This window comes from Coffea arabica, chromosome 8c, assembly GCF_036785885.1.
Source record: "Coffea arabica cultivar ET-39 chromosome 8c, Coffea Arabica ET-39 HiFi, whole genome shotgun sequence".
Taxonomy (NCBI): Eukaryota; Viridiplantae; Streptophyta; class Magnoliopsida; order Gentianales; family Rubiaceae; genus Coffea; species Coffea arabica.
Window position 1 is genome coordinate 20,344,897 of NC_092325.1, and position 72,089 is coordinate 20,416,985.

Genomic DNA, 72,089 nt, shown 5'->3' on the forward strand with positions numbered 1-72,089 from the left:
ACGATAGCTATTTAAGTAAGTTTGATGATTATGGTGGATTTGTGAATTAGGGTTTTGAATTGGTTAGTTGTATTTCTTATTGTTTAGATAGAATATGATGTGAATAAGCTTAGATAGGGAGTGGTAGTAGTGGTTTTATACATGAATAAGAAGATTATCACTTGAATGCATTAATTCCAGCTTTAAGTTTTTGTACTACCCTGTTCTGACTAGTTTCATTCGGCCATGATGGAGGCTGAATTGTGTGACGACCCCACTTCTCCCAAGGGCGAACCCAAGGGTATCGGCGGGCCGCCTGCCTAACTCGCGCCAGGACTCGAAACTTAAAACAGTAAAAGCCAGAAAATCCAAAAGAGTACTATTTACAATCCCAAAAGAGTTATAATTACATTCTCCAAAAATACCTGCTCTTACTATTACATCCGTATAGTTACAACCAAAATCAAAATGTAGACCCTAAGAAGGATCCTAATACAAACCACCAGAAATAAAACAAACATCCTAATGGTTCAACTATTACAAGCCAATCTACTATACTAGTGTGTGTGCCCAAACGTACCCGCGTCGGCCCCTGCTAAGGAAAACAAAAGGAATGGGGTAAGCTAAAAGCTTAGTAAGTAAACAGGGGCAAAAGCGTAAATTTCATGTAGCATCAATTACACAGTAAGAGTAAAGCAAAAGCAGAAAAGTAACATCACATAATAAGGATACGGGTGGCTCCAAAGCCAAGTCATTTGCCATGCGTGATCTCCTGTCGACCCTCCGTCGACCATAAATAAGGTCCGTAGAACTTCACTTGTACACCCACCGACACCTTATCACCCTCACTGGCCAGTCACCTCACAAACTTGCCCAGGCGAACGAAATCACAAACTTGAGCTTGAGTCGCAAGCTCGGGTCACAAACTTGGTGACCTCAATCCAGGTTGGACTGACTTCGACCAAGCCCTAACCGGCTCGAATAGTCCATCTAGGTATTGAGTTCAACCTCAAACTCACAAAATTCACAAAATTATTCAAAAGTCACCCCGAGCCACAAGTTCAAGGGTTTTAGTTCCAAAATTTCTCATATACATATGTCATGTACAAATAAGCGCGCAAATTAGGGTTTAGGTCGAGCGCGATAAAGTACACTCTCGCCTAGATACCCTTTTTACGCATAACGAAACACATAAACAACTAACACATAAGAGCGGCCTGAATACTTACTCAAAATACCAAAAGTAGTATATAGGCGGAATTCACTTTGTGTGTTGGCTAGTAGTGGGCCCCACCGGCACCGCCTAGCTCACCACTGTCTGAAATCGAAGATTATGTCACAATATATCATAAACGGCAACTAACGTACTTAAAACAAGCAAAACGGCAAAATTGGCAAGCGCAAGTGCGGGAACGGCAAAACGGCCGCACACGTCCGCGCGGAACGGCAAACGGAAATGGCCAAATCGGCCATCTCAAACCGTTTTGGTCAAAAATTAGGCTAAGAGTGTCGGATCAAAGTGGGTGAGACACCGTTTCGAAGCTAAGAGAAAGGGCTACAATTTTCGTGAAGACATTTCAACCCAGATCTCACTAGGTATAGGTCAAAAATGCACGAAATAGTGCCAGCTGTTTCATTGCGAGTTACCAAACAGGCCCTGTTTGCAAGGCCGTAACTCACGGCTCAGAAATCAAAATTAAGAAATTCCAAAGGCATTACAAAGCTGAGACATAAGGCTAAAACTTTCATGTTTTGGTCAAGACCTGAATCTATTCAGAACAAAACAAAATTCGAGTGCCAAAGTACCCGTCAGAACTGTCCAAATACAAGGCAGTTCTGATGAGCGATATTGTTTTGATCATAACCGGAGCTACGGAACTCGGTTTTCGACGTACTTTATACCGTTTCGAAGCTGAGATCAAGATATAAACTTCTTATGAAGGATTGGGCACCCAGATAGAACTCTATAAAAATCGAAAAGTCATGGGCAGAAACAAAATCAGAAAACGCGCAGAACCAGAGGGTCAAAATAGGCTTGAGCATTTTGTCGATAACTCAGGTTACGCTAATCCAATTGACCTAAACTTTTGCAGGCATACTCAAGACTCAAGGGGCTACGACTTTCATGTTTTGAGAAATTCCTAAATCCGTACATAGCATTAAGAAAAATGAAGCCGAAGTTCAGTCGTTAAACTGTCCTGTTTTCCCAGTTTTGCCGTTATCGCACGCCGAAGTCGCACGGTCCGTTCCTACGATTTTTATACCAGATTTCCATCCATTTTGATACCAAATAACTTTATGTAACTTAGTTCTTAATTGGTCCGAAATTCCCTTCCCAAAACAGTCCAAATTTAACAATCATCAACCACAATCCCTAACCAAATTTCATTTGCACCAATGAACTTAATCCAACCTCTCACTAACCAAACTCTATCTCACTAATCATAAGCTAAGCTAAATTAGTCTAATAGAGTCTAGGGTTTCTTAACCCAAATCAGATTTTTTTACAAGTAACCAACCAATCACATGAGGCAATTCATCAAACACCACCACTACAAGTCCACTTCTCAACTAAAACAAGTAAGGAAAGCATTACAATAAAAAGCCCTAATTCTCTTTCTCTTGACCGAAATTTCCAGCAGCATAAATCACCAAAAATTAACCAAAGTACTCCATAAAAACAAGTGATAGGCATAAGAGGTACCACAATCAAGCACAACTAAGGTCCTATGCCAAAATAACCACTAGTTCATCAAACAATAATCAACTTAAGTCTTCAAATAGACTTTCTTACCTTTGATTCAAGCTTTGTAGATGATCACCCACAACAATCAAGTGCTCAAGTTGTTTCTCCAAGATCCAAACTCAAGATTGAAGAGCAAAAATGATGCACCAAAGCAAGCTTTCCTTTTCTTTTTTTCTTTCTCTTCTCACGGCTCTCACTCTCTCTTATTCTCTTAGTTTTTGTTTTGTTTTATTTCTCTTGTCTCTCTTATAGTTGTAAGACAACATATTAGTCAAAGCTTTGGAAGATATTTCTTATGGCTAGCCAATCACATAAATGCTTTATTTGTTGTTTTCACCCTTGCACTTCAACTTTCTCTTTCATATACATTTTCCCTCAAACATTTGATAACCTTTCAATTTACTCCATAAGTCATAACTTAATCTAATCTAAAACATATAATCACGCTTAATTATTTCACTAATCACTTTCTCATCTTAATCACTTACACTTAAGCATACTTTATCCCACATAAAAGTAATTAAACAATAACCTTTTTGTCAAGGGCAAAATTAGGTTTAAACCCACTTAAAACTTCTAATAAATCATAACATTAGGGATTTTGCTCACTTAGGGTTTCTAACCTTCTTAAACTTAATTAATCTATACAAAATGGATTAAACCTATTCTTACCCACACTAAGACACACATTAACCTTACTAACTTTAATCACCACTCGAACTTGTAACCAATACATAACTAGGGTTTAAATCTTAAATCCCTACTTAGGGTTTTCAAAATACTCCCGAAACCAAACGTTACCGCCCAACTAATGAATATATTAACATAGAACGGACTGGGGCCTCACAAATTGAGCTTAGATTAAAACATAAAAGTTGTAGGAAATAATGTTTTGTAGCTTACTGTAAAAGTTCAACTCAATCCAAGTAGTGTAGCATGTGAAATGACAAAAATACCCTTGACTGCCATAGGTAGAGTTGTGTGGACAGTTTTGACATTTCATCATTCTGGCCTCATTTTTCACTTTGGTTCGTATCAAATTAGCATTTGGCCAAAACACGAAAGTTGTAGTCCTATATTTTAGGCTTCCAACGCATCCAAAAACACCTCAATCGGACTTTTGTAGCTTGAGTTATTGTCATTTGAACCCAGTGCTGTTAACCTACCTGACACTGAAATTCTTGTTCGGTAATATGTAAATTCGACCTGGATAAACTATGAATCGGACTGAGTTGTCTTCATGAAAGTTGTAGCTCTTTGTCTTAGTTTTGAAATAGTATAACATGTACCCCAATCCGATAAGCATAGCTTTGGTGGTGACCGATGCGTTCAGAGACGTCAAATCTGTTATTTTGTTCTTTGCCTTAAACATTATTTCCGGTCATTTTGCTAGCATTGTTTTGTGTGAATGACATTGAGCCTCTTGAATGGTTATTGTGATGAGATTATTTTTTTGTGCTTTTGGGGCTGAATTGAGAAAAATAATGAAGCCGTAAGTGGCTGGAAAATAGGTAAATACAAAGGGCGTGCTGCCTAAATTTGCACTCGAGAGCTAGGTAGATGTACTTGCGACTCGAGTAAGGGTTTGAGAATGAAACTAACTTGAATCATCTAAGGTATTCAAGTCTTCTTTAATAGAGGCTTATAAGTTGGAATTCGGCCGAAACTTGTACCCTTGGAAAAAATGGTATTTCAAAGTATAATTGCTACAAAGTTTCACAGTTTGAATAGCGAGCAAGTTTTTTAAGAATATTCTCCAAAAGAATTTCAATTACTTGATTTTTGTTAAACGAAACGTTTAAGTTTCGAACCTTAGTCAATTTTCAAAATTCTTAAACAATGTTTTGTCGCAGATTTGGACTCCAAACCAGGAGTACTACCTGGACGTGATCACTAAAATACTACGTTTTTAGTGAGTGCTTCCAAATACCTGATTGCACTTGACACTTGTGTTTAATATTCATCTCAGACTGTATCTTTTGATGATGACAAAACAAATGGATAACACTAATATTCCCAAAATAAATATTTTCAGATTTGGAGCAAAACTGGCTAACAAATGTTGAAGCATGCACAAAAAGTCTGCATCGGCTGTCCGACAACCTTCGAGCAACTACGGACGTATAAGGAACTCACTCTCGGACGTCCGAAGAAAATGAACCTAGCTCTCTCAACTCACTGACTTCGTTCGGATGAACAATACCTGAGTACCGGACGTCCGACAAATGGTGCGACACTTCGGACGCAAAGTATTGCAGCACCGGACGTCCTAAGCACTTCAAGAAAAACTTCTTGAACTCACTACCTGCGATCGGAAGCAGAAAACCTGCCTACCGGACGTCCGACACCACCAACGGCCAGTTGATTCTTCAGTTGCCTTCTATCCGTTGACAGCATTTATTGGAGTATTTTTTGGTCTTTTATAAATAGAAAAAGTCAACCACTTCAGAATCACTTTTGTACATTGAGACTACATCAGATCTTGAGTGATTCAAGTGTGAGAATACTTCAAAAAGAAGATTTGTAATCTTAGTTGTGTAATTTTTAATAAGCTTTTCAAGTGTGTTTCAATTCCTTCAATAGTGTAGCTTTGTGAGGGTTATCCGAATGATTATAAAACTTCCTTGCTTGATCAAGTGAGACTTGAAATAAGGAAGAAGTGATCATTCCTTTGTACACAAGAGATTGGTTGTAAGTTGATCAACTTGAAGAAGCTTGCTATATAAAGTGATATTCAAACTCAAGTCGAGTTTGAAACTTGGTTTGCTATTCCATCTCTTTACTTACTGTATTGCAATATAAATTGCTTATTTTTTCTACTCACAATCACCTCTGCTTTATCATAAATTGTTCCCTTATGAGATCCTTTAGAAAAAGAGGGCAAGTTCGAGAAAAAGTGACTCACATCTTGGCTAGTTTTTTAAACCACCTAATTCACCCCCCTCTTAGGTTGTCTTCAATCCTTACAATTCGTATCAGAGCTTGGTCTCCTAGAGATTAAGCTCAATCGGCTTCGGAGTAAAAATGACAAATAACAATGCTATGTTCTTTGAGGGACAATCAGTCACTAGACCTCCAATGTTCAATGAATCAAATTATGTGAGTTGGAAGGAAAGGATGATTATATTTCTACAGTTTATTGATATTGAGTTGTGGTTTATTGTTAATGAAGGTCCATATGATACTTCAATTACTGATGAAGATACAAACAGGCCGAGACCAAAAACAAGAAGTGAGCTGACTGCTGAAGATAGAACTCATCTCACTCTAAATGCCAAGGCGATGAATGTTCTTTATAGTACTTTAGATTTAAATGAATCTATTAGAGTCAAGGGCTGCAAATCTGCAAAAGAGATTTGGGATAAACTTAGAAAAATCCATGAAAGATGTGAGAATGTGAGAAAACAAAAGAAGTCCATTCTGGTCACTAAATATGAATCTTTTAAGATAGAATATCATGAAAACATTGACAAGATGTATTGCAGATTAAATGACCTTATTAAGGATTTAGAAGTGCTTGATAAGAATTACTCTCTAGGTGAAAAAAACAGAAAAATTCTGAATGCCTTATCAAAGGGTTGGGAGAGTAAAGTGACTGCCATTGAGGAAGCCAAAGATCTAAATACATTATCTATCGAATCTCTTATTAATTCACTGACTTCTTATGAGCTAAAACTCAAGTCCAAGGTACAAGAAGAAGAAGACACAAAGATGAGGAAGAGTATTGCTCTGAAGGCCTCACAAGATAAAGATGATGCAGCCTCCCTGGATGGAGATGACATGGAAGGTGATGACAGTGATATTGCACTCATCACACGAGGGTTCAAAAGAATACTCAACAAGAGAAGATTCAGAAAAGGTGGACCTAGTAATTCCTTTCCAAATCAGTTCAACAACTTAAGAAACAAAGGAAAGTCAGAGCTCAACAAAAAGCAAACTGATAAGTGCTTTGAATGCGGCCAATCTGGACACTATGCAAATGAGTGTCCAATGAAGAAAAAGAAGGAGAGTAAGATTGAATGAAAATCAAAGTTCAACAATTTTCAGATTACCTGGAATGAATGCAATTCAGAAGCTGAAGTCGAAGAAGAAGAGGAATTTGCCCAAGTAGCTTTCATGGCCATTGGTGATGAAGAGGTAGCCACATGTAACTCTCAAACTGATAGTGATAGTGATCCGATGATGATGTTAATTCATTTTTTGAAAAAATGCACAACAGTTTGAAAGAATCCTATGTTGGGAACAAGGAACTAAAACAGAAAATTAACTTTCTGATACAAGACAATGCAAGTCTTTTTCGACAAAACAAATGTCTGAGAAATGAAAATGAGAGCCTGAAAAAGATTGAAAATGATTTGCATGCTGAACTTGATAGAAAAACAAACTTCTGTAACATGCTCAGAAATAAACAAAGCAGCTTGAAAAGAAGAATGGATGATCTTAGTCATATGCTTCAACATAAGAAACAAAACTGGTTTCAAAGAAATAACGCAAAACTTCATTTTGGCACTCATCAGATAAGACTGAATCAAAATGCAAATGAGTTTACTATTCATAGGAAAAGGCAAATCAGATTTATTAAACCCGTTCATGTGAATAACTCTTTAACTAAATGTAGCTTCTGTTGTCAATTTGGCCATATAAAGAGCAATTGTTATGTAAGGAAAAATATGAGAAATGGCATGAGATGCATGTGGATGGTCAGACATAATGCTAACTCTCAAGAACCCAAAAAGTAAAGGGTACCAAAAATTGTCTTGTGGATCTCTGCGTAGGTGAACTTGGTGAACACTATTGAGAAATCAAAGTGGTTCATAGATAGTGGATGCTCAAGACATATGACTGGTGATACATCACAGTTCATCAAGCTCAAGCCAAAAGCAAGTGGAAAAGTGACTTTTGGAGATGACAACAAAGCCAAAACTGTTGGTATTAGTGATGTTGGTAAGAATGGTCAAACCTTTGTTCATAATGTTCTTTTAGTTGAAAATTTGAGCTACAACTTGCTAAGTGTTAGTCAATTATGTGATAGGAATCTGTTTGTGTTATTTAAAAGCATGAATGCCTTATTCTTGACTCAAAGTTCAACACTGTTTTCAAAGGAAAAAGAGTAAATGACATCTATATAGTTATCCTTGAAAAAGTTGATTCCTCTAGCCTTAGTTGTCTCAAAGCAGCAAATGAGGACCCCTGACTGTGGCATAGAAGGCTCTGTCATTTCAATATGGATTTGTTAAAAGAAATTTCCAAAAAAGAACTTGTTAGAGGGGTTCAAAAAATCAAAATCGAAAAAGACCGAATCTATGATGCTTGCCAATTTGGAAAACAAGTCAATGTATCTTTTAAACCCAAGAAATGTGTTTCTATTTCAAAGCCTCTAGAACTTTTACATCTTGATCTATTTGGTCCTACTCAAACCACAAGCCTAGGTGGCAAAAGATTTTGTCTTGTTATGGTTGATGATTATTCTAGATACACTTGGGTGATGTTCCTTGCACACAAAGATGATGCTTTCAAAAACTTTATTTCACTATTTGTAAAAGTTCAGAATCTGATTGGTTTGAAAATAATCAAAATAAGGAGTGACAATGGCTCAGAATTTCGTTTCTGTGATTTTTCAGAATTTTGTGATAACAATGGTATTACACATGAATTTTCTATTGCAAGAGTCCCCCAACAAAATGGGGTTGTTGAAAGAAAAAATAGAACTCTCCAAGAGGTTGCTAGAACCATGCTTAGTGAATGTAATTTACCAAAGTATTTTTGGGTTGAAGCTGTAACCACAGTCTGCTATACCATGAATAGAGTTCTTTTAAGACCAATTCTGAACAAAACTTCCTATGAGCTGATGTTTGATAAAAAGTCTGTTGTTGGATATTTTAAAGTCTTTGGTTGTAGATGTTTCATTCTAAATATCAAGGAACTGATAAAAAATCTGATGAGGGAATCTTTTTGGGATATTGTGAGAATAAGAGAGGTTTTAGAGTCTATAATCGTAGGACTTTGGTTGTAGAGGAAGTTATACACATCACTTTTGATGAATCTAATGGTGACATCTCCATGAGGTGTGGTGAAAATAATGATGTAGGTGTTCAAGAAGAACTAAAGAGGCTAACAATCAGTGATCAAGACACTACTTCACCAGAAAATGATTCAAAGGAAGATGAAACTCAAGACAGTCCAACTAGAGAAAACAACGACAGAGACTCTACCACCCCTGATGATCTTCCAAGAGCCTAGAAATTTGTCCAAAACCATCTTAAGAAACTCATCATTGGTGATCCATCCGAAAAGGTCAGAACACATTCCTCCTCCAGACAACTAATAGATAATTTTGCATTGGTCTCACATTTTGAGCCCAAAAATATTGTTGATGCATTAAAAGATGAGAACTGGAACTATGGAAGAGGAGTTAAATCAATTTGAAAGAAACAAGGTTTGGACATTAGTTGTTAGACCACAAGATCATCCCATCATTGGCACCAAGTGGGTTTTTTGAAATAAAATGAATGACAAAGGTAAGGTAGTAAGAAATAAGATCAGACTGGTAGTTAAGGGATACACTGTTGGAATGTATGCCCTAAAATAATGTATTTGTTTTTATTTTATACATTCCTAAATTATATGTTTTGTATTTTAATAATTTCTTATTTATCTGTTAAATATTAGATATAACTGATAAAATCCTTAGAATGTTTACTAATGTGATGGTAGTCACAAGAGTTGATGACTATGAGATATCAATCGCATTTATAGTAATATTCTTAAAATTCCCTAGTTATAGTACTAATGAAATAGGACATCTTTAGTACGGTAAAACTAGTACACAGTTAGCCTCTAATTAATGTAATTAGTGGTTGTTTTCATCAACTATGGTATGATGATACCTAGGCTAATGTGAGATGATTTGGAAAGTACAAATGCATTGGAATGATCCATTTAGAGATCCCGTTAGGGTATCTATCTAGTGCCAATGGTGTATCTCTAGTGAAAAATTGTGTAAGTGATCCTACGACTTGAGATCACCATAGTATCTTGAGTGTGAATCGCTACATTTTGACTCTAATTACTTGTTACTCTTCGTGAGTGCCTTAAAGTATAGAAGTTGGATGTAGTGTGAAGCATGTAAAGAGAATAGGTGATTGAGATAGGATTTACCACTCTGATAGAAGGAGTTGATATCCGGATGGCCACTAGTGGGAAATTGGCCCTAAAGTCGACTATTAAGTAAATTGAAGAATGTCTTCAATTTAACCTAATTCAGGGTAAATTTCGGGAACTAGAAAACTTAATTAGTCATCAGGGAATTGGCACTTATTCCTTATTCCTGACTAATTGGATATCTTTGGTGAAAGGATAATAATTACATGGTAATTTTTCACGGAAAGGTTAGGTCAAATTCCCTTGACTAATTCCGAGTAATTGGGCAGTTGCGATGTGTTGCTATACACCGCTCGTGATCTATAATTATGGATTAATTATTTATTATAAGTTATGATAAAATAAAGTCGTTTATTTATCTAATTATTAAGCCATAATTATTACCAATTTATTCGGGACCTATTGGGTCACACGCAATAGAGATTAATCCTGGATTAAAACTATGTAAATTATCGGGGTTTAATTTTAAAAGAAAATAAATCCCAGGCCTATTTGAGTAAATAAGAATGAACGATTATCTCTTATCTGTCAGATAACTGATAGATAGAGTCTTGTGTGATGAGAAGTCTTATCGTTTGATTTTGAATCAAACAGAAAGTCTCATCATTCTATCTTTTTATCTCTCTTTCTCCTTTTAACTCCAAAAAAGGGGAGATAGAGGAGGGAGTTGAGAGGGTGAAGGTAACAAAAAAAGGCAAAAGGAAGAATCTATGAGCGTCACATATTTTCGAATAAGAGTAAGAAGGGCTAGCAACTTTTTCTTGCTCTTCAATACATAGTTCATGAGACGACCCAGGGTTGCTCTAGCGTGGATATCAGTAGAGGCAGGACGACTGGACTGCTCAAGGGCTGACCATCCTCAAACAATGCTGCAGGGAGACGCCGCTTGGATTAAGGTAATCCTAAAACTCTACTTTTAGTACATCATACGTAAAATCTAGGGTGATTCGTGGATGGTTTTAGGGAAAAATTTTATTTTTCCGCTGCGTAGTGTCCCTAAAACCCAACATACACTGAAGAAGAAAGAATAGATTTTGATGAATCATTTGCATCCGTAGCTAGGCTAGAATCAATTAGAATGTTTTTGGCCTTCGCATGCTTCAAGAACTTTAAATTATTTCAAATGGATGTTAAAAGTGTTTTCTTAAATGGATGTTAAAAGTGTTGTTTTAAATGGATTTATTGATCAAGAAGTTTATATTGATCAACTTCCTGGTTTTGAAAATGAATTTTATCTAAATCATGTTTTTAAACTTTCAAAAGCCTTGTATGGATTGAAATAAGCTCCAAGAGCATGGTATGAATGTTTGAGTGATTTCTTGATTGAAAATGATTTTAAAAGAGGCATTGTGGATACTACTCTTTTCACTAAACAAAATTCACAAGATCTTTTAATTGTGCAAATATATGTGGACAGTATCATATTTGGTGCTACTAATGAGAGGTTGTGCAAGGATTTTTCCAATATCATGCAAAAAGAGTTTGAAATGAGCATGATGGGAGAATTAAATTTCTTCCTTGGACTCCAAGTGGTTCAAAACCCGAGATGAAACATTCATCAATCAAACCAAATACACCAAGGAGCTACTGAAAAGATTTGGAATGGAGGATTCAAAGTAAGTTGGTACACCTATGTGCATATCTACCAAGCTTGACAAGGATGAAGAAGGTACAAAAGTTGATGAAAAGAAATATAGAGGTATGATTGGTAGTTTGCTTTACTTAACTGCTAGTAGACCTAATATTATGTTTGCTGTGTGCCTATGTGCTCGCTTTCAATTTTGTCCAAAGGAATCACATTTGAATGCGGTAAAAAGGATTCTTAGATATCTTAAAGGAACCTTGAATTTTGGCCTTTGGTATCCTAAGTGTTATGAACTTCCTCTATGTGGATTCTCTGATGTTGACTTTGGTGGCTGTAGGGTAGATAGAAAAAGTACAACAGGTATATATAACTTTCTTGGAAATTGCTTAGTGTCTTGGTTTAGCAAAAAACAGAATGCTATTTCACTGTCTATAACTGAGGCTAAATATGTAATATGTTGCTGCTGGTGCTTGTTGCGCTCAACTATTGTGGATGAAAAACACATTGAATGATTTTGGTTTGGTGTATGATTGTGTGCCTATGTACTGTGATAACACTAGTGCCATCAATTTAACAAAAAATTCCATTTAGCATTCTAGAACTAAGCATATAGACATAAAGCATCATTTCATTTGCGATCTTGTCCACAAGGGTACAATTTGTGTTCAATATGTTCGTTCTGAAGATCAAATTGCTGATATCCTCACAAAAGCCCTCCCACTGGATCAATTTGTGTATCTGAGAACAAAACTGGGCGTTTCAAAAAAAAGTTTCTAAGTTTTTTTTTCTGGTCTTTCTCTATCGGACGTCCAATGAGTTAGAACGGATGTCCGATAGTGTTCTTCACTCCTTTTCCAGAAAAATTTTGGTTCGGACGACTGTGTCGGACGCTTCATTTCGTTCGGCCACCCGACACTCAAAAATTGAGTCATATAAAGTAATTTTCAGCGTCATTTAGTTCATTCTTACCATTTATCTCGGACGCAACTCTTCACATTCTCTCTCAGTTCAAAATTCAAATTCGTCTCTCTTTGGAACAAGTTCCGACAAATTACTCTGACAGACACCTTCTTACACCTATTGTGTGTTTATTGCACTTCATATCTTCCCCCAACTGCCAACTACACTATAAATCCCAATTTCTACCCAAAACCCTAAATCACTAAAACTCACTCTCTGTGGACAATTGGTGCATCCATTGTAGTTCATTTGGAACTCTTTCACCGTTTGATACTCATCTGCATTACATCACACAACACAAACACCACTGCATTTCAATCATGGTGAGGATCAGAAGGGGATCCGTGAGTGCCGGATGCTCTTTCAAACTGCGTGATGAAGAGGATGAAGATGTTCAAGTTATTGAACCCTCCATCAAATTACCCAAGAAGAAAACTGGAAATCATGGTGGAAAAACGAAACAGTCTGCAAGAAAAAAATAGAATGTGCAGACCAGAGAGCCATCTGCTGAACCATCTATTGAGCGGATGGAGGAACAGCAATCTGAAGAGCATCCTGTGAGTGACAACGAAGAGGAACCAGCACAGCCTGCCAATACAGATGTAACTGTCACCAAATCACCTAGGAAGGGTAAAAGGATTGCAAAAAGGAAGAACATTGCTCAGCCCAAGGAAAAGCAAACTGTTGATCCTTCTGGGGATCAGCAGAATACAAAAAAAATTGCTGAAGATCAGCAAAATGAGAAACCATCTATCAAGAAATCACCAAGGACAAGGCCTGGTGTCCAAAGTGTTGCACAATCTACTCAGCGCAGTGGAAAAAGAAAGTGTCCTGAGTAGCCTGAGACTCAAACTGCTACTGAACCCACTCCTCTACCCAAGTTCATCAACGATGAAACCAGAGACAGGTTCGAATGGATTTCGCAGAAGGGTTTCATCACCCAGAGGACCATTATCCCCTACGAATTTCGTAAGCTTGATTTTGAACCCGTTCTCAACCTGTTTGAATTCCAAAAATGGACCCATTTGTTAACCATTCCAAACACATACTATCCTGACATGCTCCATCAATTTTTTGCTAATCTTAGGAAAGGCAGATCATATACTGATCTCATTTCTCATGTCAACTCTGTTAACATTGAACTGAATCCTGACATTGTTAACTCTGTTTTGGAAATCAAAATTGAAAGTGGCTTTAAAGGCAAAATTGTAAACTTCTTTTCATACGAGGAATTTCCCTCTGCATATCATCACTTTCATGTTGCAAAATTAATGACCTACTTTCAATCTCATTTTAATACTCCTGCTGAGGCTAGATTGGAGGATCTGAGCCCTTAGAATCTGATTATTTTCACCATAATTTCAAACTTGTTGGTGCCCACTGATGGCCACCGAACTGATGCAAATAAAATGGAACTTTACTTGTTCTACTGTTTTCTGGAAAAAATCCGAATTGATTTGGCTTTGTCATGTGTAAGTTTCTGCTTATGATAAGTTCTGACAGCCGTAGGAAACTGTCCTATGAAAAATTTCTGACTCCTATTTTCAATCATTTTGAAATTCTTTTTTCTGGCAAATCCCCAAAAGAGAGTGCATCAACTGTGTTTTCAAAGGCTTACTTTGAGAGGAAAAATTTGAAATTTTTTGAGGGTCACTGGTGCTACAAAGATACTGTCTCTGAGTCTAAGAGAAACAATCTTCATGAAACCCCTGTCACCCCTAGGACTCCTCGTGACCAGTCAATGTATGTGACACCCTTCACCATTTATCCCAGAAAATCAGCCTCTAAATTTCCTTCATCCAACCCTGAGGTCATCACTCTGTTTGAGAACCTCAAACAACATATCTTTCTTCTTGAAAATGGTTTGATGATGACCATGACTTCTGATCAACAAGCTACCTTTGTTGCCAAAAGGAATCTGCTTGTACCTCTCATTCCTCCTGAAAATGAAAATGCACTCCGAAAGGAGCCTAGAACTGAGCCAACCACTGAGGCCACCCCAGAGTACTGTACCTCCAATTCTCAACCACAAAACAAGGGAAAAACTCTGGTAATTGAAGAAGAAACTGAAGAGGAGGATGACGATGATAAGGATGAGGACAGTGAGGAAAAAGATCCTGCTCAGTTTCGTCTGGCTAGAAGAAGGCCTGGATCCTCCAAAATCACATTTTAGGCACCCCTAGGCACATGCACCTCATGGTAGTTCATGCTTAGTTCTTGGCATCCTTTACGTTTCAAATTTTATGTGTTTTGTATTAAGACTTCTACTTTCTCTTTCACTGCTGGTCTGTAAGAATATTTGGATATTTTTGTGTGCTTTGAATTTGTTACTTGTTATTCCTATGTTTTTTTATGATTGTCTGACACTGTTTGTTAGACAATATTCTAGATTTGCATTTGTTGGAAAACATTCTGGATGAATGTCTGTTGGTCAGTAATGAATTTGGTACTTCTATGATTTGTTGACTCATGATTTGTTGCATGAATGCTAAGCATGGTTGATTTAATATGGCCATGGTTGATTTAATGATGACAAAAAGGGGGAGAAATGAGCTATACTTAAAATTTCTTTTGCTCCATCCATTATTTTGTGATCATCAAAAAGGGGAAGATTGTTCATCTCAGACTGTATCTTTTGATGATGACAAAATAAATGGATAACACTAATATTCCCAAAATAGATATTTTCAGATTTGGAGCAAAACTGGTTAACAAATGTTGAAGCATGCACAAAAAGTCTGCATCGGCCGTCCGACAACCTTCGAGTAACTTCAAACGCATAAGGAAGTCACTCTCGGACGTCCGAAGAAAATGAACCTAGCTCTCTAAACTCACTGATTTCGTTCGAACGAACAATACTTGAGTACCGGACATCCGACAAACAGTGCGACACTTCGGGTGCAAAGTATTGAAGCACCGGACGTCCTAAGCACTTCAAGAAAAACTTCTTGAACTCACTACCTGCGATCGGACACAGAAAACCTGCCTACCGGACGTCCGACACCACCAACGGCTAGTTGATTCTTCAGTTGCGTTCTATCCGTTGACAGCATTTATTGGAGTATTTTTTGGTCTTTTATCAATAGAAAAAGTCATCCACTTCAGAATCACTTTTGCACATTGAGACTACATCAGATCTTGAGTGATTCAAGTGTGAGAATACTCCAAAAAGAAGATTTGTAATCTTAGTTGTGTAATTTTTAATAAGCTTTTCAAGTGTGTTTCAATTCCTTCAATAGTGTAGCTTTGTGAGGGTTATCCGAGTGATTATAAAACTTCCTTGCTTGATCAAGTGAGACTTGAAACAAGGAGGAAGTGATCATTCCTTTGTACACAAGAGATTGGTTGTAAGTTGATCAACTTGAAGAAGCTTGCTATATAAAGTGATATTCAAACTCAAGTCGAGTTTGAAACTTGGTTTGCTATTCCATCTCTTTACTTACTGTATTACAATATAAACTGCTTATTTTTTCTACTCACAATCACCTCTGCTTTATCATAAATTGTTCCCTTGTGAGGTCCTTTAGAAAAAGATGGCAAGTTAGAGAAAAAGTGACTCATATCTTGGCTAGTTTTTTAAACCACCTAATTCACCCCCCTCTTAGGTTGTCTTCGATCTTTACATTTAATACTTGAACAATGTGATTATATGATGTATGAGTGCATTGATAGGGCAAGCGTGTACTTTATGGCATTTGCCCTAATTTGATTTGTTTTTGATCATTGATTTCAGTTGAATTGATATACATGCATATGAATTATATCTTGTTTGGAATTCCAAAACCTTAAGACTAGTTAGTTGAGTCGAGCCGGCAAGGGTTTTGGTTGATTAAATAACGAAACCTGGGTAGTTAGAGATATCGAGTGGAGTGTTATCTTCTCGACTAATCTTTATACTAGAGTATTACCACCAGTGTTTATCTTGGAGTTCGAGCCCGGTAAGGGGTTTGGTTGGTGGACGGAGATTGGAGTTAAGTGGTGTTCTACTAGATTAGTTACTTTACGTGAAAGTTGACGGAGTGTCAACTACTATATGATCAAGCTATGGTGGAACTGTATCCTTTTACGTGAAATACTGAATATGAGATGTTGGTTCATTGCTTCCTATTGCACTTTTATGTTATATTCACTGTTCATTAATGGTTAATTTATTATTTGAAACATCATTGAGCTTTAGCTCACTCTATTAGTTTTGTTTTCCTTATAGGGGTACGAGTAAGGCGTGAGACTTGTAAAAACTAGCGTAGTCTAGTAGTTTTTGAATTTTGTAACTGTACTCACGCTAGCACCTGACTAGGATTTTTTGTACTTGAATTGTAACCATTTTAAAGTATTTTGGTGTATAGAAGCTTTGTATCTGGGTTGTACATCAATGTACTTAATAAGTTTGAATTGTTGTGTTATTTATTTTTTATAGATGTAAGTTAATTTCTCGAGATACAAGTGAGTGAGTCCTAACGAGAGCTGAGCAGGCGACTCACTAAATCCTAGGATACGCCCTAGGGGGATGTGGGGTCGTCACAGGTGGTATCAGAGCCTAAGTTTGAATTGATCTGGGTAGATTGAGTGATTTATACCTGCTATTCCTTGGTTATAGCTTGGTTACGACATAGGTTAGGGTTTAACACTCGAGAATAGGCTTGTAGCCTCGATATATATGTCTAACTTGTTTATTCTTGCTATGTTACTTGTAATGTAGGCTATGGAGGGGAAAGATGCTGCTGGGGGTGCCGAACCATCTCAACCCTTATTTACCGACCAGGTGCACCTTGAGGGGCCTGTATGTCGTGTACTTACCTACCAGGAGAGTCCCAGTGGGTCCGTGTGTCGGTGGTCTCCGGCGCGTAAGATTCGGCGCTGCGACTGCTGGAAGACTTACTCCTACCCCGATAGGGTAGTACTTGCAGTGGACGATGAAAGGAGACAGTTGGGTAGTACCAATTGAAGGTGCCAGACGGAGATAAAGCGTTTCCAGGCAGCCCTCCGAGTACATAGTGCCAGGATCAGACTTGACGAGCAGGATCGGACTAATGCCTTCAGGGAGCAGGCTCAGGCGACTACTGGTCGCCTTGTTCGGGTAGTTGGAGATGTGAGAGACCGGACTGACCGTATTCTGATCGAGTGTGGGGCTCTAGTAGATGATGTGGTTCAGAACTTGGCCGAGAAGGGTCAAGGGCCTGCGGTCCCTAGTGATCCTGAGGAGGAATCGGAGGAGGACCCCAAGGAGGATCCTGAAGAGGATCCGGAGAAGGATCCGGTTGCACCTATGGAGTCGGTTGGGTCGGCATCCACCTAGATTTCTAGTTTAGGGTTAGAGTGATTTTGTGAGGTAGAGGGACATAGTGGGATGACACGTTCCCTTTTGTTTTTGAATTTGACGTGTTAAGGTGGATGTAAATAGGATTTGTTTTGTTCTATGTCCCTTGGCTGGTATAAGCCTTTGACTTGACTAGGTTGACATGTAGAGTACTTCTAATTTGTTATGTGACTTATTTTGTTATGTATGTAAAGGAAATGTTTATTTTTGAATGTGTTTTATTGCCTCTGTTTTATGATTTGGAAACGTTTTATTTGAGCCATACCGTATTTTGTTTATATTTATATAGTTGGTTAGTCAAGAATCATAGAAGGTAGAAGAAGTCAAGATCAGGGAGCTACTTGAGGGCGTGGCTCTAATCGTGGGCGTGGGGATAGACAGGCACGCGAATCGGTGCAAGAATAGAGAAGGGAAAGAGGTGAAACAGCTGAGTCGCAACTTGGACCCCGAGTGGAAGGGGGGATTAGGTAACGACGGCAATTCAACAAATGACTAATATCCTTACCCGTTTGGTAGAGCAACAGGGTCAAGCCCCTGTGAACCAATCTAGGGATCTTGATATGGGGCAAGATAAGGCCCTAGAGAGATTCTAAAAGTTCTCTCCTCCTAAGTTTTTGGGAGGATCGGACCCTGAGGTTGTAGAGAGGTGGTTAGAAACAATAATCAATATCTTCGCTACTTTAAACTATGCGGATGAGAGACAGGTACAGTTTGCTACCTTCCAGTTTGAAGGACCAGTCAGGGCCTGGAACGTAGTTCGAGCTAAGTGGGAGAGAGAGGGAACCGCATGGACTTGGTTAACTTTGTGAGAGAATTTAACGAGAAATATCTCCCACCTATCGTCCCGGAGAAGAGAGAGGACGATTTTATTAAGTTTCGACAGGGCACCGTAAGTGTAGCCGAGTATGAGACTCAGTTCATGAAACTATCCAAATTTGCTCCTGAGTTGATAGCTACGGAGCAAAGGAGGATAAAGAGGTTTGTGCAGGGCCTTAATGTAGAATTATAGGAGGTTTTGGCGGCCGCCCAAATCAACACTTTTACGGAAGTCTTGGAAAAGGCTCAAAGAATAGAAATTGCTAGGGCACAAGTAAGGAATTTTCATGCCAAATGGAGAGGTGCGCCTGATGGAAGTCAAGGGCCGGCACAGAGTGATCGAAACATGCCCCCCCTAAAATGGGTCGTGGAGCTGGAGGTGGAAGGTTTACGGGTATATCCAGGGAAGGTATCTCGAGAGGAGTCCAAAGTGGAAGGGGACCCCAAAGTGGTAGGGGAAAGGGAGAGGCGTCCCACAGGGAGGCCAGACATCCGCCCCCTGAGTATCATGTGGGTATTGTGGGAAGTCGAACTATACCGAGGACAATTGCTAGAGAAAAGCTCGAAAATGTTTAAGGTGTGAAAGTACGGAGTATCAGATTGCTAACTACCTACTAATCAATAATGCACAGTCGGCTGGCCAAGTGAACCCTAAACCAGCCAATGTAGGAGGGACCAGGTCAAAGGTGCCAGCCAGAGTGTACTCTTTGGACCAGCAATCGGTACCTGAGCTGACGGAGGTAGTGGAAGGTACGATTCCTGTTTTCCATCGTTTAGCCAAAATTTTGATAGACTCTGGTGCCACCCATTATTTTGTTAGCTCCACCTTTATGCTTGAAATTGATATGAAAGTTGAAAGATTACCATATGACCTAGAAGTAAAGACACCTACGGGTAACCAAACTTTACTTGCGAATGAGGTGTATAGAAATCGCGATATTTAGGTTGGTAAGCGAAAATTAGTAGTTGACCTCATAAGTCTAACCATTCAGGGGTACGATGTTATTCTAGGCATGGATTGGTTAGTTCATTATCATGCTCGGGTAGATTGTAGAATGCAGGTGGTCGAGTTTTGCATACCGGGTGAGGCAACTCTAAAGCTAGATATGCGGGGTATGTTAGTCTCGTCTGCACTCATTTCGGGAATAAGGGCTAGGAAATTGCTTAGTCATGGGGCATGGGAGTACCTAGCTTTTCTGGTTAACACCCCAGGAGAAAAGATTAATCTAGAAGATATGCCGGTGATCAATGAGTATCCCGATGTGTTCCCGGAGGAGTTGGCGTTATTGCTACCTGAAAGAGAGATTGAATTTAAGGTTGACTTAGCACCTAGAACTACACCCATTTCAAAAACCCCTTATCGAATGGCACCCGCTGAACTTAAGGAGTTAAAATTTCAGTTGCAAGACTTGCTAGAACGGGGATTTATACACGAGAGCGAGTCACCATGGAGCGCTCCAGTGTTATTTGTCAAAAAGAAGGACGGGAGTTTAAGATTATGCATTAATTATCGAGGATTGAATGCAGTAACCATTAAGAATAAATATCCTTTGCCCCACATCGATGAGCTGTTTGATCAATTACAAGGGGCTGTGGTGCTCTCTAAGTTGGGTCTTCAACAAGGGTATTATCAATTGAGAATTAGAAAGGAGGATGTGCTAAAAACAGCCTTTAACACTCGATATGGGCATTTCGAGTTTGCGGTAATACCTTTTGGCTTAACCAATGCCCCAACGGCATTCATGGATCTAATGCATCGAGTGTTTAAACCCTATCTGGATAAGTTTGTGGTGGTGTTTATTGATGATATCCTAGTGTATTCGAAGACAAGGGAGGATCATGGACAATACTTGAGAATAGTATTGCAAACCCTAAGAGAGCACCAGTTGTTTGCTAAATTTAGCAAGTGTGAATTTTGGTTAGAGAGAGTGGCATTCCTAGGCCATATAATTTCAAAGGAGGAACTTACTATAGACCCGGCTAAAGTGGAAGTTGTAGCTAAATGGAAACGGCCGGAGAATCCTACTGAAGTGCAAAGTTTTTGGGTCTAGCAAGGTACTACCGCCCGATTTATAAAGAATTTCTCAAGAATTGCGGGACCCCTAACTAACTTGACAAAGAAACAAGGAAAATATACTTGGGATGTTAAGTGTGAAAATAGTTTTCAAGAGCTTAAGAAGCAATTGACCATGGCTCTAGTGTTAGTTTTGCCAAATGGAAAGAATAGCTATATGGTTTATACCGATGCATCGATAGAAGGATTATGGTGTGTTTTGATGCAAAATAGGAATGTGATTGCCTACGCATCTCGTAAGTTAAAGTCTCATGAGCAAAACTATCCAACCCACGACCTAGAACTTGCGGCAGTTGTTTTTGCTTTGAAGAAATGATGGCATTATTTGTACGGGGTGACATTTGAGGTATATACCGATCATAAGAGTCTTAAGAACTTATTCTCTCAGAAAGAGCTCAATCTAAGACAACATTGGTGGGTGGAGTTCTTAGAGGACTATGATTGTACCATTAATTACTATCCTGGAAAGGCCAATGTTGTAGCAGATGCCTTAAGTCGAAAGGCTCAACTAGCAAGTCTAATGGTGGGAGAGTGGAGCTTGTTGGAGGATATATGTGAATGAAACTCTCGTCTGGAGCCACGGAAAGTTATTTTTGAAAATATTGAGGTGAAGTCGACACTGTTGAATCGGATTAAAGAGGGCCAAATGAAAGAACCAACGGTACAGAAGTGGATGGAAAGAGTGAAGAAGGGAGAATTGCCTGATTTTAACCTAGGTCCTAATAGGATTTTAAGGTTTCGAAATCGCGTTGTTGTACCTAAGGATGAAGAACTGGAGAAGGAGATTTTGGAGGAATCTCACCGTTCTAGGTATACTGTGACGACCCCACCTCCCCCTAAGGCGTACCAGAGGGTTCGGCGGACCGCCTGCCCAGCTCTCGCCAGGACTCATTCACTCGTATCACGTGCAGACATCCATAGACCATAAATAACATCACAATTCAAGCTTATAATTTACATTGATAGAAATCGAGGTACAAAGCCTCAATATACTCAAACTGGTTCAGGGCGTATACAATCCAAATACAAAACATTCTATTCGAGTAACAGCGCGAGTACAAGTCAAAAGTCAAAACAACTAGTCTATGCTAGACTTTACATATCTCACACCTCGCTCGTACCCCTGAAAGGAAAACAAATGGAGTGGAATGAGCTAAAAGCCCAGTGAGGTTCCAAATAGCAAATTGACCATTATTTATAAGTACAAGTTTTCGATATAGCAAAGTAACGAGCATGAAGAGTTCATAAATGTGAGCAATAACACGTCAAGTAGCAATCTCAAAATGAGCGAGTGTAGAAGTTTTTCAAAAGAAACAATAATCCAATAAACAATAATCACTCCAAAGTATATACCGATTAGTCGAGGAGATATCACTCCACTCGACAATACAAGAGACCCAGGGTTCATTACCCAATCGACCAAGCCCCTTGCCGGCTCGACTAGAGTAACTCGCCACAGGGTTTCTGGAATTCCAGGAAGTGCGCGCATCATAAACAAGTATGTCAAGTCAATTGCAACAATAAACAAGTATATCACGTAAGGGCAAGTGCGATAAAGTACACTCTTGCCCTAACAATTCACGTATATAACATGTAATCATATTGGTCACGTATCAAGTTCAGGTATCAAGTTCAATTCGGTATTTGAAAACACTCACCAAAAGATATAGTGCCTTTACTGGTCACTTTCAGGTTATACTCCGGGTTCGGAGTCCAAATCTGCGATAAAACTCAGTTTGAGAACTTTGAAACATGACTAAGATTCGAAACTTAGACGTTTTGTTCAATAAGAATCAATAAATAGAAATTCACTTGGAGAGTACTCGTGAAATACTTGCTCACTTTTTCAATGATAAAACTTTGTAATATTTATACTTGAAATTGTCATGCGAGTCGAAAGTACAAGGAAAACGTACTTCGAGCAATCATTATTTCATTTCTCAAGGGTACAAGTTCGGCCAAGTCCTAACGTATAACACTCAAGAAACATAGTGGCCAAGGTTCTCGCTAGTTCAAGTAATAAGTACTTAACCTTCACTCAAGTCGCTAATATAGTTTTCTAGTCCTCGAGCGTAAATTTGGGCAGCATGCCCTTTGTGTTTACCTAATTTTCCAGCCTTTTAGGCTTCATTATTTTTCTCAAACACAACCCAACATTATATAAATCAGCAATTCATGTCAAGAGCCGTTCCATAGGCTCACAATATCATAATAACAAGAATCATATTAAGTACAGGTGCAGAAATTCAATTTAGTTCAAAACAGATTTGACGTACAAATGCGGAAATAACATATCCGAGGCTACGCTTATCGGTTTAAAACGAAACCTATGCCGTTTCGAAGCTAAGACACAGAGCTACAACATTCATGAAGGTCACTTAGTCCAGTTCCTAATGTAACTCAGTCAAATTCTCGAATTACTAAACCAGAAACCAATTCGTCGGCTGTTTAACCGCAGAACACTGTAATGGTCATAACTCAGTGTAAAAAAGTCCAATTCAGGTGTTCTTTGAGGCATTTTAAAGCTACTTCAGAACACCACAACTTTCATGTTTTGGCTCAGAGCTAAATCAGTACGGATCCTAGTCAAAAAACGTGATAAACTGGACTTAACTGATGAAACGGACTGCTGGGAAATATTTAAAACAGTAAGGGTATTTTGGACTTTTCACATCCTACGTTGCTCCGATTGAGCTGAAATTTTGTAGGAACCTATAAAATGTCATTATCTACAACTTTTCTTCTTTGACCTAAGGCCAATTCGGCCTCTAACACACAGATAAAAATTCGGACAGAATGTAAGCAAGAATTTCCAGAAATCTGAAATCTTTAGTTTTTAGTGGAACTTTCCTTAATTTCTTGGTCTAATCACTCCCACAACACCTTATGAAACCTCAATTGCAACATATAAGCATCTTACAACAATTTGGGCAGAATTTCCATAAGCCCTAGTTCATCAAATAAATTGGGGAAAAACCTCTAAAACATGCTAATCATCCATGATTCCACCACTATAATCAAACTACTAAACTTAATTTAACAAAATTGAAAGCAACACTTAGAGAGATAAGCTCTCTTACCTTGAATAGAGGTTACAAAGAGCAGCCCAAGCCTTCTCTTTCCAAACTTTCACCACCAAACACTAACTAACCACTCAAGGACAAGATTAATCGGTTTAGTTCTTTGGATTTCTCACTTTGTAGCTTGAATCAAGAAGAAATGAAGAAGTTTTTCTCTTGGTCTTTCCCTCTCTCTCTTATTTCGGTTATGGAGCAGAAAAATGAAGGAAATGGAGCTTAACTTGTCTTATAAGGAAGTAAGAAGATTAAGGCTAATTGTGTCCACAATTTTTGGCCAACACTTGGACTAATCTTGTCCACAAATTTTTCTCTTTCTTCCCTTACATTTCTAGCCTTATAATTTCGGTCAAACCAGCTGCAAATTAGGAAGATATTTTGTGCAAAAGTCAATAAGCTTGTTTGGTAAGAAAAATGGTGGTCAAACGGTGCGTTCAATCGGTAGTGCGCGGGACCCGCCGGTTCGCGCCGTTTTTCTTAAAAACACCCGTACTAGGGTTTTTACTTCCCATTCACTAACCTTATATAATTGCTCCTATTCACATATTATTTCTCACTTAAAGGTCACTTTTAATCATCAAATTGATCCTTGGCCAGTACCGAAAATTCATCCGGCGGAAAAATCGCTAAAACCCTAATTTGCTCAAATCTTGAAAACAAAGAGTAAAACCCTACTTTCTAGATTCATTTGCACTTATTATGGAATAATTAGATAGTAGAGCTTTAATAAATAATAATTTCCAAATAAAAGAGCATTTTTAAGAAACCGTGAGGGTTTTACAATTTCAGAAATTAAAATTAGGGTTTCTATTAAAATGTGAGACATTTAATAAAACCGGTTAGTCGCAAGTAAACTAGGGTTTTTGACTAAAATTTTAGGGTTTCTAGTCTTTTAAAACAAAATAAGGTTTTAAATCAAACCCCAAAGAAATACACTTTAATATTTTCTTCACAAACAACCTCCTAATATTCGGGATCTTACAATCTCCCCTCCTTAAAAGAATTTCGTCCTCGAAATTCATTCATGCACTTCGAATAACGTAGGGTATTTTCCTTATATATTCGTTTCCGGCTCTCAGGTCGCACTATAGCCAAAACTTAGTTAAACAACAGAAATTACGAATCGTACCTTCTACTATCTCTGTTGGTTCAGGTACTGCCTGTTGGTTCAAGGCATACGCTCTAGCCGGCACTCTTGGCTTAGTTCCTCCTACACTTGCTTGTTCAGGGTTTAGGCGTGATCTACGGGGACAGGTTGCAAGCCGGTGCTCGGTGCTACCACACCATAAACATTTTCCCGCTTTTCGCCAACAATCACTCTCCACATGATTGGCCTTCCCACAGTACCCACAAGATACTTGAGGGGCTGAGGTCTGACCTCCTTGTGAGGTACCTCTTGCTTGGCCCCAGCCACGCGAAGCTCCTCTTGGAGTACTTTCCTTAACCGTCCTTGAAATTTTCTCACTACCATCTTCTCGACCTAACTTAGAAGGTGGCATATCTAAATCACTTTGTCCTTGCCTTTGACTTCCACCAGGCGCACCTCTCCTTTTTGCATGGAAAGCTCTCACTTGTGCCCTAGCAGTCTCTATCCTCAAGGCTTTCTCCAGAACCTCTGTGAATGTATTAATTTGGACCGCCGCTAAGGCTTCTTGTAACTCCACGTTCAGTCCTTGTATGAACCTCCGTACTTTTCTTTGTTCCGTAGCTATCAGTTCGGGAGCAAATCTGGACAACTTTGTAAACTGAGTCTCATACTCAGTTACACTCAACATCCCCTGACGGAGTTTAATGAATTCGTCCTCTCTCTTCTCCTGGACGATGGGTGGAAGGTATTTTTCGTTGAAGTCCCGTACAAAGTTTAGCCAAGTCCATGCAGTTCCTTCTCTCTCCCACTTGGCCCTCACTACATTCCACCAGGCCCTAGCTGGCCCCTCGAACTGAAATACAACGAATTGGACTTGTCTCTCCTCCGTATAGTTTAGGGCAGCAAAAATATTTATCATGGCCTCCAGCCATTTCTCAGCCTCATACGGGTCTGGCCCTCCTAAAAACTTGGGTGGGGAGAACTTTTGGAATCTCTCCAAAGCTCTATCCTGCCCCATATCGGGGTCCCGAGGTTGGTTTACAGGGGCTTGACCCTGTTGTTCCACTAAACGGGCCAGAATATTAGTCATTTGCTGGATGGCAGTTGCCACTTGATCTCCCCCTGTAGCTTGGGGTTCAGGTTGTGGCTCAACCGTTGCCTCTCTTTCCTCTCTTGATTCTCGTACCGGTTCCTGGGCTTGTCTACCCCCACGGCTACGACTAGGACCGCGTCCTCGATTAGTTCCCCTAGCTTGACTTCTTCTACCCTCCATGGTTCGTAGCGAATCAACTATAACAATATAACCAACTAATCAATAATAGAATATAGCCACTAAGTAACTATATAAATATCAACAGCACAAAACAGAATAATGCAAATCATAAACCCCTCTAAATCATAAAACAAGGCAATACAACACATTCGATCAAAACAAGTCACATAGCTTATAGAGCATTAACCCTAGGTATCGCTCAGGCACTACACTTAATCAAGGCTCGAAACACGTGAATAAGAAGGATCCCAAATCCCATGAATATTTTCAATATTTTTCAAGTCCAGACTACTCGCATTCCCTGTGCCTTTGTTTTCACCATCCAAACTTATCCGAATATTACACGAGATCTCAACTGATCGTAAAGATGTCACTCTTTGGTATTCGGGGACAAGAATCCGAAAATATGATAATTCACCACTCAAGCTGGCCAGGCTCAAGAGCAAATCACCCGTATTAGAGATTCCTACCCAACATACATATCTAAGGTTCCCAACAATGGACAATTGTTCCATACTTAACAAGTCAATCCCCACAGTCCGAGAACCTTCTCCCGGCACGAGCTCAATAGGAGCTCTGATACCATCTGTGACGACCCCACCTCCCCCTAAGGCGTACCAGAGGGTTCGGCGGACCGCCTGCCCAGCTCTCGCCAGGACTCATTCACTCGTATCACGTGCAGACATCCATAGACCATAAATAACATCGCAATTCAAGCTTATAATTTACATTGATAGAAATCGAGGTACAAAGCCTCAATATACTCAAACTGGTTCAGGGCGTATACAATCCAAATACAAAACATTCTATTCGAGTAACAGCGCGAGTACAAGTCAAAAGTCAAAACAACTAGTCTATGCTAGACTTTACATATCTCACACCTCGCTCGTACCCCTGAAAGGAAAACAAATGGAGTGGAATGAGCTAAAAGCCCAGTGAGGTTCCAAATAGCAAATTGACCATTATTTATAAGTACAAGTTTTCGATATAGCAAAGTAACGAGCATGAAGAGTTCATAAATGTGAGCAATAACACGTCAAGTAGCAATCTCAAAATGAGCGAGTGTAGAAGTTTTTCAAAAGAAACAATAATCCAATAAACAATAATCACTCCAAAGTATAAGGATACGGATGGCTCTCAGGAGCCAAATTCCCATTGCATTACCAGAAGCTTGATCACGTAGTAGCTGACACTCCGTCAACTTTCAAGTAAGTAACCAATCCAGTAGAACACCACTTACACGACTCTCCGTCCACCGTTCAAACCCCCAACTGGGCCCAAAATCCTCAAGAAACACGGGTGGTAATACTCGAGTATACCGATTAGTCGAGGAGATATCACTCCACTCGACAATACAAGAGACCCAGGGTTCGTTACCCAATCGACCAAGCCCCTTGCCGGCTCGACTAGAGTAACTCGCCACAGGGTTTCTGGAATTCCAGGAAGTGCGCGCATCATAAACAAGTATGTCAAGTCAATTGCAACAATAAACAAGTATATCACGTAAGGGCAAGTGCGATAAAGTACACTCTTGCCCTAACAATTCACGTATATAACATGTAATCATATTGGTCACGTATCAAGTTCAGGTATCAAGTTCAATTCGGTATTTGAAAACACTCACCAAAAGATATAGTGCCTTTACTGGTCACTTTCAGGTTATACTCCGGGTTCGGAGTCCAAATCTGCGATAAAACTCAGTTTGAGAACTTTGAAACATGACTAAGATTCGAAACTTAGACGTTTTGTTCAATAAGAATCAATAAATAGAAATTCACTTGGAGAGTACTCGTGAAATACTTGCTCACTTTTTCAATGATAAAACTTTGTAATATTTATACTTGAAATTGTCATGCGAGTCGAAAGTACAAGGAAAACGTACTTCGAGCAATCATTATTTCATTTCTCAAGGGTACAAGTTCGGCCAAGTCCTAACGTATAACACTCAAGAAACATAGTGGCCAAGGTTCTCGCTAGTTCAAGTAATAAGTACTTAACCTTCACTCAAGTCGCTAATATAGTTTTCTAGTCCTCGAGCGTAAATTTGGGCAGCATGCCCTTTGTGTTTACCTAATTTTCCAGCCTTTTAGGCTTCATTATTTTTCTCAAACACAACCCAACATTATATAAATCAGCAATTCATGTCAAGAGCCGTTCCATAGGCTCACAATATCATAATAACAAGAATCATATTAAGTACAGGTGCAGAAATTCAATTTAGTTCAAAACAGATTTGACGTACAAATGCGGAAATAACATATCCGAGGCTACGCTTATCGGTTTAAAACGAAACCTATGCCGTTTCGAAGCTAAGACACAGAGCTACAACATTCATGAAGGTCACTTAGTCCAGTTCCTAATGTAACTCAGTCAAATTCTCGAATTACTAAACCAGAAACCAATTCGTCGGCTGTTTAACCGCAGAACACTGTAATGGTCATAACTCAGTGTAAAAAAGTCCAATTCAGGTGTTCTTTGAGGCATTTTAAAGCTACTTCAGAACACCACAACTTTCATGTTTTGGCTCAGAGCTAAATCAGTACGGATCCTAGTCAAAAAACGTGATAAACTGGACTTAACTGATGAAACGGACTGCTGGGAAATATTTAAAACAGTAAGGGTATTTTGGACTTTTCACATCCTACGTTGCTCCGATTGAGCTGAAATTTTGTAGGAACCTATAAAATGTCATTATCTACAACTTTTCTTCTTTGACCTAAGGCCAATTCGGCCTCTAACACACAGATAAAAATTCGGACAGAATGTAAGCAAGAATTTCCAGAAATCTGAAATCTTTAGTTTTTAGTGGAACTTTCCTTAATTTCTTGGTCTAATCACTCCCACAACACCTTATGAAACCTCAATTGCAACATATAAGCATCTTACAACAATTTGGGCAGAATTTCCATAAGCCCTAGTTCATCAAATAAATTGGGGAAAAACCTCTAAAACATGCTAATCATCCATGATTCCACCACTATAATCAAACTACTAAACTTAATTTAACAAAATTGAAAGCAACACTTAGAGAGATAAGCTCTCTTACCTTGAATAGAGGTTACAAAGAGCAGCCCAAGCCTTCTCTTTCCAAACTTTCACCACCAAACACTAACTAACCACTCAAGGACAAGATTAATCGGTTTAGTTCTTTGGATTTCTCACTTTGTAGCTTGAATCAAGAAGAAATGAAGAAGTTTTTCTCTTGGTCTTTCCCTCTCTCTCTTATTTCGGTTATGGAGCAGAAAAATGAAGGAAATGGAGCTTAACTTGTCTTATAAGGAAGTAAGAAGATTAAGGCTAATTGTGTCCACAATTTTTGGCCAACACTTGGACTAATCTTGTCCACAAATTTTTCTCTTTCTTCCCTTACATTTCTAGCCTTATAATTTCGGTCAAACCAGCTGCAAATTAGGAAGATATTTTGTGCAAAAGTCAATAAGCTTGTTTGGTAAGAAAAATGGTGGTCAAACGGTGCGTTCAATCGGTAGTGCGCGGGACCCGCCGGTTCGCGCCGTTTTTCTTAAAAACACCCGTACTAGGGTTTTTACTTCCCATTCACTAACCTTATATAATTGCTCCTATTCACATATTATTTCTCACTTAAAGGTCACTTTTAATCATCAAATTGATCCTTGGCCAGTACCGAAAATTCATCCGGCGGAAAAATCGCTAAAACCCTAATTTGCTCAAATCTTGAAAACAAAGAGTAAAACCCTACTTTCTAGATTCATTTGCACTTATTATGGAATAATTAGATAGTAGAGCTTTAATAAATAATAATTTCCAAATAAAAGAGCATTTTTAAGAAACCGTGAGGGTTTTACAATTTCAGAAATTAAAATTAGGGTTTCTATTAAAATGTGAGACATTTAATAAAACCGGTTAGTCGCAAGTAAACTAGGGTTTTTGACTAAAATTTTAGGGTTTCTAGTCTTTTAAAACAAAATAAGGTTTTAAATCAAACCCCAAAGAAATACACTTTAATATTTTCTTCACAAACAACCTCCTAATATTCGGGATCTTACAATCTCCCCTCCTTAAAAGAATTTCGTCCTCGAAATTCATTCATGCACTTCGAATAACGTAGGGTATTTTCCTTATATATTCGTTTCCGGCTCTCAGGTCGCACTATAGCCAAAACTTAGTTAAACAACAGAAATTACGAATCGTACCTTCTACTATCTCTGTTGGTTCAGGTACTGCCTGTTGGTTCAAGGCATACGCTCTAGCCGGCACTCTTGGCTTAGTTCCTCCTACACTTGCTTGTTCAGGGTTTAGGCGTGATCTACGGGGACAGGTTGCAAGCCGGTGCTCGGTGCTACCACACCATAAACATTTTCCCGCTTTTCGCCAACAATCACTCTCCACATGATTGGCCTTCCCACAGTACCCACAAGATACTTGAGGGGCTGAGGTCTGACCTCCTTGTGAGGTACCTCTTGCTTGGCCCCAGCCACGCGAAGCTCCTCTTGGAGTACTTTCCTTAACCGTCCTTGAAATTTTCTCACTACCATCTTCTCGACCTAACTTAGAAGGTGGCATATCTAAATCACTTTGTCCTTGCCTTTGACTTCCACCAGGCGCACCTCTCCTTTTTGCATGGAAAGCTCTCACTTGTGCCCTAGCAGTCTCTATCCTCAAGGCTTTCTCCAGAACCTCTGTGAATGTATTAATTTGGACCGCCGCTAAGGCTTCTTGTAACTCCACGTTCAGTCCTTGTATGAACCTCCGTACTTTTCTTTGTTCCGTAGCTATCAGTTCGGGAGCAAATCTGGACAACTTTGTAAACTGAGTCTCATACTCAGTTACACTCAACATCCCCTGACGGAGTTTAATGAATTCGTCCTCTCTCTTCTCCTGGACGATGGGTGGAAGGTATTTTTCGTTGAAGTCCCGTACAAAGTTTAGCCAAGTCCATGCAGTTCCTTCTCTCTCCCACTTGGCCCTCACTACATTCCACCAGGCCCTAGCTGGCCCCTCGAACTGAAATACAACGAATTGGACTTGTCTCTCCTCCGTATAGTTTAGGGCAGCAAAAATATTTATCATGGCCTCCAGCCATTTCTCAGCCTCATACGGGTCTGGCCCTCCTAAAAACTTGGGTGGGGAGAACTTTTGGAATCTCTCCAAAGCTCTATCCTGCCCCATATCGGGGTCCCGAGGTTGGTTTACAGGGGCTTGACCCTGTTGTTCCACTAAACGGGCCAGAATATTAGTCATTTGCTGGATGGCAGTTGCCACTTGATCTCCCCCTGTAGCTTGGGGTTCAGGTTGTGGCTCAACCGTTGCCTCTCTTTCCTCTCTTGATTCTCGTACCGGTTCCTGGGCTTGTCTACCCCCACGGCTACGACTAGGACCGCGTCCTCGATTAGTTCCCCTAGCTTGACTTCTTCTACCCTCCATGGTTCGTAGCGAATCAACTATAACAATATAACCAACTAATCAATAATAGAATATAGCCACTAAGTAACTATATAAATATCAACAGCACAAAACAGAATAATGCAAATCATAAACCCCTCTAAATCATAAAACAAGGCAATACAACACATTCGATCAAAACAAGTCACATAGCTTATAGAGCATTAACCCTAGGTATCGCTCAGGCACTACACTTAATCAAGGCTCGAAACACGTGAATAAGAAGGATCCCAAATCCCATGAATATTTTCAATATTTTTCAAGTCCAGACTACTCGCATTCCCTGTGCCTTTGTTTTCACCATCCAAACTTATCCGAATATTACACGAGATCTCAACTGATCGTAAAGATGTCACTCTTTGGTATTCGGGGACAAGAATCCGAAAATATGATAATTCACCACTCAAGCTGGCCAGGCTCAAGAGCAAATCACCCGTATTAGAGATTCCTACCCAACATACATATCTAAGGTTCCCAACAATGGACAATTGTTCCATACTTAACAAGTCAATCCCCACAGTCCGAGAACCTTCTCCCGGCACGAGCTCAATAGGAGCTCTGATACCATCTGTGACGACCCCACCTCCCCCTAAGGCGTACCAGAGGGTTCGGCGGACCGCCTGCCCAGCTCTCGCCAGGACTCATTCACTCGTATCACGTGCAGACATCCATAGACCATAAATAACATCGCAATTCAAGCTTATAATTTACATTGATAGAAATCGAGGTACAAAGCCTCAATATACTCAAACTGGTTCAGGGCGTATACAATCCAAATACAAAACATTCTATTCGAGTAACAGCGCGAGTACAAGTCAAAAGTCAAAACAACTAGTCTATGCTAGACTTTACATATCTCACACCTCGCTCGTACCCCTGAAAGGAAAACAAATGGAGTGGAATGAGCTAAAAGCCCAGTGAGGTTCCAAATAGCAAATTGACCATTATTTATAAGTACAAGTTTTCGATATAGCAAAGTAACGAGCATGAAGAGTTCATAAATGTGAGCAATAACACGTCAAGTAGCAATCTCAAAATGAGCGAGTGTAGAAGTTTTTCAAAAGAAACAATAATCCAATAAACAATAATCACTCCAAAGTATAAGGATACGGATGGCTCTCAGGAGCCAAATTCCCATTGCATTACCAGAAGCTTGATCACGTAGTAGCTGACACTCCGTCAACTTTCAAGTAAGTAACCAATCCAGTAGAACACCACTTACACGACTCTCCGTCCACCGTTCAAACCCCCAACTGGGCCCAAAATCCTCAAGAAACACGGGTGGTAATACTCGAGTATACCGATTAGTCGAGGAGATATCACTCCACTCGACAATACAAGAGACCCAGGGTTCGTTACCCAATCGACCAAGCCCCTTGCCGGCTCGACTAGAGTAACTCGCCACAGGGTTTCTGGAATTCCAGGAAGTGCGCGCATCATAAACAAGTATGTCAAGTCAATTGCAACAATAAACAAGTATATCACGTAAGGGCAAGTGCGATAAAGTACACTCTTGCCCTAACAATTCACGTATATAACATGTAATCATATTGGTCACGTATCAAGTTCAGGTATCAAGTTCAATTCGGTATTTGAAAACACTCACCAAAAGATATAGTGCCTTTACTGGTCACTTTCAGGTTATACTCCGGGTTCGGAGTCCAAATCTGCGATAAAACTCAGTTTGAGAACTTTGAAACATGACTAAGATTCGAAACTTAGACGTTTTGTTCAATAAGAATCAATAAATAGAAATTCACTTGGAGAGTACTCGTGAAATACTTGCTCACTTTTTCAATGATAAAACTTTGTAATATTTATACTTGAAATTGTCATGCGAGTCGAAAGTACAAGGAAAACGTACTTCGAGCAATCATTATTTCATTTCTCAAGGGTACAAGTTCGGCCAAGTCCTAACGTATAACACTCAAGAAACATAGTGGCCAAGGTTCTCGCTAGTTCAAGTAATAAGTACTTAACCTTCACTCAAGTCGCTAATATAGTTTTCTAGTCCTCGAGCGTAAATTTGGGCAGCATGCCCTTTGTGTTTACCTAATTTTCCAGCCTTTTAGGCTTCATTATTTTTCTCAAACACAACCCAACATTATATAAATCAGCAATTCATGTCAAGAGCCGTTCCATAGGCTCACAATATCATAATAACAAGAATCATATTAAGTACAGGTGCAGAAATTCAATTTAGTTCAAAACAGATTTGACGTACAAATGCGGAAATAACATATCCGAGGCTACGCTTATCGGTTTAAAACGAAACCTATGCCGTTTCGAAGCTAAGACACAGAGCTACAACATTCATGAAGGTCACTTAGTCCAGTTCCTAATGTAACTCAGTCAAATTCTCGAATTACTAAACCAGAAACCAATTCGTCGGCTGTTTAACCGCAGAACACTGTAATGGTCATAACTCAGTGTAAAAAAGTCCAATTCAGGTGTTCTTTGAGGCATTTTAAAGCTACTTCAGAACACCACAACTTTCATGTTTTGGCTCAGAGCTAAATCAGTACGGATCCTAGTCAAAAAACGTGATAAACTGGACTTAACTGATGAAACGGACTGCTGGGAAATATTTAAAACAGTAAGGGTATTTTGGACTTTTCACATCCTACGTTGCTCCGATTGAGCTGAAATTTTGTAGGAACCTATAAAATGTCATTATCTACAACTTTTCTTCTTTGACCTAAGGCCAATTCGGCCTCTAACACACAGATAAAAATTCGGACAGAATGTAAGCAAGAATTTCCAGAAATCTGAAATCTTTAGTTTTTAGTGGAACTTTCCTTAATTTCTTGGTCTAATCACTCCCACAACACCTTATGAAACCTCAATTGCAACATATAAGCATCTTACAACAATTTGGGCAGAATTTCCATAAGCCCTAGTTCATCAAATAAATTGGGGAAAAACCTCTAAAACATGCTAATCATCCATGATTCCACCACTATAATCAAACTACTAAACTTAATTTAACAAAATTGAAAGCAACACTTAGAGAGATAAGCTCTCTTACCTTGAATAGAGGTTACAAAGAGCAGCCCAAGCCTTCTCTTTCCAAACTTTCACCACCAAACACTAACTAACCACTCAAGGACAAGATTAATCGGTTTAGTTCTTTGGATTTCTCACTTTGTAGCTTGAATCAAGAAGAAATGAAGAAGTTTTTCTCTTGGTCTTTCCCTCTCTCTCTTATTTCGGTTATGGAGCAGAAAAATGAAGGAAATGGAGCTTAACTTGTCTTATAAGGAAGTAAGAAGATTAAGGCTAATTGTGTCCACAATTTTTGGCCAACACTTGGACTAATCTTGTCCACAAATTTTTCTCTTTCTTCCCTTACATTTCTAGCCTTATAATTTCGGTCAAACCAGCTGCAAATTAGGAAGATATTTTGTGCAAAAGTCAATAAGCTTGTTTGGTAAGAAAAATGGTGGTCAAACGGTGCGTTCAATCGGTAGTGCGCGGGACCCGCCGGTTCGCGCCGTTTTTCTTAAAAACACCCGTACTAGGGTTTTTACTTCCCATTCACTAACCTTATATAATTGCTCCTATTCACATATTATTTCTCACTTAAAGGTCACTTTTAATCATCAAATTGATCCTTGGCCAGTACCGAAAATTCATCCGGCGGAAAAATCGCTAAAACCCTAATTTGCTCAAATCTTGAAAACAAAGAGTAAAACCCTACTTTCTAGATTCATTTGCACTTATTATGGAATAATTAGATAGTAGAGCTTTAATAAATAATAATTTCCAAATAAAAGAGCATTTTTAAGAAACCGTGAGGGTTTTACAATTTCAGAAATTAAAATTAGGGTTTCTATTAAAATGTGAGACATTTAATAAAACCGGTTAGTCGCAAGTAAACTAGGGTTTTTGACTAAAATTTTAGGGTTTCTAGTCTTTTAAAACAAAATAAGGTTTTAAATCAAACCCCAAAGAAATACACTTTAATATTTTCTTCACAAACAACCTCCTAATATTCGGGATCTTACAATCTCCCCTCCTTAAAAGAATTTCGTCCTCGAAATTCATTCATGCACTTCGAATAACGTAGGGTATTTTCCTTATATATTCGTTTCCGGCTCTCAGGTCGCACTATAGCCAAAACTTAGTTAAACAACAGAAATTACGAATCGTACCTTCTACTATCTCTGTTGGTTCAGGTACTGCCTGTTGGTTCAAGGCATACGCTCTAGCCGGCACTCTTGGCTTAGTTCCTCCTACACTTGCTTGTTCAGGGTTTAGGCGTGATCTACGGGGACAGGTTGCAAGCCGGTGCTCGGTGCTACCACACCATAAACATTTTCCCGCTTTTCGCCAACAATCACTCTCCACATGATTGGCCTTCCCACAGTACCCACAAGATACTTGAGGGGCTGAGGTCTGACCTCCTTGTGAGGTACCTCTTGCTTGGCCCCAGCCACGCGAAGCTCCTCTTGGAGTACTTTCCTTAACCGTCCTTGAAATTTTCTCACTACCATCTTCTCGACCTAACTTAGAAGGTGGCATATCTAAATCACTTTGTCCTTGCCTTTGACTTCCACCAGGCGCACCTCTCCTTTTTGCATGGAAAGCTCTCACTTGTGCCCTAGCAGTCTCTATCCTCAAGGCTTTCTCCAGAACCTCTGTGAATGTATTAATTTGGACCGCCGCTAAGGCTTCTTGTAACTCCACGTTCAGTCCTTGTATGAACCTCCGTACTTTTCTTTGTTCCGTAGCTATCAGTTCGGGAGCAAATCTGGACAACTTTGTAAACTGAGTCTCATACTCAGTTACACTCAACATCCCCTGACGGAGTTTAATGAATTCGTCCTCTCTCTTCTCCTGGACGATGGGTGGAAGGTATTTTTCGTTGAAGTCCCGTACAAAGTTTAGCCAAGTCCATGCAGTTCCTTCTCTCTCCCACTTGGCCCTCACTACATTCCACCAGGCCCTAGCTGGCCCCTCGAACTGAAATACAACGAATTGGACTTGTCTCTCCTCCGTATAGTTTAGGGCAGCAAAAATATTTATCATGGCCTCCAGCCATTTCTCAGCCTCATACGGGTCTGGCCCTCCTAAAAACTTGGGTGGGGAGAACTTTTGGAATCTCTCCAAAGCTCTATCCTGCCCCATATCGGGGTCCCGAGGTTGGTTTACAGGGGCTTGACCCTGTTGTTCCACTAAACGGGCCAGAATATTAGTCATTTGCTGGATGGCAGTTGCCACTTGATCTCCCCCTGTAGCTTGGGGTTCAGGTTGTGGCTCAACCGTTGCCTCTCTTTCCTCTCTTGATTCTCGTACCGGTTCCTGGGCTTGTCTACCCCCACGGCTACGACTAGGACCGCGTCCTCGATTAGTTCCCCTAGCTTGACTTCTTCTACCCTCCATGGTTCGTAGCGAATCAACTATAACAATATAACCAACTAATCAATAATAGAATATAGCCACTAAGTAACTATATAAATATCAACAGCACAAAACAGAATAATGCAAATCATAAACCCCTCTAAATCATAAAACAAGGCAATACAACACATTCGATCAAAACAAGTCACATAGCTTATAGAGCATTAACCCTAGGTATCGCTCAGGCACTACACTTAATCAAGGCTCGAAACACGTGAATAAGAAGGATCCCAAATCCCATGAATATTTTCAATATTTTTCAAGTCCAGACTACTCGCATTCCCTGTGCCTTTGTTTTCACCATCCAAACTTATCCGAATATTACACGAGATCTCAACTGATCGTAAAGATGTCACTCTTTGGTATTCGGGGACAAGAATCCGAAAATATGATAATTCACCACTCAAGCTGGCCAGGCTCAAGAGCAAATCACCCGTATTAGAGATTCCTACCCAACATACATATCTAAGGTTCCCAACAATGGACAATTGTTCCATACTTAACAAGTCAATCCCCACAGTCCGAGAACCTTCTCCCGGCACGAGCTCAATAGGAGCTCTGATACCATCTGTGACGACCCCACCTCCCCCTAAGGCGTACCAGAGGGTTCGGCGGACCGCCTGCCCAGCTCTCGCCAGGACTCATTCACTCGTATCACGTGCAGACATCCATAGACCATAAATAACATCGCAATTCAAGCTTATAATTTACATTGATAGAAATCGAGGTACAAAGCCTCAATATACTCAAACTGGTTCAGGGCGTATACAATCCAAATACAAAACATTCTATTCGAGTAACAGCGCGAGTACAAGTCAAAAGTCAAAACAACTAGTCTATGCTAGACTTTACATATCTCACACCTCGCTCGTACCCCTGAAAGGAAAACAAATGGAGTGGAATGAGCTAAAAGCCCAGTGAGGTTCCAAATAGCAAATTGACCATTATTTATAAGTACAAGTTTTCGATATAGCAAAGTAACGAGCATGAAGAGTTCATAAATGTGAGCAATAACACGTCAAGTAGCAATCTCAAAATGAGCGAGTGTAGAAGTTTTTCAAAAGAAACAATAATCCAATAAACAATAATCACTCCAAAGTATAAGGATACGGATGGCTCTCAGGAGCCAAATTCCCATTGCATTACCAGAAGCTTGATCACGTAGTAGCTGACACTCCGTCAACTTTCAAGTAAGTAACCAATCCAGTAGAACACCACTTACACGACTCTCCGTCCACCGTTCAAACCCCCAACTGGGCCCAAAATCCTCAAGAAACACGGGTGGTAATACTCGAGTATACCGATTAGTCGAGGAGATATCACTCCACTCGACAATACAAGAGACCCAGGGTTCGTTACCCAATCGACCAAGCCCCTTGCCGGCTCGACTAGAGTAACTCGCCACAGGGTTTCTGGAATTCCAGGAAGTGCGCGCATCATAAACAAGTATGTCAAGTCAATTGCAACAATAAACAAGTATATCACGTAAGGGCAAGTGCGATAAAGTACACTCTTGCCCTAACAATTCACGTATATAACATGTAATCATATTGGTCACGTATCAAGTTCAGGTATCAAGTTCAATTCGGTATTTGAAAACACTCACCAAAAGATATAGTGCCTTTACTGGTCACTTTCAGGTTATACTCCGGGTTCGGAGTCCAAATCTGCGATAAAACTCAGTTTGAGAACTTTGAAACATGACTAAGATTCGAAACTTAGACGTTTTGTTCAATAAGAATCAATAAATAGAAATTCACTTGGAGAGTACTCGTGAAATACTTGCTCACTTTTTCAATGATAAAACTTTGTAATATTTATACTTGAAATTGTCATGCGAGTCGAAAGTACAAGGAAAACGTACTTCGAGCAATCATTATTTCATTTCTCAAGGGTACAAGTTCGGCCAAGTCCTAACGTATAACACTCAAGAAACATAGTGGCCAAGGTTCTCGCTAGTTCAAGTAATAAGTACTTAACCTTCACTCAAGTCGCTAATATAGTTTTCTAGTCCTCGAGCGTAAATTTGGGCAGCATGCCCTTTGTGTTTACCTAATTTTCCAGCCTTTTAGGCTTCATTATTTTTCTCAAACACAACCCAACATTATATAAATCAGCAATTCATGTCAAGAGCCGTTCCATAGGCTCACAATATCATAATAACAAGAATCATATTAAGTACAGGTGCAGAAATTCAATTTAGTTCAAAACAGATTTGACGTACAAATGCGGAAATAACATATCCGAGGCTACGCTTATCGGTTTAAAACGAAACCTATGCCGTTTCGAAGCTAAGACACAGAGCTACAACATTCATGAAGGTCACTTAGTCCAGTTCCTAATGTAACTCAGTCAAATTCTCGAATTACTAAACCAGAAACCAATTCGTCGGCTGTTTAACCGCAGAACACTGTAATGGTCATAACTCAGTGTAAAAAAGTCCAATTCAGGTGTTCTTTGAGGCATTTTAAAGCTACTTCAGAACACCACAACTTTCATGTTTTGGCTCAGAGCTAAATCAGTACGGATCCTAGTCAAAAAACGTGATAAACTGGACTTAACTGATGAAACGGACTGCTGGGAAATATTTAAAACAGTAAGGGTATTTTGGACTTTTCACATCCTACGTTGCTCCGATTGAGCTGAAATTTTGTAGGAACCTATAAAATGTCATTATCTACAACTTTTCTTCTTTGACCTAAGGCCAATTCGGCCTCTAACACACAGATAAAAATTCGGACAGAATGTAAGCAAGAATTTCCAGAAATCTGAAATCTTTAGTTTTTAGTGGAACTTTCCTTAATTTCTTGGTCTAATCACTCCCACAACACCTTATGAAACCTCAATTGCAACATATAAGCATCTTACAACAATTTGGGCAGAATTTCCATAAGCCCTAGTTCATCAAATAAATTGGGGAAAAACCTCTAAAACATGCTAATCATCCATGATTCCACCACTATAATCAAACTACTAAACTTAATTTAACAAAATTGAAAGCAACACTTAGAGAGATAAGCTCTCTTACCTTGAATAGAGGTTACAAAGAGCAGCCCAAGCCTTCTCTTTCCAAACTTTCACCACCAAACACTAACTAACCACTCAAGGACAAGATTAATCGGTTTAGTTCTTTGGATTTCTCACTTTGTAGCTTGAATCAAGAAGAAATGAAGAAGTTTTTCTCTTGGTCTTTCCCTCTCTCTCTTATTTCGGTTATGGAGCAGAAAAATGAAGGAAATGGAGCTTAACTTGTCTTATAAGGAAGTAAGAAGATTAAGGCTAATTGTGTCCACAATTTTTGGCCAACACTTGGACTAATCTTGTCCACAAATTTTTCTCTTTCTTCCCTTACATTTCTAGCCTTATAATTTCGGTCAAACCAGCTGCAAATTAGGAAGATATTTTGTGCAAAAGTCAATAAGCTTGTTTGGTAAGAAAAATGGTGGTCAAACGGTGCGTTCAATCGGTAGTGCGCGGGACCCGCCGGTTCGCGCCGTTTTTCTTAAAAACACCCGTACTAGGGTTTTTACTTCCCATTCACTAACCTTATATAATTGCTCCTATTCACATATTATTTCTCACTTAAAGGTCACTTTTAATCATCAAATTGATCCTTGGCCAGTACCGAAAATTCATCCGGCGGAAAAATCGCTAAAACCCTAATTTGCTCAAATCTTGAAAACAAAGAGTAAAACCCTACTTTCTAGATTCATTTGCACTTATTATGGAATAATTAGATAGTAGAGCTTTAATAAATAATAATTTCCAAATAAAAGAGCATTTTTAAGAAACCGTGAGGGTTTTACAATTTCAGAAATTAAAATTAGGGTTTCTATTAAAATGTGAGACATTTAATAAAACCGGTTAGTCGCAAGTAAACTAGGGTTTTTGACTAAAATTTTAGGGTTTCTAGTCTTTTAAAACAAAATAAGGTTTTAAATCAAACCCCAAAGAAATACACTTTAATATTTTCTTCACAAACAACCTCCTAATATTCGGGATGTTACATATACGGTGCATCCAGGTAGTGGTAAAATATACCAGGATCTCAAAAGTCTGCATTGGTGGGATAATTTAAAAGCGAAGATTGCCCAATTTGTACAAAAGTGTCTTACGTGCCAACAAGTGAAAGTTGAGCATAAAAAACCGTCGGGTCTGTTACAGTCTTTAGAGATCCCTAAATGGAAGTGGGAGCATATAACGATGGATTTCGTATCAGGGTTACCACGAACTCAAAAAAGTCATGATGCGATCGGAGTGATAGTAGACCAATTAACTAAGACCACATATTTCCTGCCAGTTAATATGAAATACACTTTGGAGAAACTTGCCAAACTCTATATGGATGAAGTTGTGTGAATACATGGGGTACTAGTAAGTATCGTATTCGACAGAGACCCTAAGTTTGTATCCCGATTCTGGCAGAAGCTGCAAAAGACTCTAGGAACTAAATTGAACTATAGTACAACGTATCATCCACAAATCGATGGACAATCTGAGAGAACCATTCAAACTCTTGAGGATATACTGAGAGCCTGTATTGTAGATTTTGGAGAGAGTTGGAGCCAATATCTAACCCTGGTTGAATTCGCGTATAACAATAGTTACCACTCTTCTATTCAAATGGCCCCATATGAAGCCTTGTATGGACGAAGGTGTCAATCACCAATCCATTGGGATGAAGTAGGAGAGAGGAAGATTATAGATCCGGCCACAATACCATGGGTTGAGGAAACCTACGAAAAGGTAAAGGTGATTTGTCAGAGGCTTCAAATAACCCAAAGTCGACAAAAGAGCTATGTCGATCATCGGAGAAAGGATTTGGAGTTTGAGATAGGAGATAAAGTGTTTCTTAGGGTTACTCCATTGAAAGGAAAAATTAAAGTAGGAAAAGGGAAAAAGTTGCAACCGAGATACATAGGACCCTTTAATATACTCCAGCGAATAGGAAAGGTGGCTTATCGATTTGAGTTACCCGCTAGTTTGTCTTGGATTCATGATGCATTTCATGTTTCTCTGCTTAAGAAATATCATCTGGATCTGACTCACATTTTGCCACCAGAAGATATTGAACTGGACGAGTCTTTAACCTATGAAGAGCGACCCATTCGAGTACTGGATAGGAAGGTGAAAGACTTGCGAAACAAGTAGATTCCACTAGTGAAGGTCCTATGGAAACATCATGAGATGGAGGAAGCAACCTGGGAGTTGGAGAAAGACATGCAAAAGAAGTATCCCGAGTTGTTTACGATTAAAGGTATGAATTTCGAGATCGAAATTCTCTTAAAGGGGAGAGAGTGTGAGGACTTGTAAAATCCCTTATATTTTCTTTAAAATTCTCTTTTATTTGGAATTTATTACTTTAGAATAACCTTACTACTCATTTACCCCACAATAAGTGCAAATAAACATAGAATCAAGGGTTTTTCCTTTCGTTTTCAACTTATCGTAAATTAGGGTTTTTACGTTTTTTCGTAGTGTGATTATTCGGTACGGAGTATGTATTAAATTTAGTGATTAAGAGTGAGGTTTAAATGATATTAAGTGTTTGATTGGAAGTGATAATAATAAATTAGTGAATCATAAGTTAAAACCCTAGTATACGCGATTTAAGGAAAATCGGCTTGAACCGACAAGTATCGTTCATTACCGATTGAACCCACCAATGAACCACCATTTTATTAACCTAATAAATCATTGTTATTAGAACCAAAATATCAGCCCTTAATCAACATATGATGGCCGACAATTTTGACTAGAAAAACCAAGGAAAAGAAAAAATTTTGAGAAAAGATCATGGAGTGACACTTGGAGACAATCTAACCACCTTTGACCAAATGCAAGTCTTAGCTTCTTATCTTTTTTGGACTTCATTTTTTCTTCATTTTACTTCCACGGTGGCCAAACCTTGAGGGAGAAAAACAAGAGAAGAAAACTTCATTCCATCTTTAGGGTTTAGCTCATTTGAGTGAAAAATCAAGAATCTAAATTGATTAATCCTTTCTTTGAGCACTTGGGAAGCTTGGGGTGCTAAAAGTTTTACAAGGAGAGGTGGTGGATTTCTCTCGCAAGCATCTTAGTGAGGTATCATGGCTGTCCATCTTATTCCTTCCCCTTAATCTTGCTTAAGTTTATGTAGCAACTTGTATTCTTGGCTTATGATAGCTATTTAAGTAAGTTTGATGATTATGGTGGATTTGTGAGTTAGGGTTTTGAATTGGTTAGTTGTATTTCTTATTGTTTAGATAGAATATGATGTGAATAAGCTTAGATAGGGAGTGGTAGCAGTGGTTTTATACATGAATAAGAAGATTACCACTTGAATGCATTAATTCCAGTTTTAAGTTTTTGTACTACCCTGTTCTGACCAATTTCATTCGGCCATGATGGAGGCTGAATTAGACTTAGGTTAAAACATGAAAGTTGTAGGAAATAATATTTTGTAGCTTCCTGTAAAAGTTTATCACAATTCGAGCACTGTAGAATGTGAAATGACAAAAATACACTTGATCTCATTTTTCACTTTGGTCCATATCAAATTAGCATTTGGCCAAAACACAAACATTGTAGTCCTATGTTTTAGCTTTCCAATGCATCCAATAACACCTCAATCAGATTTTTGTAGCCTGAGTTATTGTCATTTGAACCCAGTGCTGTTAACCAGCCTGACAGTGAAATTCTGGTTCTGTAATCTGTAAATTCGACCTGGATAAACTATGAACCGGGCTGAGTTGTTTTTATGAATGTTGTAGTCCTTTGTTTTAGCTTCAAAATAGTATAATGTATACCCCAATCTGATAAGCGTAGCTTCGGTTGTGACCGATACGCTAAGAGACGTCAAACCTATTATTTTGTTCTTTGCCTTAAACATTATTTCCTGTCATTTTGCTAGCATTGTTTTGTGAGTGAATGACATTGAGCCTCTTCAACGGTTATTGTGATGAGATTATTTGTGTGTGATTTTGGAGCTGAATTGAGGAAAATAATGAAGCCATAAGTGGCTAGAAAATAGGTAAATACAAAGGGCGTGCTGCCCAAATTTGCACTCGAGAGCTAGGTAGATGTACTCGCGACTCGAGTAAGGGTTTAAGGATGAAACTAACTTGAATCATCTAAGGTATTCAAGTCTTCTTTAATAGAGGTTTATAAGTTGGAATTCAGCCGAAACTTATACTCTTGGAAAAAATGGTATTTCAAAGTATAATTGCTACAAAGTTTCACAGTTTGAATAGTGAGCAAGATTTTTACGAATATTCTCCAAATGAATTTCAATTATTTGATTCTTGTTAAACGAAACGTTTAAGTTTCAAACCTTAGTCGATTTTCGAAGTTCTTAAACAATATTTTGTCGCAAATTTGGACTCCAAACCAAGAGTACTACCTGGACGTGATCACTAAAAGCACTACGTTTTTAGTGAGTGCTTCCAAATACTTGATTGCACTTGACACTTGTGTTTAATACTTGAACAATGTGATTACATGATATATGAGTGGATTGATAGGGCAAGCGTGTACTTTATCACACTTGCCCTAATGTGATTTGTTCTTGGTCATTGATTTAAGTTGAATTGATATACATGCATATGAATTATATCTTGTTTGGAATTTCAAAAACCCTGAGGCTGGTGACTCGAGTTGAGCCGGCAAGGACCTGGTCGATTAGATAACGAACCCTGAGTAGTTAGTGATGTCGAGTGGAGTGTTATCTCCTCGACTAATCGGTATACTCGAGTATTACCGCCAGTGTTTATCTTGGAGTTCGGGCCCGGTAAGGGGTTTGGTTGGTGGACGGAGATTGGAGTTAAGTGGTGTACTACTGGACTAGTTACTTTACGTGAAAGTTGACGGAGTGTCAACTACTATATGATCAAGCTATGGTGGAACTGTATCCTTTTACGCGAAATACTGAATATGAGATGTTGGTTCATTGCTTGCTATTGCACTTTTATGTTATATTCACTGTTCATTACTGGTCAATTTGTTATTTGGAACATCACTGAGCTTTAGCTCACTCTATTAGTTTTGTTTTCCTTACAGGGGTACGAGCGAGACGTGAGACTTGTAAAGACTAACGTAGTCTAGTAGTTTTTTAATTTTGTAACTATACTTATGCTAGCACCCGACTAGGGTTGATTGTACTTGAATTGTAACCATTTTAAAGTATTTTGGTGTATAGGAGCTTTGTATCTGGGTTGTGTATCAATGTACTTAATAAGTTTGAATTGTTGTGTTATTTATTTTCTATGGATGTAAGTTAATTTCCCGAGATACGAGTGAGTGAGTCCTGGTGAGAGTTAGGCAGGCAACTCGCTAAACCCTAGGGTACGCCCTAGGGGGAGGTGGGGTCGTCACACAACGAACCAAACATCAACTATAGTAATGATATACATTCCTGGCATTGAACCAAACAAATGTATTGTAATGATTGATTCCATTCCAAATCCAGGATGAATGATTTTGAATGTGAATCTGATTCCAACATGCGAACTAAATGCCACCTTAGTACATTAAATCTAGTTTCCAATGGTATAAAGTTTCCAATTTTTGGACTTATAGAACTCGAGATATGATTTTTCCAAGTGGTGTCGCACAAAACTGGAATTTTGTAGTTTCAAACAAAATGCTCTTTTAAGAACTCTCAACTTTCCTTTGAGATTGTTAGTTCATTTTAAGTTCGATTTCATGGATGGATACAAGGTCTCTTTGAACATTAGACCTTCATTCTGAATCTTGGTTCCCAAAGGATTAAACCTCTCTTGATGCGTTTTTTTGGTTGCCTAACTTTCTTGGTTAATTGCACCTCAATTCATACTTGAGAAATGGATTTCAACCCCTAGTCTTATGCCCTTGATTTCCATGACGTTGAACTCTACAAATGGATCGTTTTAGCTAGAGTAATTCTTGCAGAATTTCACTAGTTTATACTCAAAATTTGGAACCTTTAGCTTTAAAATTTACTACGGAAATGAGTGGAGTTTTGATAAATTCTGACTCCATTAGTTTAGAAAATGTGAACGCTCCTTATATTCTAAAACTTGGGCGTAGGACTAGAAGTTTTGAGAGATGAAAATCATCTTCCCTTTTCTCGATTTTCGTGCCGAAAGTAAATATGGTACTTTCTTTTAGAACTGAGGGTTCTTGCCAAGACTTGACTCGAAAATGACTTTTGAGTTCCTTTGAGTATTATTTCAATGATTTAGCGAGAAAAGCTCTTTTAATTTGACTCGAACTTGTGACCTTGAGAATGGGTAGCAAGAAGATGTTTTCCTTATTAGCCTTGGTCGAGTACCTAGGTAATCGTGATTGTACATGTCTCAGGTGGTCACGTGGACGCTGAGGAGCTTGTCTGACCTCTCGCATTTGCTCTTGTTTTGCCTTTGACTTTTGGTGATTATCAAGTGCATGTTCAATGTTACTATGATTGAAATGATATTTGTACAAGTGCTATATGATACGTGAACTTGCCGAGGCGAGAGTGTACTTTACCGCTCTCATTCTCTCTCTCTCTTGATTAAATGATACTTGTTACATGAATGTTTGTGATTTATACTTGTACTCGAATATGTTTTAACTCATGAGAATTGAGCGGCAGCATGTACCACACCCTATTTGGGTGGGAGGTGCCTCTCATACCGATTCAGTGCTATGATCGATTCTCTGAGCGGCAGCATGTACCACACCCTAATCGGGTGGGAGGTGCCTCTCATATCAACTCAGAGCCATGAACAATTCTAAGTCGATTGGAGCATTGTCTCATCGACCAATTATACTTGTGGATACGCCCCAACCTATTGGCTAACCTCGTAACTCGAGACGACAAGGGTTTGGTTGAGAAACTTGGTGAACCTTGGGAAATGATATAGCTTGATCTTTTGAGATCTCACTTGGCATACTTGAATAGTATCGCCACTACATGAATGTTTAGTTCCGGATCTGAGTGGGTGTTATGTTGGATGGAGGAAGTAAGTGGAGCGCTACGGTCATGTTACTACTTGAGTTGATGGAGAGTCAACCATAGATGGCTTCAATCGGTCGAGACGTGGAAATAGCTCCGGAGAGCTCCTGTATCCGTTCATGTGTGTTTAATTCCTACTTGTGCACTCAAATGAAATTTCATTTGAATGTTGCTTTCAAGTATATTATTTGATTGTTGCTGCTACTTGCTTGACTTTCTTGGCCTCACTGAGCGTTAGTTCATCCCTTTAAGTTTGTTTTCCTTAACAGGACTTGGAGATGGAAGTTGGTGACTCTAGACTAGCGACTTTTGGTTGAATCTAGTATACTTTTGTATGTTATTGAAGACTATTAAAGTGTAAATTTTGTTATACTTGAGTATTTTGGATTGTAATTGTAAATGGTATACTTGGAAGTTTTGGGACTTGTATATTCGAAGTATTTTTAAATTAAGTCGATAGTTGACTTGTGGTTCTTTATTAAACTTTAATGAGTGCGTGAGTCCTGACGAGAGTTAGGCAGGCGTCCCGCTGATACCTTAGGGTTTGCCCTAGGGAGAGGTGGGGGCGTCACATTCAACCAAATCCAAATTTCAAAATCGCCATACCCATACTATCCAATTCTCAGACCTGTTTATCACACTATCGTCCTCCAATCCAATTACACAATTATACTCGTACCATCTTTTTAGAGTTCTCAACCAAACTTGCAAATTCGACCCAGATCCCCTTATAATCCAAGACCCGTTTTACCAAATAACCAAACCTACAACCATATTCTAACCAGTGAAACTTAAAATCAAAACTAATATTGAACTTTCACTAATTTGGGCTGATCTCTCAACCAATTATATGAGCAACTTCAGGCTGCTGGTAAGATTGGCGTTGTGCCCCTTAAAACCTACCATAGGGATGTTCTTGTTGGTTATGATTCTCAAGTCATTTGCGCCTATCATTCTAGGAGCTCCGATCACTCTCTTGCCAATTATTGGTCATTAAAACATAAGATTCAAGACATGATTGATGCCAGAGATATAGTTTTGAAAAGAAGAGGTGAACCAGGACTGAATGTCAGTAAGAACCCTCTTCCCGAGTACAAGAATACTGTGGAGGCTATTACTACTGATAAGGAGTTTGAAAAGTCTATCCAATACATTGTGGATGAAACTGAAGTAATTGGTATAATTGAAAAACAATTTATACTGGAAGAAGGACTCTGTGAAACTAGTGGGAATCCTTTCATCTTAGACTTAACGAAACCTGTAGTGCTTGAATTTTTCGAACAATCACCTGTTCATAGCCTACAAGAAGTACCATGGGATTATAGTGACCTGCTCTATTGATCGAGGACATAGAGATGCTGAAGGAGGAAGTGGCTACCATGACCAGATCTAGAAAGGTCATGGGCGATTCTGAAATTCTTACCCAACCAAAGGTGAAGGAAAACATTCTGTCTTTGAAACTGTCTGTAACTAAAAAGGAGGCACCGAATTTTCTCAGGTTATTGAAGAGGAGCGAGTACAAGGTCATAGAACAGTTGGACAAAATGCCTACTCATGTCTCTATTCTGGATTTGCTTTTAACCTCTAAGTTACATAGGGAGGCACTGCTTAGGGTTTTAAGCGAGGATCGAATACCAAAAAATATTTCAATTGACAAGATCGCCCACATCATGGAGAATGTTTTGGCTTCATATCACATAATCTTTTTGGATGAGGATTTGACTTCTGAAGGGATTGAGTATAATAAGGCATTGTATATCTCAATGCGGTACAATGGAAAGCTATTGTCCAAAGTCTTGATAGATAATGGATCTGCTTTGAACTTCTGCCCATGGAATACTCTCATAAAGTTTGGACTTCTTGATGCTAGATTACGGCCATCTGCAATGGTAATAAGAGGATTTGACGGTGCAAGAAGGGAATCAATGGATGAAGTTGATTTGATGCTGGAGATAGGACCTACCCAATTTCAAGTGGTTTGCCAGGTTATGGATTTTTCAAGTGTTTACAATGTTCTGCTTGGTCACCCTTAGATCCACACTTCCAGTGCTGTCCCATCTTTTCTCCATCAAAAGGTGAAATTCGTTATAAATGATCAACTGATCATCGTGTTCGCTGAAGATGACTACACCATGATCATCAATTTTGCGGTAAAAGAGGAGACTAGTAGAAAAACTTTAGTTTCCTGTACTAACGGTGTGATACCCCAAATTTTAGGATACTATTTTTGTTTAATCTCAAAGAAAGGATTCGGTTTCTTTATTGTATTTTTGTCTTAAAACATTGTTTTATTTTAAAAAGACTAGAAACCTTACTTGTACTTTAAAACCCTAGTTTACTTGTGACTAGCAGTATATGTTTAAATCCCTCATATTTGAATCAAAACCCTAATTATAATCACTGAAATTGTAAAATCCCTTGTATTTTCTTAAAATTCCTTTTTATTTGGCATTTATTCCCTTATAATAGCTATACTACTCATTTACATCTCCAATGTTTAGAATAAAGAATAAAATTAAGAGTTTTCCCTTTTGCATTCATCGTTAGGGTAAACTAAGATTTTTACGCCTATCCGTAGTGTGATTATCCGGTACGGAGAGTGGATCAAATTTGGTGATTAAGAGTGAGTTTTAGATGATATTAAGTGTGTGATTAGAAGTGATAATAATAAGTTAGTGAATTATAAGTGAAAACCCTAGTACGCGCGAAATAAGGAAAAATGGGTTGAACCGACGGTTACCGTTTGTTACCGAATGAGTGCACCACTTGAACACTACTTTATTACCTTAATCTTCTCACTTTTATTTCAGCAAAATTGGCCCTAAATATCTTCTTCAAAGGGCCGAAATTCTTGACCAGAAAATCAAGGAAAGGAACAAAAAATTGACTTGCAATCACAAGGTGACACTTGTCCAATTTTGACCCAAATGAATTCCTATCATCTTAACCTTCTTCAAGCTTCATTTCAGCCACCATTTCTGAACATTACAGCCGTGAGAGTGAGAGAGAAAAGAGGGAAGAAACCATTCAATTTCCATCTTGATTTTTAGCTTAATTTGAGTGAAAATCCAAAAAACAAAACCGATTAAACTCTTCCTTTAGTGCCTAAGAGGCTTTGTGTGGTGACACTTTGGAGGGAAAGGTTGTGGTTCTCTCTTGCTAGCAGCTTTGGTGAGTTATTATGGTGTCCTATCATTTTCTTACATTTAATCTTGTTAAAGTTTAGTTAGAAGCTCTTAATCTTGCTTTATGACGGTAAATTTGTTAGCTTGGAATGATATGTTGGAATATGGAGCTAGGGTTTTGATTTAGTTGCTTATAATTCTTGTGGGTTAGGTGTTATATGATATATATATATGGTATATGATCTTGTAAAGGTGATAGTAGTGGTAGATTCAAGATAAAAATGTGAAGTTTGGCTTGAAATACCAAAAATTCCAGATTTCTGGAAAATTTTTGCCCTGTTCTGTCCGGTTCCATTTCGTGTGGTTAGAGGCCGAATTAGGCTTGGAATAAAACATGAAAGTTGTAGAGAATAGTAATTTATAGGTGCTTCCAAAATTTCAGCTCAATCGAAGCAACGTAGCCTGTGAAAAGACCAAAATACCCTTGCTGCCCTAGGTTAAATTCCAGTGTTCCGCGTAGACACTTCAGTCTATTTAGCTGTGTTTATTCAATATGCTCCGTGAGGATTTAGCCTTTTACCAAAACATGAAAGTTTCATTACTCTGTCTTATATTTTTAACGCCACCAAGAACACTCCAAACGGATCTATGTAGCCTGAGTTATGGCCAAAATAGTCGCATCTATTCTAAACTCCGAATTCTGCCGCGTTTCTGGATTTAGCTTCTGCCCCTGTTTTGTCCGTTTTGATAACGCACGAACTGGGTGTTGACCCCTTCATAAGAAATGCAGATCTTGGTTTTAGCTTCGAAACAGTATAAAGTACATCAAAATCCGAGTTCTGTAGCTTCCGTTATGATCAAAACAAGATTGATCATCAGAATTGCCTTTGAATCTGGACAGTTCTGACGGGTACTTTGGCACTCAATATTCGTTCTGTTCTGAGTGGATTCAGGTCTTGACCAAAACATCAAAGTTTTAGCCTTATGTCTCAGCTTTCTAATGCCTTTGGAATTTCCTGATTTGGATTTGTGAGCTGGGATTTATGGTCCAGCAAACATACCCTGTTCGTTACTCTAGAGTGCAAATTCCTGGAACGGTTTTCTGAACTTTCAACCTATTTCCGTTTAGATCAGGATTGAGGTGTCTTCATGAAAACTGTAACCCTTCCTCTTAGCTTCGCAACGGTACTTCATGTACCTTGATCTGACACTCGTAGCTTCGATTGTATTCAAAACAGTTTTGACGGCAAAGCGATTAGGTTACCATGTCCGATTCCGTATGCCGTTTCCGCACTCGTATGTGCCGATTTTGCCGTTTTGCTTGTTTTAGACATATTAGTAGCCGTTTATGATGTTATGTGACGTAATCCTCTATTTCAGACGGTGGTGAGCTAGGTGGAGCCGGTGGGGCCTACTAGCTCCTCCTCGCGGCACAAATTTCGAACTTTTGTTCTTTTGTTCGTTGAGTAAGTATTCAGGCCATTCTTATGCGTTCGTTGCTTATGTGTTTTGATATGTATGAAAAGAGTACGATAGGCGAGGGTGTGACGACCCCACCTCCCCCTAAGGCGTACCAAAGGGTTCGGCAGACCGCCTGCCCAGCTCTCGCCAGGACTCACTCCCTATCTCAAACGAGTCATGTACACACATCCATGAACCATAAATAACATTCCCAATTCAAGCTTATAATTTACATTGATAGAAATCGAGGTACAAAGTCTCAATACACCAAACTAGTTCAAAACGTATACAATCCAAGTACAACATGTTCCATCCGAGGAATAGCGCGGGTACAAGTCAAAAATCAAACAACTAGTCTATGCTAGACTTTACATAACTCACACCTCGCTCGTACCCCTGAAAGGAAAACAAATGGAGTGGAATGAGCTAAAAGCCCAGTGAGGTTCCAAATAGCAAATTGACCATTATTTATAAGTACAAGTTTTTGATATAGCAAAGTAACGAGCATGAAGAGTTCATAAATGTGAGCAATAACACGTCAAGTAACAATCTTAAAATGAGCGAGTGTAGAAGTTTTTCAAAAGAAACAATAATCCAATAAACAATAATCATTCCAAAGCATAAGGATACGGATGGCTCTCAGGAGCCAACTTCCATTCATCATCAGGGCTTGATCACATAGTAGTTGACACTCCGTCAACTTTCAAGTAAGTAACCAATCCAGTAGAACACCACTTAAACGACTCTCCGTCCACCGTTCAACCCCCAGCTGGGCCCAAAATCCTCAAGAACACGGGTGGTAATACTCGAGTATACCGATTAGTCGAGGAGATATCACTCCACTCGACAATACAAGAGACCCAGGGTTCGTTACCCAATCGACCAAGCCCTTGCCGGCTCGACTAGAGTAACTCGCCACAGGGTTTCTGGAATTCCAGGAAGTGCGCGCATCATAATCAAGTATATCAAGTCAATTGCAACAATAAACAAGTATATCACGTAAGGGCAAGTGCGATAAAGTACACTCTTGCCCTTACAATTCACGTATATAACATGTAATCAGATTGGTCACGTATCAAGTTCAATTTGGTATTTGAAAGCACTCACCCAAAAGATATAGTGCTACTGGTCACTTTCAGGTTATACTCCGAGTTCGGAGTCCAAATCTGCGATAAAACTCAATTTGAGAACTTTGAAACATGATTAGAGTTCGAAACTTAGACGTTTCGTTCAATAAGAATCAAGAAATGAAAATTCACTTGGAGAATACTCATGAAATACTCGCTCACTTTTTAAATGATAAAACTTTGTAACATTTATACTTGAAATGGTCATGCGAGTCGAAAGTACAAGGAAATCGTACTTTGAACAATCATTATTTCATTTCTCAAGGGTACAAGTTCGACCAAGTCCTTATTTATATATCTTGGGACAAGAAGACTTAAGTACCCTAGATGGTTCAAGCAGTAATCACTCTTAACTCATACTCAAGTTGCAAAGATAGTTTTCTAGACCTCGAGTAAAAATTCGGGCAGCATGCCCTTTGTGTTTACCTAATTTCCAGCCATTTAGGCTTCATTATTTTTCTTCAACCAAAATCCAACATCATAAATATCAGCAATTCAAGTCAAAAGCCGTTCCATAGGCTTACAGTATCATAAGAATAGGAATTACAATAATAGCAAGTGCAAAAATACAATCTAGCACAAGGCAGATTTGACGTATGAATGCGGAAATAACATATCCGAGGCTACACTTATCGGATTGAGACGCAACCTAAGCCGTTTCGAAGCTAAGATATAGGGCTGCAATATTCATGAAGGTCACTTAGTCCAGTTCCTAATGTAGCTTAGTCAAATCCTCAAATTACAGAACCAAAATCCAATTTGTCGGCTGATAACCGCCTTACACTGTAATGGTCATATCTCAGAGTACACAAGTCCGATTCAGGTGTTCTTAGAGGCATTTTAAAGCTAATTCAGAGTACCACAACTTTCATGTTTTGGTAAAAAGCTAAATCAGTACGCATTCTAGTGAAAAAACGTAATAAACTGGACAAACTGAAGAAACGGACTGCTGAGGAAAAACTTAAAACAGTAAGGGTATTTTGGACTTTTCATGACCTACGTTGCTCCGATTGAGCTAAAATTTTATAGGTACCTATAAAATACCATTCTCTACAACTTGCATTCTTTGACCTAAGGCCAATTCGGCCTCCAACATACAGTTACAAAACCGGACAGAATGGAAGCAAGAATTTCCAGAAATCTGGAATTTTTAGTTTTTAATGCAATCTTCCTTAATTTCTCACTTCAATCACTACCAAAACCCCTTCTATAAAATTAATTACAACATATATGCATCATACACCAAATTGGGCAGAAATTCCTCAAACCCTAGTTCATCATATAAAAAGGGAAAAACTTCCAAAACATGATAGCATCCATGATTCCACCACAAATCAAGTTACTAACCTTAATTTAAACAAGATTGAAAGTAAAATTTAGAGATACCATCTTCCTTACCTTGATTAGAGTTCTCCAAGTGTAGCCCAAGCTTTCTCTTTCCAAAATTTCACCAACAATCACTAACTAATCACTCAAAGGTAAGTTTAATCGGTTTAGAAATTTAATTTGTCACTTGGTTGGTTAGAATCAAGAAGAAGGAATTGTTTCTTGCTCTCACTTTCTCTCTCCCTCTTGGTCGACCAGCTGCTGGAAAAATGAAGAGGAAAGTTCAGAAAATTGGTTTAAGAAGGCTAGTTAATCACTTGGCCAAGAAACTCTAGGGTGGCGACACTTGTCGCCACCACCACCTTTCATTTTTCTCTTTCTTCCTTGCTATTTTCTAGCCACAAATTTTCGGTCAAAGCAGCTGCCAAACAAGAAGATATTTTGCTCAAAAGTCAATAAGCTTGTATAGTAAGAAAGTGGTGGTCAAGTGGTGCGTTCAACCGGTAGTGCGCGGGACCCGCCGGTTCGCGCCGTTTTTCTTAAAAACACACGTATTGGGGTTTTTACTTTCCATTCACTAACCTTATATCATTGCTACTAATCACATATTATTTCTCACTTAAAAGTCACTTTTAATCACCAAATTGATCCTTGGTCAGTATCGAAAATTCATCCGGCGAAAAATCACGAAAACCCTAATTTTGCTCAAATCTTGAAACCGAAGTGTAAAACCCTATTTCCAGGTTCATCTACACTTATTGTTGAACAATTGGGTAGTAGGGCCTTAATAAATAATAATTTTCAAATAAAAGGAAATTTTTAAGAAAACGTGAGGAATTTACAATTTCAATAATTAACATTAGGATCTCTAGTAAAATATGAGAGATTTAAGAATCCGTTTAGTCACAAGTAAACTAGGGTTTTTTTTTTTTGATTAAAACATTAGGGTTTCTAGTCTTTTAAAACAAAATAAGGTTTTAAATCAAATCCGAAGAAATATACTTTAATATTTTCTTCATAGACAACCTCCTAATATTCGGGATGTTACAATCTCCCCTCCTTAAAAGAATTTCGCCCTCGAAATTCCAATAGGTACTAAGAGTCCTTCAAAGTCAGTCAGGTACTAGAAATCACTTCAATCCCTTATATATGACCTTATCATTTAGTAAAGAGCTAAGAGATAACCAAATAGAACATGCAAAAAGGGCTCAATTCACATAACCAGCCCTGAGTTAAAAGTAGAGTCTCAGATATTCGAAAAAATTTAAAACATGGCTTAGCCTCGAGTCCAAAATTTTACCCCTGGCGGTGCTTGGAAACACAACAGGCAAAGCCTCACCAGAGAGTTTTAGTTCAACCGCTACAGAGGAGTAGTAGCTGGTCTACAGCCACACAAATACGAATAAGTTCAAAAGCAAGGTCAAAGCAGGGTTCAAACATATAAGTTCAAAAGTAGGTTCAATTACTTCAAGTTCAAGAAGCACGGGTACAAATAAGAACTCACTTGACTAGCCTATACCCAGCAATTCACATTCTCAAACAGTCACCGAATTCAAATCCACATATAGGTCATATTACTTATGTGTAAAAATCAAATCAGGTCCATTACATGTACGTAATAGCACACTTGCCAAAACAAGTTCAAGTTCCAAATGAGCTCATTTTAGTCTGTCTCAGACAGTTCAAGTATTGCAAACCCCTTTGATCAGTCCAATAACAAGGTTAAATGTTAGAATCATCCACGCTTTAACCTTTTCCATCAAAACTCACCTTAAGTGCAATCAAGATACAGACCCTTATTCTAACGCTCTTCACTATGTGATACCCAAGTACAAGAATCCACAATAAGACAATTCACAACTCGAGCCGGCCGGTCCCAAGAGTAAATCATCCATATTAGAGATTCCTACCTGGCATAACTAACTAAGGTCTCCAACAATAGACAATTGTTCCACATTTAACAAGCCAATCCCCACAGTCCGAGAACCCTCTCCCGGCACGAGCTCAATAGGAGCTCTGATACCATCTGTGACGACCCCACCTCCCCCTAAGGCGTACCAAAGGGTTCGGCAGACCGCCTGCCCAGCTCTCGCCAGGACTCACTCCCTATCTCTAACGAGTCATGTACACACATCCATGAACCATAAATAACATTCCCAATTCAAGCTTATAATTTACATTGATAGAAATCGAGGTACAAAGTCTCAATACGCCAAACTAGTTCAAAACGTATACAATCCAAGTACAACATGTTCCATCCGAGGAATAGCGCGGGTACAAGTCAAAAATCAAACAACTAGTCTATGCTAGACTTTACATAACTCACACCTCGCTCGTACCCCTGAAAGGAAAACAAATGGAGTGGAATGAGCTAAAAGCCCAGTGAGGTTCCAAATAGCAAATTGACCATTATTTATAAGTACAAGTTTTTGATATAGCAAAGTAACGAGCATGAAGAGTTCATAAATGTGAGCAATAACACGTCAAGTAACAATCTTAAAATGAGCGAGTGTAGAAGTTTTTCAAAAGAAACAATAATCCAATAAACAATAATCATTCCAAAGCATAAGGATACGGATGGCTCTCAGGAGCCAACTTCCATTCATCATCAGGGCTTGATCACATAGTAGTTGACACTCCGTCAACTTTCAAGTAAGTAACCAATCCAGTAGAACACCACTTAAACGACTCTCCGTCCACCGTTCAACCCCCAGCTGGGCCCAAAATCCTCAAGAACACGGGTGGTAATACTCGAGTATACCGATTAGTCGAGGAGATATCACTCCACTCGACAATACAAGAGACCCAGGGTTCGTTACCCAATCGACCAAGCCCTTGCCGGCTCGACTAGAGTAACTCGCCACAGGGTTTCTGGAATTCCAGGAAGTGCGCGCATCATAATCAAGTATATCAAGTCAATTGCAACAATAAACAAGTATATCACGTAAGGGCAAGTGCGATAAAGTACACTCTTGCCCTTACAATTCACGTATATAACATGTAATCAGATTGGTCACGTATCAAGTTCAAGTATCAAGTTCAATTTGGTATTTGAAAGCACTCACCCAAAAGATATAGTGCTACTGGTCACTTTCAGGTTATACTCCGAGTTCGGAGTCCAAATCTGCGATAAAACTCAATTTGAGAACTTTGAAACATGATTAGAGTTCGAAACTTAGACGTTTCGTTCAATAAGAATCAAGAAATGAAAATTCACTTGGAGAATACTCGTGAAATACTCGCTCACTTTTTAAATGATAAAACTTTGTAACATTTATACTTGAAATGGTCATGCGAGTCGAAAGTACAAGGAAATCGTACTTTGAACAATCATTATTTCATTTCTCAAGGGTACAAGTTCGACCAAGTCCTTATTTATATATCTTGGGACAAGAAGACTTAAGTACCCTAGATGGTTCAAGCAGTAATCACTCTTAACTCATACTCAAGTTGCAAAGATAGTTTTCTAGACCTCGAGTAAAAATTCGGGCAGCATGCCCTTTGTGTTTACCTAATTTCCAGCCATTTAGGCTTCATTATTTTTCTTCAACCAAAATCCAACATCATAAATATCAGCAATTCAAGTCAAAAGCCGTTCCATAGGCTTACAATATCATAAGAATAGGAATTACAATAATAGCAAGTGCAAAAATACAATCTAGCACAAGGCAGATTTGACGTATGAATGCGGAAATAACATATCCGAGGCTACACTTATCGGATTGAGACACAACCTAAGCCGTTTCGAAGCTAAGATATAGGGCTACAATATTCATGAAGGTCACTTAGTCCAGTTCCTAATGTAGCTTAGTCAAATCCTCAAATTACAGAACCAAAATCCAATTTGTCGGCTGATAACCGCCTTACACTGTAATGGTCATATCTCAGAGTACACAAGTCCGATTCAGGTGTTCTTAGAGGCATTTTAAAGCTAAGTCAGAGTACCACAACTTTCATGTTTTGGTAAAAAGCTAAATCAGTACGCATTCTAGTGAAAAAACGTAATAAACTGGACAAACTGAAGAAACGGACTGCTGAGGAAAAACTTAAAACAGTAAGGGTATTTTGGACTTTTCATGACCTACGGTGATCCGATTGAGCTGAAATTTTATAGGTACCTATAAAATACCATTCTCTACAACTTGCATTCTTTGACCTAAGGCCAATTCGGCCTCCAACATACAGTTACAAAACCGGACAGAATGGAAGCAAGAATTTCCAGAAATCTGGAATCTTTAGTTTTTAATGCAATCTTCCTTAATTTCTCACTTCAATCACTACCAAAACCCCTTCTATAAAATTAATTACAACATATATGCATCATACACCAAATTGGGCAGAAATTCCTCAAACCCTAGTTCATCATATAAAAAGGGAAAAACTTCCAAAACATGATAGCATCCATGATTCCACCACAAATCAAGTTACTAACCTTAATTTAAACAAGATTGAAAGTAAAATTTAGAGATATCATCTTCCTTACCTTGATTAGAGTTCTCCAAGTGTAGCCCAAGCTTTCTCTTTCCAAAATTTCACCAACAATCACTAACTAATCACTCAAAGGTAAGTTTAATCGGTTTAGAAATTTAATTTGTCACTTGGTTGGTTAGAATCAAGAAGAAGGAATTGTTTCTTGCTCTCACTTTCTCTCCCCCTCTTGGTCGACCAGCTGCTGGAAAAATGAAGAGGAAAGTGCAGAAAATTGGTTTAAGAAGGCTAGTTAATCACTTGGCCAAGAAACTCTAGGGTGGCGACACTTGTCGCCACCACCACCTTTCATTTTTCTCTTTCTTCCTTGCTATTTTCTAGCCACAAATTTTCGGTCAAAGCAGCTGCCAAACAAGAAGATATTTTGCTCAAAAGTCAATAAGCTTGTATAGTAAGAAAGTGGTGGTCAAGTGGTGCGTTCAACAGGTAGTGCGCGGGACCCGCCGGTTCGCGCCGTTTTTCTTAAAAACACACGTATTGGGGTTTTTACTTTCCATTCACTAACCTTATATCATTGCTACTAATCACATATTATTTCTCACTTAAAAGTCACTTTTAATCACCAAATTGATCCTTGGTCAGTATCGAAAATTCATCCGGCGAAAAATCACGAAAACCCTAATTTTGCTCAAATCTTGAAACCGAAGTGTAAAACCCTATTTCCAGGTTCATCTACACTTATTGTTGAACAATTGGGTAGTAGGGCCTTAATAAATAATAATTTTCAAATAAAAGGAAATTTTTAAGAAAACGTGAGGAATTTACAATTTCAATAATTAACATTAGGATCTCTAGTAAAATATGAGAGATTTAAGAATCCGTTTAGTCACAAGTAAACTAGGGTTTTTTTTTTTGATTAAAACATTAGGGTTTCTAGTCTTTTAAAACAAAATAAGGTTTTAAATCAAACCCGAAGAAATATACTTTAATATTTTCTTCATAGACAACCTCCTAATATTCGGGATGTTACAATCTCCCCTCCTTAAAAGAATTTCGCCCTCGAAATTCCAATAGGTACTAAGAGTCCTTCAAAGACAGTCAGGTACTAGAAATCACTTCAATCCCTTATATATGACCTTATCATTTAGTAAAGAGCTAAGAGATAACCAAATAGAACATGCAAAAAGGGCTCAATTCACATAACCAGCCCTGAGTTAAAAGTAGAGTCTCAGATATTCGAAAAAATTTAAAACATGGCTTAGCCTCGAGTCCAAAATTTTACCCCTGGCGGTGCTTGGAAACACAACAGGCAAAGCCTCACCAGAGAGTTTTAGTTCAACCGCTACAGAGGAGTAGTAGCTTGTCTACAGCCACACAAATACGAATAAGTTCAAAAGCAAGGTCAAAGCAGGGTTCAAACATATAAGTTCAAAAGTAGGTTCAATTACTTCAAGTTCAAGAAGCACGGGTACAAATAAGAACTCACTTGACTAGCCTATACCCAGCAATTCACATTCTCAAACAGTCACCGAATTCAAATCCACATATAGGTCATATTACTTATGTGTAAAAATCAAATCAGGTCCATTACATGTACGTAATAGGACACTTGCCAAAACAAGTTCAAGTTCCAAATGAGCTCATTTTAGTCTGTCTCAGACAGTTCAAGTATTGCAAACCCCTTTGATCAGTCCAATAACAAGGTTAAATGTTAGAATCATCCACGCTTTAACCTTTTCCATCAAAACTCACCTTAAGTGCAATCAAGATACAGACCCTTATTCTAAGAGAAAAATCTATTTTTTATTATAAGAGAAAAATTGTATACAAGAATACATCTTGAACCCAAACCCAACCCTTGTATACCATCTCTCATCTGAACTTTAGCGTTTACAAATCAAAATGACATACAAAAACTTTCAAAAGTTAATACATATACACGGTTTGCCAAATCAAAAGAGAACACGCCCCAAAAGTACACTTAGGGTTTTAATACATGAGCTATACAAAAGATATGTTCAACTAGCTCAATTTGGCAGCCATTTGTCAAATCCAGACCAAAAGTGTTTAATTTCCTGTAAGGAAAACAAAAGGGACAGAAAGGGGTGAGCTTGCGCTCAATGAGGTACCAAACATATAGCAGAAAATCATGGCATTTCACATTTTACAAATCAGATACACATGCCAGATGTAAAGCAAAGGAACCAATGATTCAAATCAGAAGGATACGGGTGGCTCTCAGGAGCCAAATTTCCAGCGCAGTACTTGATCCAAATCGGTTGACTCTCCGTCAACATATATAGAACCAAAACGTCCGTAGACCCCTCTTTACACCGAATTCCGTCCACCAAACACCCCTTTATCGGGCCCACTCACCGTAACCGAACAGAAATGGTAATACTCGAGTATACCAGAATCAAGGGTCTCAATACCCAAAATCCCCGAACAGACTACCGTGGTTCGTTATCTAATCGTCCAGGCCCTTGCCGGCCCGACTCGAATAATTTAACCACAGGATTGAGCTCATAGGTCATAGAAATCCGAACAGATGCAGACACAGATAACAGATTCAGATACAGATACAGAATAGCAGATTCAGATGGCAGATTCAGACGGCAGATTCAGACAGGCACTCAAAACTGGCATATGAACAGACAAGAGAACGAGTGTGATAAAGTACACCCTCGTCTCAAACAAATTAAACAGATTGCAGAGCATAAATCAAGTTAAACAGCAATGGAGGGGAGTGATACACTCACCGGTTCAACTTCAAAAGTTTTCACTTCAGATTGGCCTTAATCGCCAAAAACCCTAAAATAATCAAAATAAACCAATTGAAGGTTTCACATCCAAAATCGAGTAAACGGAATGCACAAGTGAGGCTCGACTACACGTCGTACGCCTTGCCAAATAATTACTAATGCAAGAGTGGAAAACATGATTTTCTTGGAAACAAAAAAAGTAACATGAAGACTTAGGCGCAAACAACCCACAAGCCTTTCATTTCCACCAAAAGACAAATCCAACTTAAAGGAACCAAACGGCCTAGAAAATCGGGCAGCACCTCCCCTAAAATTCTTACTTTTCCAGCCATTAAGGCTTCATTATTTCCTCAAATCAGTCCCAACATTTCACACAAAAGTCATCTCATTTCCCAAAAGCCGCTCACTAGGCTCAAAGTAGTACAAGTACAAAAGTTAGCTAGGAAATGACCGGAATGAGAGCGAGCCCTAAACATGCAAACAAGTACATGGAGACTCGATAACGAGTCATAAAGCCATGCCAACCACAACCCCACTAAGGTTTCATATGCATATATCAGCATGATAGCAAACCAGAAATTAGAAATAGCATTAGTCTTGGCCCCGAATAGAAAAACTGTTTTGCCCTTATTGTGCGGTAATGGCACCAAATTCTCTACGGTTATCGGATGGGGGTGCAAGACCCACCGTTTCGAAGCTAAGAACCAGAGCTACAACAATGTAGAAGTTCACTCAATCCCGTTCCTAGCCCAACTAGGTCAAAAATGCCAAATACTAAACTGGAACCACCAAAAACAGGTTTACAATTCACATAATGCTGTAATGAACACAACTCAGTCTATACAGGTCCAAATGCCGAAATTCCAAAGGCATATGGTAGCTAAGACATCCAGTTACATTTCATCAGAAGACACCAACACCAAAATCCAAAGCAATTCCAGTCAAAATGGCCAATTACAAGTGCAGTTTTCGCATTCTGATCAACCCAGAACAGCAACAGTAAAATCGGCATATCTCACTCTACACAAATCTAAATGACCTGAAATTTTGTAGGCACTTCAAACTCATCAATACCTACAACTTTCATGTTTTGAGTAAAGTCCAATTCGGCCTCTAACCCTATGATCCAAAACCGGACAGAATTAGGGGTTTATGAACCCTAACTTTCCATTTTCCATCCAAATCCAAAATTGATTGCATTTATCAACAATTCACACCTACTAGAGTCATTTTAAACCATTACCATTCATCATACAAGGCCACAACATCCCATTCATATTAAACCAGAAAATTCATCATAAAATGGAAAACTTCACCAAATCACTTCAAATCAAGAAATAAATCACATATTCCATCACTCAAGCCACTTCTAAGCATAACATAAACATCATTAGGTGTAGTAGGGTGTTCTAGCATCACTTACCAAGTAACAAGAGAGATAGGGATTGTGGACACCTTAGCTCTTCAAAACAACTTCACTAGACCACTCACTATCACTAAAAGGAAAGATTTTATGGAGTAGAAATGGATGTAAGCAAATGTTTTTGGGTTATTTGCACCAAGTAGTAGCTAGAACTTGAAGAGTTTCTTCTTTCTTCTTGCTAGAGAGGGCCGGCCATCCAAAGGTAAGAAATGGTGATTTTTGGGCAATTTTTAAGATATTTAACCTTTGGTCAAAAAAAGTCAAAAATTTGGAATAGTGTTTCTTAAGTCATGTCCACTCTAATGGTGACAAGTGTCACCTCATTAAATGCAATCTTATCTTTCTTTTCCCTCTCACATCAATCAAATCTCACTCTCTACTTATCTCTTAACACCCGATAAATTTTACACAGTATCCGAAACTTAACCTTATTGGCCGAATTTTTCCGGACTTTTCGCACTAGTGGGTCCCACGTCCAATATATATTCCTAATTTTCTAAAAATTCTCCAATACTAGAAAAATCATCTAAAAACTATAATTGCTCATAAAACCCACCAAGAACATATTTCTAAGCCAGAAAATGCAGAAAACATGCCATTAAAGGAAATAAACCCTAGGAAAATTATTAAGGGATTTACGGGTTCTCACACTAGAACTAAGATTTAAAGGTTGGATGATCATTACCTCCTAGATGATGATAACCCAGAAAATTTCGGTTACTAAGCTCCAAGAAAAAACTGTGGAATTGAAGCTCCTCTCCGAGTCCAAGATGATCTCCAAGTTGTTTGCAAGTTGTGGTATGAATTTGGAGTGATTTGGTGCAAGATTGAGTGAGATGATGAAGAAGTTTTGGGTCTTCTTCCTCCTTGGTGTGGCCGGCTGTCTTGAGAGAGAAAAGAGAGAGTAGAGTGTGTTGTTTAGCTTCTTGAGGAAGATTGGTAGGTGTGAGGTTTAAGTGCTCAAAAGTCAACTCTCTAATAGTGCGCGTACGCGCTTGTTTCGTGTCTGTTTCCTCTCGGGTTTGTTTCATTTGTGCACTAAACCTCTAATACACTTCCATTAACACTATTATTATTCACTCTTAATAGTCTAAGAATAACTGTCCAAAGTCTCTCAATTAATCGCACGCGCGAAAACGCGAACTTCTGATTTGTGCGCGATAAAGCGAAATTTCTAAGAAATTCTTATAACAATAGTATAACTAACTAATACTTCGGTAATAAATCATGAAAATAACTATTTTGGAGCAAACCAATAAATAAGTGAATAAATCGATAAAATAATTCCATAAAAATAAATAAAAGTAAAATAAATTACGAGTCCTCACAGTTTGTGTATCTCAAGTGTATTTGTTTGAGGTTGTAAGTCTTTGTGGCTATGGCGAACTATTCCGGAACCCGTTGGAAGAATGGACGAGCGCATCGTTTGAACTAGGAAAAGAAAATTTCTGGCAAAAAATTTTTTCTGAGAATCCGGCCGTATATCTAGCCAGTTATTGGCTGGATAGTTGGCCGGATTGGCAGGGGAGATTTGAAAATTTTTGGTTTTGCCACTGCCCCGAATCCAGCCAAAAATCCGGCCAGATCTTGGCCGGATTGTGTCGTGGCAGCGGCACTTTGATTTTGTCTTTGATTTTTCATTGGTGCATTGTATCAAAGTTCTATTGTATCATTTAGTTTAACTAATTTGGTTACTGAATTTCGATTTCTTGAAGTCCTTTTAGCGTGTTGTAGGGTTTATATATGTTTCGGATCCGTAGTCCCAGCAAGAGCTGGGCAGGCGGTCTGCTGAACCTTTTGGTTCGCCTTAGGGGAAGGTGGGACTGTCACAATTGTTGGATAAGACACCACTTCCATAAGAAATAACCACATAAAGCACAAATTCCTAAATCATATAACTATTAAAAACCTGACTCTAATAAAACTAGTAAATAAATAAATATAAACATCTAGGTTGATTTATTTTTCCTACAATGCCTACTTTAAACCAAACTCTCCATTGAGTTAGGTCCAAATCCATCTTGAACAACAATCTCTATTAAAAATTCAATTTGTGAATAGACAATATGGAGCCCTATCTTGTTGTTGTTTGTCAATATCATCTTTACACATGGCCTATTTTGTGTTTTGTAGATAATTTCTCAATAATTTCTTCTCGATCAAAATAGTTGTGACAGCCCCACTTCCCCCTAGGGTGTACCCAAGAGTTTGGCGGACCACCTGCCCAACTCTATCACAATTCATGAAAATTACAAATATTACAAATAGAACCTCAAAATAAAACGATATCAATTACAACCATCATTATAGAACCTCAAATTACAAATATCAATTACAGCCCAGTCATTATATCAATTACAAATATCAATTACAGCCCAGTCATTATATCAATTACAAATATCAATTACAAACCATCATTATAGAACCTCAAATATCAATATCACAACTCAGTCACAATTCATGAAAATTACAAATAGAACCTCAAAATAAAACGATATCAACTACAACCATCATTATAGATACATTCATGGACCTCTAATGTCCACACGGTCTATAATACAGCCAAAGAGTCGAACTTGCAAAAAAAAAATCAAACCAAACAAGTCGGATAGACACCTATTGTGACAGCCCCACCTCCCTCTAAAGCGAACCAAAGGGTTCGGCGGACCGCCTGCCCAACTCTCGCCGGGACTACGGATCCGGAACGAGCGTAAACCCTACCAACCGCTCAAAAGAACTTCGAGAAGATAACATTCACTGTCCGAAACCCAACCAAGCACAACAACTTTAGATAACCCTAGAAAAGAACATTTCCAAACCAAATCAACTTAGGAACATGGTTAAACACTTTTATATACACATGGTTGCAAATTTACAATTCAAAAGGGAATTGTTTGGTTAAAATACATGTAAGGTTTTCCAACCATCGAGGAGCTATACAAAAGAATACTAAAACTAGCTCAACTCATGCTTCAAAACATCATAGTCTTCAAAAGGTGATTTCCTGTAAGGAAAACAAGGATAACGAAACGGGGTGAGCTAAAAGTTCAATGAGGTGCCCAAAATAATAACAGTCAAGAACCAAGGAACTTCATGCTCAATTAATCACATAAGTGTAGCAAATAAGGAGAGGAACAAAACAACTTAGATAAAAGGATACATGTGGCTCTCAGGAGCCAAATTCCCCGTTGCAGTACTTGATCCGACTACGTTGACCCTCCGTCAACTTTCAAATAAGGAAACTAGTCCAGTAGAACACCACTTTAATGCCAAATCCCGTTCACCAACCGTACCCCCTTACCGAGCCCGAACGCCAAACAGGAACAGGAATGGCAATACTCGAGTATACCGGAATCAAAAGTCTCAATACCCAAAGATTCCCCCAGGAACAGGTACCCAAGAATTGTCAATTATCTCGACCAAGCCCTTGCTGGCTCGATTTAATTAACTCCCCATGAGGTTGAGCTCAAGTTTAACAGGATGATCATTGGACACACTTCCAAACGATCTCATAACAAGTGCAAGTACATAACAAGTACAAGTAATAGATTCCAGTTCGTTCAGTACAGGCAAGAGAACGAGTGTGATAAAGTACACCCTCGTCTCATACAAGATAAAAAGTCAGGAAAGATATTCAAATAGCAAGTTGCAAGTACAGAAAACCAGTTTAGCAATAATTCAGGGGAGTGGTGCACTCACCTGATCAAACAAGGATAATTTCAAAAGTTTCCTTCCCAAGTATGGCTTTACTTGCCAGCACCTCCTAGAACAATCAAGGCAAACACTTAAGACTGGACTCCAAGACCTAATAAGTGGAATTCGCAAGTAAAACTCAATTACAAGTCGGGGGCCTATCCAAATGAGCCATTAATGTAAAGCGAAGAGGTGACTTTGGAGTGCAAAGATAACGATTAGCCCGAAAGGCATGAACAACCTCAAAACCCTACGTACAATGACTAACCAACTCCAAATTTGAAATAGAAAATGAAAGTAAGATCGATACTAGGAAAACAGGATTTTCCAGTTTTGCGCAACCCTATATGAAAAATCATATCTCAAGTTTTGTAAGTCCAAAATTAGTAAAAGTTATATCGTTGAAAAATACATTCAAAGGGCTATAACTTTCCAGAGAACACCCTCATAAGATTCAGAACACAAGTTAGTCAAATTCAAGCCTCAGGTTGCTGCTTTATCCAGTGAAAGACTGAACAGGTACAATATTTCAGTCAACTTTGAAAAATTACCATAAATGGTACAGACATAAACAGGGTCTAAAATTTACACGGTTTATAGCCCTATGAATCTAGTTTAAAATGCAACAAATGGAACTCAATTCTGACATTCTTACATCAAGATATAGCAAATTTCCTGAGACTGTGCAGAAGCTCCGCGAAAATTTTGACAGCATTTCCCTTGTCTTTCTTTACTTTCCAACCAAACCTCAACACCCACAAATCACAAGCTATCGAACACCTTTAATTAGAGCCACAATAAGGCTCGAATATGAGTCATAAACCGAATCCACATATCACTAGAGTAAAATCATATGGAATGTATAAGTGCAAAATCAACCTAGGACATATGCGGAAACGAAGTTTGGGTGGGAAAACAAAAGGTAGATTTGCTGTTGCTTAGCGGAATTAACACAATTGAAGCTATCCTTGTCAGATTGAGGTGTAATTTACACTGTTTCGAAGCTAAGAGAAATGGCTACAATGTTGAAGAAGGCCACTCAGTCCAGTTTGTAATGTATCTAGGTCAAATTTACCAAAACAACCCCAGATTTTCCAGTTTGAAGTTTACTATGAAATGCAACCAGCAGTCCTGATTCATTCACTCATATCTCAGCACCTACGACTCCAATTCAAGTGATTCCAAAGCCATCTGAACGATAAGATACCAGGCTATAAATGTTAAGAAGACATCAACAACTAAATCAGTAGTATTCCCAGTCAAACTAACCAATTACCAAAGCTGATTATCAGTTTCGGACAGAAACAGGGAAGCAGGGGTATTTCAGTCTTTTCACAGGCTACATTGCTCCGATTGGGCTGAAAGTTTGCAGGAAACTACAAAAAATCATTCTATACAACTTTTATGTTTTAGCATAAGGCGGATTTGGCCTCTAACATGCTCAAATAAATTCAGACAGAACAGGCTTGCTTGGAACCCTAATTTGGAATTTTAGTTTCAAACCAACAATTTTTCACAAACCATCATTTCCAACACATACCAACTCCATCTTACACTATAACAAACCATTAATCCATGACTAAACAATAATTTATATATTAAAACAGAAAATCCTCAATAAATAGGAACATTTGCACATTTCAACCATAAGTCATGAAATAATCCACAAACTAACATATTCAACCTTTATAAACCTCCAATTTCACATCATTAAGGACAAAAGAGAATTTCCTTGACAACTTACCTTTGTAACTCCAAGAAGTAAGACAACTAGAAGTTGTTCTTCGCAAATGGCTCCACTCAACACCTTAAACTAGCTTAGCAACTCCCTTTTGTGGAGAAATTTGGAATTTAAACGGTTGGTTTGGGAGATTCAAGCAAGAAAGGAAGGAAAATTGAAGAAGTTTTTTCTCTTTTTCTCCCTTGAAGAGTTCAGCCAAGAAGCTTGAGAAGAAGATGAATTTTTGGTCAATTTTTTGGTTATTAGTAAAGGTAAAGTTAAATGGTCAAAGTCCAAGATTAAGTAAGATGGTGACACTTGTCACCTTTTAAGCTTAAACTTATCCTCTTGTCTCTCCAATACTAATCCATCTATGTAACCTCCAATTATCTCTTAACACCTAGTAAATAAATCCCTTTATGCAAAACTTAACCTAATCGGCCGAATTTTATCGAACTTACCGCACTAGTGGGTCCCACATCCGGTATACGATCTTAATTTTTCAAAACCTAACTAGTACTAGAAAAATAATTTAAAAACCCTGTTTGCTCATAAAAATTATGTGTAAAATTTTCTGAATAAAGAAAATATGGAAAAGCGTGCAATAAAAAAGAATAAAACCTAGGAATTAAGAAAATTACGGGTTCTCACACCTATGCAGTGCTCACATGAGCAACTAACAAACTTAGAAGAAAATGAGACCTTCCTCAATCAACCTCTCATGTTCTCATCCATGTAAGGAAAACAAATGGCATGGAATGAGCTAAAAGCCTAGTGAGCTTCCAAGTATCTAAGCAGGTAAAATACGAGAGAAGATAGCATATCCAAACATTGAGAAACAAGTCAACTTCAATGGGATCATAATTCAGTATATAATTAAGCAAGTAGGCAGATAAAACATGCAAAAGGGTACAGTAAGGAACACATTCATGGCAAAGGATATAGGTTGCTCTCAGGAGCAAGTTCCGCCATAACTTAATCAAGGTCCGTTGACTCTTCGCCAACCATGAAAGTATAATGCCCGTAGATCTCCACTTTACACCAATTTCAGTCCACCAAACATACCACTTACCGGGCCTGAACGCTAAAGAAGTACCTAAGGTTCGTCGATCTTCTCGACCAAGCCGTTGCGGGCTCAATTCGACCAACTAGCCCTGGGTTGGACTTATAGTCCCAGGTATTCAATAATTCAGGATATGGCTTATAGCCCCAGTATTGAGGAAATAGGAATGGAGTCGTTGGTTGATATCCAACGCTCACGCAATAAAGATTGGAGACATTAGTTGTCACTTAATGCTCTGTATTCAGTAATAGCAGTGTTCCAGAGATGACTCCCAATCATGGTTAACAGGTTAGGAACTTGTCATTTACCCAAGACGTTCCAACTTATCCAATCGCTCTGAGACTGGTCTAAAACAAGAGGTCCAACGAGGGCTCAGTTCAGCCGTTGCTGACCTACATTCACGCATACGCATGAGTAACCCTAGATTTCACTTACCCGACATGTCGGATAGGGTCCAAGGCCCAGTTCAACCACTACAGGGAAAATGTAGTTGGTCTACAATTCAACCACTACAAAAGGGTAGTAGCCGGTCTACTATTCAACCGCTACAAGAGGGTAGTAGCCTATCTACAATTCAACCGCTACAAGAGGAATGTAGCCGATCTACAAACATACACATACACATGCAAGTCCGTATGCAGGATGTGGGGTTCTCTTCATTCCCCTTCTCTTGCCCCCAAATCAAACTCACCATCTGCAAGGAAAGGACTCAAGTCAGCGACGTTAAAAGTAGCATGTACACCATACTCACCTGGTAGGTCAAGCTTGTATGCATTATCATTGATGCGCTCCAGGACTTGAAACGGTTCATCACCCCTTGGTAAGAGCTTGTTTCACCTTTGCACGGGAAACTATTCCTTTCTCATGTGGATTCATACCCAATCGTCTGGTTCAAAGACCATCTTGCGACTCCCCTTATTGGCACTTTGGACATATTGAAGGGTGCGTTTTTCTATATTTGCTCTTACCTTGGCATGAAGCTCGAGCACATATTCGGCTCTTTTCTTCCCATCTAGGTTAACTCTCTCGGAAATAGGTAGTGGAGACAAATCTAGTAGTGTGAGAGGGATAAAATCATAAACAATTTCAAATGGTGAATATTGTGTAGTGCTATGAACTGTGCGATTATATGCGAACTCAACATGTGGTAGACAATCTTCCCAAGTCTTAAGATTTCTTTTGATAAGAGCACGTAATAGAGTGGATAGAGTTCTATTGACTATCTCAATTTGTCCATCCATTTGTGGATGACTCGAAGTAGAAAATAGGAGTTTAGTTCCAAGTTTACTCCATAGTGTCTTCCAGAAGTAACTCAAAAACTTAACATCCCTATCAGAAACAATAGTACGTGATAAATCATGCAAATGAACAACTTCTGTAAAGAACAGGTCGGCCACATGTTTTGCATCATCGGTCTGACATGGAATAAAATGAGCCATTTTAGAGAATCTATCTGCTACCACATAAATTGAGTCATGACCATACCTAGTTCTAGGCAATCCAAGCACAAAATCCATTGATAAATCTACCCAAGAAGTACTAGGAATGGGTAAAGGTGTGTAGAGACTATAGGGATTTACCTTAGATTTTGCATGATGACAAGTAACACATCGTTGTACCTTATGTTCCATGAACCCACCACGATTGGCATGAACTCATATCCCACGTAGCCCCGGATCTAGACGAAGAATCAAGTTGGACTTGCGGTACCCTTGTCCCTTCAAACCTGCGTAGTTACGAACCTATTAAACTTAATCTCAACCCACAGCTAAACAAGAAAGTGAACCAAGGTTTTAGGTAGAAGATGCCACAAGCTATGGTGATTTATTAGTTGATAAGTCAAAGAACACTTAAGAACAATTCTCAAGTATTCAAGCAAGGATCTCTCGGAAAAGAGAGTTACAAAAACACACAAGTTTTTAGCTAAGAAATTCGTTTATTTATCACTGCCAAATAATGTGACTAAAGGCTATATTTATAGCCTCTTACAAGACTCAAGAATCCTAACTGAATTTGGAAACGGATTGCTACTTTCCTAAACCCTAATTGACTATGATCTTGGTCAACATGACCTAGACTTTATTTCCTAATTCAAATGACTAATTTAACCCTTAAATTAATCACTAATAATTGACTAACAAGCTGGAAAAATTAATTACACAAGACATCACAAATTATTCGACCAAGTAACTCGCATTTCTTTAATCCTCGGATCTGATGCCATGGTCTCCATTCACATTTGCATCCATGACTTGAATAAGTGTATAAAGTGTTGTATCTTCATGATCAAGCCCTTATTGCTACGGGTATCACCAACTTGAGCTTGTATGTCACAAACTACAGCTTGAAATGACTCTCTAAGCTTCGTAGCACGTGCTCGAGTGATTGGACCACTTGAAATGGGTTGAATAGCACTCCCTTGAGCCGTGGGGTTCTCTTCATTCCCCTCCTCTTGCCCCCAAATCAAACTCATCATCTGCAAGGAAAGGACTCAAGTCAGCGACGTTAAAAGTAGCATGTACACCATACTCACCTGGTAAGTCAAGCTTGTATACATTATCATTGATGCGCTCCAGGACTTGAAATGGTCCATCATCCCTTGGTAAGAGCTTGTTTGGCCTTTGCACAGGAAACCGTTCCTTTCTCATGTGGATCCATACCCAATCGCCTGGTTCAAAGACCATCTTACGATGCCCCTTATTGGCACTTTGGACATATTGGAGGGTGTGTTTCTCTATATTTGCTCTTACCTTGCCATGAAGCTCACACACATATTTGGCTCTTTTCTCCCTATCTAGGTTAACTCTCTTGGAAATAGGTAGTGGAGACAAATCTAGTGGTGTGAGGGGGTTGAAACCATAAACAACCTCAAACAGTTAATATTATGTAGTGCTGTTGTGTTGTCCAGCACCACCAGGGATGAAATTTTGAACTAAGATCCTTTGGTGGGGTATAGCCGTTGTGCTAACCTGTTGTGTTTTCAAGTACCACTAAGAACAAATTCCTGCACTGAGGCTTTTGGTGAAGTACAGCCGTTGTGCTATCTTGTTGTATTGTCCAGCACCACCAGGGCCAACTTCTTGAACTGAGACTCTTTGGTGAAGCAT

The 72,089-nt window shown here is 38.8% G+C and overlaps 4 long non-coding RNA genes across 4 annotated transcripts; all 4 read right to left on the bottom strand.

Moving 5' to 3' along the window:
• Positions 1–21,578: 21,578 nt before the first annotated feature.
• Positions 21,579–24,068, bottom strand: LOC140013216 (uncharacterized). Its single transcript, XR_011820288.1, has 3 exons — positions 23,719–24,068; positions 22,297–22,357; positions 21,579–21,761 (listed from the first exon to the last, which is right to left on the bottom strand). It is a non-coding gene; the product is annotated as an uncharacterized lncRNA (long non-coding RNA).
• Positions 24,069–26,786: 2,718 nt separating this feature from the next.
• LOC140013920 (uncharacterized) lies at positions 26,787–29,471 on the bottom strand. The gene is made up of 3 exons (XR_011820772.1): positions 29,122–29,471; positions 27,700–27,760; positions 26,787–26,969 (listed from the first exon to the last, which is right to left on the bottom strand). It is a non-coding gene; the product is annotated as an uncharacterized lncRNA (long non-coding RNA).
• A 2,718-nt stretch (positions 29,472–32,189) lies between these two features.
• Positions 32,190–34,874, bottom strand: LOC140013918 (uncharacterized). The gene is made up of 3 exons (XR_011820770.1): positions 34,525–34,874; positions 33,103–33,163; positions 32,190–32,372 (listed from the first exon to the last, which is right to left on the bottom strand). It is a non-coding gene; the product is annotated as an uncharacterized lncRNA (long non-coding RNA).
• Positions 34,875–37,592: 2,718 nt separating this feature from the next.
• On the bottom strand, positions 37,593–40,277 carry LOC140013919 (uncharacterized). The gene is made up of 3 exons (XR_011820771.1): positions 39,928–40,277; positions 38,506–38,566; positions 37,593–37,775 (listed from the first exon to the last, which is right to left on the bottom strand). It is a non-coding gene; the product is annotated as an uncharacterized lncRNA (long non-coding RNA).
• Positions 40,278–72,089: the final 31,812 nt, after the last annotated feature.